This window comes from Cenococcum geophilum (genome assembly GCF_001692895.1).
Source record: "Cenococcum geophilum 1.58 unplaced genomic scaffold K441scaffold_46, whole genome shotgun sequence".
Lineage (NCBI taxonomy): Eukaryota > Fungi > Ascomycota > Dothideomycetes > Gloniales > Gloniaceae > Cenococcum > Cenococcum geophilum.
The window spans coordinates 137,459-208,036 of record NW_027137604.1 but is presented as its reverse complement, the minus strand read 5'-3'; the positions used below and the strand labels follow the sequence as shown (position 1 = coordinate 208,036).

Genomic DNA, 70,578 nt, shown 5'->3' with positions numbered 1-70,578 from the left:
TATAACTATATCCTACGGCTCCACAATTATATTGCTTTACAGCTACATTACTAGGACCTCTGCCCTACCGCGAAATTCTATAGTTCTAGGGAAAGAGTCTTCTTTCTTCCTAAGCAAATTTTGCAATATGGGGATTATTTCCCCTGTGCTGTTCTAGATTCTCCCTATCTTATAATCCGGACGTCTTAATAACCTATTAGCAGGATTTATCTTTCCTAGGCGGTACATAATCTTAAAATCGTACTATAATAGTGCCTCTGCCCACCTGGCTTGTTAACCGCTTAACACCTTTATAGTTATAAAGTATTCTAGGTTGTTATAGTCTATAAGGACTTTAATAGGATAATTGCTTCCTATATAATAATGTCGCCAGTGCTTTATTACTGCGATTATTGCGAGTAGCTCCTAGTTATGCGTTATATAACGCTGCTCTATAGGGGTTATTTTCCTTAACTAAAACGCCACAGGATGCTATTTTCCGTCTTTTAATTAAGATATAATTGCCCCTAGGGTAAAGCCGGATATATCTATTTTAAGGTATATATATAGCTCCTAGTAGAAGTATATTAAGATAGGCGCCGACGTAAATAAATCCTTTAACCGGTTTATAGCCTGCTTAGCAGCTTCCCTAAATATAAAGGGTCCTAACTTCCTACCATTCTTAGATCCTTTTAGTAGATTAGTAATTAGGAGTATTACTTATAAGTAGTAAACAATGAACGTTTAGTAGAAGTTCGCCGTGCCTAAGAAAACCTATACTTCTCTAAATGTTATAGGGTAGGGCTATTCCCTAATAGCGTCCACCCGACTTTTCTCTATTAATACTTTATTAATGCTAATAATAAAGCCTAAAAAATTAATGCTAGTAGTATAGAACGTGCACTTTTTTAGGTTTATATAGAGCTTATATTCCTATAGTCTTTCTAATACTATTTACACGTAGTGCGTATATGCTTTGTAGTCATTAAAGTAGACTATAATATTATTAAGGTAGACTATATATATTGTGTCTAACAGGCCTAATAATGCCTTATTAATATAAGCCTGAAATATCGCTAGTGCGTTAGTAAGCCTAAATAGCATCACTAGGTACTTAAAGTGGCCGTATTATATTTAGAACGCCGTTTTCTATTTATCGCCGGCTTTAATCCGGATTTAATAGTATACATCTTTTAGATCTAATTTCGTAAATATCTTTACGCCTAACAGCCTGTTAATAAGCTCCCCTATTAAGGGTAATAGGTAGCAATTCTTTATAGTAATCTTATTTAGTGCCTAATAGTTAATATAGAGGCAAAGGGTCCTGTCCTTCTTGGGTATAAATATAATCGGCGCCCCTACTAGGCTTATAAAGGGCCAAATCTATCCTCTCTAAAGATTGTCTACTATATATTAACGTAGTACTGCCAGCTTATTTTCTAATAGGTTATACAGCGGTCCAAAAGGAGGTTATTTATCCCCTATATCTATCTCGTGCTTAACCAATATAGGGTTAGGTAAGGTTTGTGCAGCCTCTTTACTAGAAATATCCTCTAAGTCTGTATATTTCTGTGGAATCTCTAGTTCCTTAACTGTGTATAGCCGGATATCCGAAAATAAATATCCCGTATCCCCGTTCTTAGTGTTAAGAGTGGCATATATGGTATATGCCCACCCTTCTTCTTACATATAGTTTAAGAAAGTCTCTTAATCTTTAACTATAATACGCGGTTAAGACTTTTAATGTTAATATAAGGCTAAAGGCCAATTAATATCCGGATTAACTTGGTAAAGCCATGGGTATCCTAAAACAAGGTTATACCCCTTAATTTCTACGGCATAGAAGCGCATCTCCTGCGTGTCCTATAGACTATCGCGGTCCTGGCTGGCCACGGAAAAAGCCTGTTCCCCGTAGTATGGAATCTAGTGGCCTCTAATGCTTTAAATGGTGTATATCTGCGAGCCGCTAAGGTCCAAATCTAATTCTTTTACTAGTAATTAAGAAATAAACCCTATACTCGCGCCGCTGTCCATAAGGCAGTCTCACGTTACCTATTCGTCATTAACTTAAATAAAGACAGGAATAACCATGCGGTAGTTTACTCCCTCCTTCTCTTGCTGGCCTAGTGTGAGGGAGTAAAGATCTACTAGGCTGTCTCTTTTCCCGATTAGGCCGACTCTTGCTTCTTCTGCCGGCAGAAGCGGCTTATGTGGCCCTTCTTGCCGCAGTTATAACAGGTGCGTGTCTCCCGGTTCCCCTCCTGCGGATTAGGTCTCTGCCTATTGTTATTTTAGGGTTGACCAGCGTTGCTCTGGGGCTGCGAGGCCTGCTCGCGTTGTTGTAAGAGTACATATATTAGATCCCGCCGCGCTTGCGAACAAGTTCGCAAGCACTTCGTGTCTTTTTGGCCGAATGGCGATGTTGGGGCGGGAAACGTTACAGTTGTCCTTCCGCAGAGCGGTTAGGTCGGAATCTGCCCCTGTTGTTGAAGCTAGGTCTAGTCCTACGCTCTTTATCGTTGGCGTCTCGTTCCTTTCGCTTGCCTAGATGGTCTCTTTTAGCACTCTCGATCCGAGTAGCTTCAGAGATAAGCTTTTCTTAAGAGGTAGGAATTTCGCCCTTCTCTTATATGGCCTGTTGAATCTCAGGTTATAGCTTAGCGAGTAGCTAGTAAAGTCGTATAGCGTCATTTCATAGATCTGAGTAGGGTATATTGTCTTCTAGTTCTTCCAAGTAGTTTACGAACTGGACCATAGTCTGACCATCCCGCTATTTGGCGTTATAATATCACTAGTTATAGTCTATCCCTTAATTAGTAGGGTCTTAGACCTAATTAACTAACTAGGTCCTAAGTTCGCTAAATTTAAGGGGTATAGTAAGTTTCTTCTCGTAGCGTGTCTATAAACTCTTAACGGTGCCATGTAGAAAGGTAGAAGCAATTAGTGTCTAATTATACTTATTAGAGTAACGTTTTGGATCTAGCTAAAACTTAGTTTTGTATTATTGGATAAAATAATTATAGTTCTAAAGACTATTATTATAGTACTTATTAGGTTCCTTTGTACGGAATTTAGGTTTTTCTAACGTTACAGTATAGTATAGCGTTACCCCTTTAAGTCTACTTCGTGTCTGGGGTGTCTATACTTCCCCTAATTGTCCTTATAATTGTTCTTAGTAGTTTTAATATGCTTATTTTAATTATATCTCTAACTCCTTTATTTTTTATAGGGTCTTATATAGCAACCGCTCTAATAACTCCCCAGCGGTAATCGTTCCTAAAAGTCTCGTAAGGTTAAACGGACTAGCCGTGGCTTCTTTATAGGAAGAGGGAATGCGCTCCTCTGGGGAGACTCTTTAAACCTCTTATAGTAAGGGCGTTGCTTCGTAGGGTACAGGAGTATAGTTTATTATTATTAATTAATAGCCGTACGTTCCTAACGGATTATAAACAATTAGAATTATAAGAGGCTAGCTTAACCGGAACGTATAATTATCTAATTAACAGTGTCACTAGTAAGTAGAAGGTAAGTTAAAGGTAAATAAAAGGTAAGTTAAAGGTAGAATAAGTTTTACGTATTAAAGAACAAATGCTTCTAACCACTTCTATTTAGAGACTAATTGCTAGTTCTTCTCTAAAGGAGAACCAGCTCCCTATATGATCTTTCTAAGACGCCAGCAAAACCCTTTGCCCCTTATCTATCTGACCGTGTCTTCTAGGACGTAGATAAAATATAGGTGAGACCTCCTTCTGGAACATAGATGAGACCTCCTTCTGGAACATAGATAAGACCTCCTTCTGTTTTATCTGATATGTACCTTCTAGGGAATTCCGTTACACTAGCTAAGCCTTCTAAATATAACGGCGCTATCGCACGTTACCTGCCAAATCCTGCCATATTCTACTAACTTGTAATTGGCCCGCCTAAAGCTAGCGCCTTAGCGGCTCACCCTATATTTTTATTTACATCGGTCCTAGCAACCCCTTTTCCTTCTCTTTAGCTTAGTATCTTTATAATATAGCATTCTATAAGCTTTAGTTTAGAGGCATTTATACGAGCTATAACATTATACTAAGCTTACCCTATACTGCCTAGAAAGGCCTTAATAATATCCTACCCTAAAAAAAACTTTATCTGCAATAACGCGTTAATATATTATACTTAGACACTAAAATAACTCTATACTACCTAAAAAGGCCTTAATAATATCCTACTTTATAAGCCAGATAGGACTAAACCTGTACCCCTAGAATTAAAACTAAAGTATATAATACTGATAAACCCTAAAAAGCTAATAATAGCACCTAAAGCTAGCTTATTTAAGAGAGCTACTTTTACCTAAGAAGAACCTAAGATCTAATTAGGATTAGAAATTAAAGATAATAATAATATTATAGACGTACGTAAGCAGATTTATACCCTTATAGCTAGCCAGAAAGCCAATTATCTTAAGGTAAGAAATATATAAGAGACCCTATAAGAGATTCTAGAAAGCCTTACGGCCCTATAAAATAGCCTAGCTTCCCCTTTTTAAAGCCTTAGCTAACCTATTTACTCTACTAAATATAATATACTAGGGAGTACGGATATAATAATAAAGTAATTAAAGTTTATTAAGCTCCCTAACCCCTAACTACTATCTAACAAAATAGACACTACTTTTAAGAATTAAAGGATTTAAGTATAAGGAAAGCTCTATATTAACTACAACTATTTCCTTTCTAAAGAAGCTAAAATACTCTACCTCTTTAGTTAAACCACTAGGGACGCCTAATGGCACCTTTAAGCTAAGTTTAAGGACAATTCCCCTGTCTAATTTATATCTATTAATAAGATAATATAGTATCTAGCAGCTATCTATATTAACCTAAATAAAGTATAGAATGCCTAGTATAATTATACTCGCCTAATAAAAAAACTAAACTAGCCCTTTACTAAATTCTAAACTTAATTCCTATACCTTATAGGAGAAGGCTAGGTTCCCCTTAAGAACTACTAATTAAACCTATATAATAAGCTAATAATCTAGCTATAAAAGAAGATCACTATAACCTTAAATAACCTTTTAATGTATAACAGACTTATAACTTATTACCTATTATTAGACTTAGAACTAAAGCAAATTAACGCCTACCCTAATCGGTAGAAGCAACCCTAGAATAATTAAAACTTATTAGTTATACCTATAGGAGCTAGAGTAGGAAGATAAGCTATAACTACTTTTATACTAAAAGCGGTTATATCTACGCATCGGCGAGCCTCGCCTAACTAGCTATATACCACACCCCTAACTAGTACTTATTGCAATACCCTAATTAACCCTACCTTAGCTACGTGCTATAACTGCGATAAGGAGGGTTATTTTATCTTATCTTACTTAGAGCTAAGGGATATAGGTAATATTAAGGAGTTAAAGGAAGGAAAAATGTCCAATAAGTTAGGAAAAGAAGAACCTTAGGAAAAGACTTCCCCCTAGGGTATCCTATTAATCTTAAAGAGATTAATCTTAGTTAGTTAATAGGTAGAAAGTATTTTACTATTTTATATATAGTATCTTAAAATGGATATAGAGTAAATATAACCGCCCTTATTAATACTGGAGCAAATAGCTTCGCCTTTATAAATACTGTCTATATAAATAATATTGCTAAATTTCTAAATGTAAAAGCCACCTAATTAAAGAAGCCTATTTAAGTAAAAGGCTATAACGGCTAAGCCGGTTAGCCAGTTACTTATATCTTAAAGTTATATATTACTCTTAACAAATAATGCTAATATAGTATCTCTTTTTATATCCTAGACCTAGGTTCCTATAATATAATTCTTAACTAAAAATAGATATCCTATTTTAATATTTGGCTAAATATATAATAAAGACAATTTATCTAGCCGGAGAATAGACTGAAACTACCCTCCTTTATTAGGGAAATCCAAACTAATTATAAAACACTAGCTGTAAAGGCTAATTTTACCTACTAGTAGGATGTCCGGGTCCGTAACCTAGCCTTTGCTTAAAAAGACGCCCGCTATAAAGCTAAAAAGAACTCCGTACTAATAAAGATACTCTCCTAAAGCGCTACGTTTAAAGAGGACTCTATATACGGAAGCGGGGTAGATAGTAATATAGACGATGTCTAAATTGCGCAGATCTAACTAGTATAGAAAAGAATATATTAATAGGATATAAGAGATAACCTCTAAAAGATGCAATAGGAGCTAAAAGGAGTAATAATAACGCTAGTACCCTAGAAGCCCCTAAGATTATATACGCCCCTATTATTATATAAACCCCATATAGTAGATATCGCCGTAATTAGCGCTATAGCGTTCTACTTTAATATATACTAGAAGGACAATAAGGTCTTTATAACGAGCCTATATAAGATTAACTAAATTATTAATAATAGGGAGGAAAAGCTAGCTAAAAAAAACCGATAAGGAACTAGTTAAACGCCTTCTTTTTACTATTTATATAGATTATAAGGATGCATTCTTAAAAGCGGCCTCTAATAAGTTACCCCCTTACCAGATGTATAATTATAAGATTTAATTAGAAGCCAATAACTTGCTAGGCCATAGTCCCCTCTACTAATAATTAATAGATAAGCTAAAAGCAATAAAGCAGTACTTAATTAATAACTTAGATAAAGGGTTTATTAAGCTAAGTTAAGCCTCTTTTACTTGCCCTATTCTATTTATAAAAAAGCCTAATAAAGGCCTTTGTTTTTATATTAACTATTAAAAGCTAAATACTATTACTTAAAAGGACTAGTATCCTATTTCTTTAATTAATAAGACCCTTATACGTCTAAGCTAGGTAAAGATCTTTACTAAACTTAATATCCGCTAAGCTTTTTACTAAATTAGGATAGACCCTATATCTAAAGATTTAANAANNTTNNNTANCNNTTATAGTTCCTATAAATATAAAGTTCTTCCTTTTAGACTAATAAACGGACTAGCTACGTACTAAAGGTATATAAATAACGTTCTTTTTAATAACCTTAATAAATTCTGCACGGTATACCTAGATAACATTTTTATATACTTAGACGATGAACTTAAGTATTAAGTTTATATTAAGAAGGTTTTAGAGAGACTATAAAACGCGGGCTTATAAGTTAATATTAAGAAATACGAGTTTAGGATAAAACGTATAAAATACCTTAGGTTTATTATAACTATAGAAGAAATTAAGGTTAACCCTAAGAAGGTAGAGGTAATCTGTAACTAAAAGCCCCCTTATATAGTAAAAGGGATCTAATTCTTCCTCAGCTTTTATAACTTCTATTACCGGTTTATTCGTAACTATAGAATTATAGTAAAACCTCTTATATAACTAACTAGGAAGGATACGCCTTTTATTTTTAATAATAACTATATAGAGGCCTTTAAAGAGATAAAGGATTAGCTTACCTCTTCCCTAATTCTTTATTACTATAGCCTAGACCTTAAATTAATGCTAGAAACGGACGCTTTTAATAGGGTTATAGCAGGAATCCTATTATAGTTATATCTAGACGGTAAATAGTACCTTATTACCTTCTTTTTAAAAATAATAGACCTAGCTAAGTATAACTATAAAGTATATAATAAAGAAATGCTAGCTATTATTTAATTACTTTCCTAATAGCGCGTAGAGCTTAAAGGTATAAACTCCCGGATTAAGATATATATAGATTATAAAGCCCTAGAGTACTTTATAACTATAAAGCAGCTTATAGGATAATAAGCCTAATAGGCTAAAATACTCTCTTAATTCTTCTTTACGATTATATTGTAGTGGCGTACGCGGTCCCTCTTAGATAGGAAGTTATAGTGCTGTTAAGTCGGTTGGATGTAATTAGTTAGTAGAAGTTAGTAAGAAAACAATTAGTAAGAAGAGAAGAAAAGAGCGTATTCTGTGTGTCCGTTATACCTATTTAAGTTATTAAAGACTTTAGGGCTATGGACTAATCTATATATTTATAGAAGGCCTATGCACTCCCTAGACTATACCTAATCTAGATATTGAATCTAGTGGGCCAATTTACCCTACTATATACCTCCTCTACCTAAGTTATTGTCCCCTAACGACTTCTAAAACTCTAAAACTCCCTACCTTTAAAATAAAGGCGTAGTAGGTGACCGTATACGTTCCTTGCCATTACTATAAACCTAAGATGGTAAATAAGGAGACTCCGTTCTGGTTAAATGAGACCGCTTATATCCGCCTGGCGGGGCAGCATAAGAGGTATTAGATTGGTGGCTTTTAGATAATATAGCTCTTTTACGTCCTTCTATTTGCTTAGTTCTGTTTTATAGTTCTTTAGGTAGCTCCATATAGCTCTGTCCTTCTATAATAACTAGGGGCACTCTACTTAGGTCTACTGCAATAATTAAAGGATTTATTTTATTGTTAATGCAGTAGAAGTATAAGCGGCTATTAAAGCGCTCTATTTCGGCTGTATATATAAGCTAAAATGCATCCTTATAGTTTTTAACAGCCCTAAGATAGTAGGAATGTATCTATTTCCTAACTTTATTCCTATTACCATTAAGAAGAAAGTTATAATCTTAAATTACTGCCGGAGAATCCCATTACTGTCTACCTAGAAGAGCGTTAGATAAGGCGCTGGCAGTTATAAGTTTAACTATAGTAGGGAAGTGGTATAGGATTGCGCTGTAAAGATTGGTATATCTGGATAGCATATAGGGCGGTGCTTTTAAGTCTTAGTGTGTATCTGCTAGCTCTGCCTAGGTTCCTCCTTCTATAACCTTAAGGTTGTTATAATCGTCCTAAATGCTAATAAACTATAGTAGTATCGTTTACTAGGTCCTAGTTAAAGGTCCTTTTGCTTTATAAGGAAGGTAAGGTATAGTTATATATATATCTCCTTTCTTATATGGCTAAGCTACCTAGTTAGTCGCATATTTCTCTACGTCCTTAGTAGTCCAGTTATAGTCTAAGATTTTATATATAAATCCGTTGCCCTTAGTTAATCCTTATGCTTTAAGATCTGCCTACTATAATTTTAAGTGATAATGCATACCAGGTAGGATAATTGTGCAGTTATCCTTAGTTTTATTATCTAGAGAAACGCTTCCTTAGATTATATTAGTATTATATTTACTTTTAAGGAGTAAGGGAATATTAATATTAATATAGCGGAACGCTATAGAGTCTTCTTTAACTGCGAATTTTATATAATAGGGGTAGGAAATGAGTTGTTACTAACTATTAGGCCTAAGAGCGTAATAGAAATAATAATACTAAGGATCTTATCTTATTAGCTGTTAGTAGAGACTATAGACTATTGTTTTTAACTAGCTATAATTTAGCTACCTATTAATTAGACGCTGATAATGGCGGTATATACGTATTTTCTTATTAATTACTATTAAGATGCTAGAATCCCACTATTATCTAAATACGTTTAAAATTACGGATCCTTCTCTCTACTATACTTCTTAGTCTTCTAGTAATATTATCTAATTAAGTAAAGTCTCTCTATTGTAGGAAAACCTTAGCGCTAAGTTATAAATGAACTTATATAGTCCTAAGGAATTGAATAGAACTAGAGGTTTATAAGCCTTTCTAAACTAAGAGTATGTGGTAGAATCGGTCTTTAGAGCGCTAAGGTGGTTATAAGCGTAATATATTAAACGGAGTCTGTAATATAGTGCGGTATAGTTTAGTCCTTTTATTGCTTAAGTATATATCTAGCAGACCTTATATATTTCTGGATTAGAACTAGCCGCTCTATACTAGCTATATAAGAGCTTTATAACCTCTATTAGTTTAATTTTAGTAGTTTAATTTAGGGATACCTTAAGATGCGCTAGTATGTTATCCTTATAGTTATATTCTTGTTTTATATAGAGTACCGCTATAGTATCTGCAGCCTCCTTAATATACTTTATATTATCTCCCGGCTTAATAATATTTTTATTAAATATTAATTTTACTTTTAGCCCTCCTACTTTTAGGTAAGCAATTATTAGCCCCCTTTTTAGATTTCTTCTTAATAAAGATACTAGTAGCTATAGGGGCGAGCTAATAGGCGTTCTAGCTATAAGAATACTTTTATTTATAGATAATAAAGGCGAGTTAACTAATATAGGCGATTCTTGTTAGGACGGACTTGGTATAATGCTAACGCCTTTTTCTTAAATAGGTGTTAATGGCTAAAAGGCTAAAGGATTTATTACGTTAGAAGTATACCGTAAATATATTTATAGTGCGAGAGCTAAGCTCTCTCCTGCTTGTTTAATTCTAATATTAGTAGCCTCTAATCTTATAGTAGTTAGTTTCCTACTTTTTAGTAGTAGGTCCTTATTTAGAATAAGGAAGCTAGTTAAGTATCTTCCTAAACTATACTTATTTACTACCTAGTTTAATATTGCCCTTCTTAATATCTTAGACGCGAGCGTAAAATTGGTTAGCTATAGCCAAGTAGTGTTCTTAATGCTACGTCCTAGATATTTGAGCCTATTAATTAGAGCTTTATTAACTCTTGCTATAACTTTAAGAAGTGGGTGGATTGCAAGTTTTTAGATGGCGGAGAGAAAGTTATAGAAGACTGCGTATTTTAGCGGTCTATTAAGAATATCTTATCCCTAGGCCTTTTAGATAGTTTCTCTAGCTTTATTATAATAGTTTCTCTAATCTTTAGCTATTTTACTAACGTTAGAGATGTCCTTAAAGATTAATATAAATGCGTCCTTTTCTAGAGATACTTATAGTCTATTATCTTAGTTAATAAAATTAACTATTATACTAGCCGTATCTGCGTAGTTTTCTTATAAGAGCAAAATCTTGTTATAGATTTGGATAAGCACTACTTAACGCTAATTAACTATAAAGCCTCTAACTTTTACTAGGACGTTACTAATCTATTATTTAGCTCCTTTATAAAGGACTAGTGGTTTACTAGATAAAGATATAATAAGTATCCTATTGTTTTTAATTCTGCTTGGTTTATACTTTAGCTAATTATAACTATTTAAGGTTTATTAAGGGTAAAAAGGTAAATTTTTAAATAGGGTTTCCTAATTTAAATAGTTTACTAAATTTAAGTAGAGGTGTAGAGTTCTGCCGGCTTTAATTGTTAAATAAACTAATTATAATTTTCTATACCCGGTATAGAAAATCGCTATTAGCTTAGTAAAAGTGGTGAGCAGAGCTAACATCTTTACAGTAAATAATACTAGATAGTTGTGTGTAAATATTCTTCTGCCCTTACCTTACTATTAATATATATTAGATTTCTAACTAAAAAGCAAATAAGAATGCGTAATAGAAAGAGCTTTAGGAAATATAGTAAATAAACGGATTGCACGGCTGTTATCTATATCCCCTTTCTTACCTTAGAACTTAACTGTTCCCTAGTTAAATATTTTGTACTTAGTTCTGTTAAATAATCTTTTAGAATACGCATTTCTTAAACTACGCGGCGTTATAATACTGGTGGATTTTATATGTCTTTCTTAGGCTTTAGTTTTACTATTATTTTTTATAGTATAGTTCTGCCTAACTGGTTAAGCCAGTCTTCCTAGTGGACTTTAGATATCTATTGTTAATAGAACTTCTTTAATTTATTTCCTAGAGTTTAATTATAGAATGGCGTGCTATTAAGATCCTTAATTAAGTACTATCCTTTAAAGAGTGACTCTTACGTATACGGAACGGGCCTAGCTATTTTAGATTTAGCTTATAACTACTAGAATAATCTTGCTTTAGCTATATGTTATAGAGTATAACTATATCTCTAGCCTTAAATCCGTCCTAGCGAATTCAATAGGTATTATTAAAGTACTTCTTATTTGCTACCCTTAGTTGTCTTATACGTATAATAGCCTCTTTTATATCTATATCTCTTTAGTTAAACTGCTTTATATAGAGTACTAGTAGCTCTATAGTGGTCCGAACTATTTGCTAAGGTAGCGTTTACTAAGTGGATATGCAAAGTTTAATGGGAAGGATATACTTATATCCACATATAACTCTTATTAGCGTTATTCCCGTGGGCTGTTTAATAGTTATTCTATCTACCTATAAAACGGTATAGAGATTATCTAGCTATAAGCTATCTATTTTTGCTAAAGCGTCTACTATAGGCTTATGCCCTCGCTCTATTAAGCCTTATCCCTATAGGTAATATATAAAAGCTATAATCCTTTTAATATTGTAGAGCTTTATAAGCGCAGCGATTATATTAGTATTTTCTCTGCCACTATTTATAGAAAGCTGTCTAAATACTCCCTATCTATAGATAATGTCTTTATAGAGGAATTTTATTATACTTTTTATATACTTTTTCTAAAGGGCTTAAGCTTCTACCTATTTAGATATGTATTCTTAAGTAGTAACCAGGTATTGGAATTTAAGATGGGTTATTAGTATAAATATAATGTCTACTATTACTTGTTACTATAAAGTAGACTCCTATATAGGGTGTATTACTTCTTCTTTCTGTTTTAACTGCCGCCCCTAGTATTATAGGTACGACTTAATATGCTATACTATTTAACCCTATAGTCCTAGCCACTAATATTAATTTAAGATTCTCTAATACGTTCCTTCTTATCTATAATATCTACTCCAATTATAAAGGCTCTTAATGATTTTTTGCTAAGCATTCTTATTATTAATTACCCTTTATATTAGCATATTTTTTAACTATTAGTAAAAGAGCTGTTAATTACGCACTAGGAACTTTAGCGTATACTATTTAAATTTTTTAAATTCCTTAGTATTTATTTCTTCTGGATGTTATAAGGTTATTAGCTATTTTATAATCTTCTGAGATTCCTCTAAATATAAATCCTCTAGTGGCAGATCTACCTCTATTTTAACTGGGCTAGCCGTATATTTTAAAGCACTTAGTTTATAGTTAATAAATTCTTTAATATCCTTAGTTGGTTTATTAGGCTGTTTGCTATCTAGTGGTTGTTATAACAGCCTATTAGCTAGGCTATTCTTCTTCCCTAGTATATATTGGATATTAAAGTCCTATAGCTAGATTTATGCTAGCTATTATATTATTAAGGCTCCTGGTAAATTAGTGGCAGTATAATTTAGTTATATAACTAAGGTATTTGTATTTATCTTAACCGTAAAGCGGGTACTGTATAGGTATACTTAATACTTTTTTAATACATATAGTAATGCCTAATATTTAAGTTTTTTTGAATTGTACTTCTGCTCTGCTTAAGACTAGATGCTGCTCTTATATTAATATAGGTAGTGATAACCTTGTATATTTAGTTGTATAAGACCATATCCCTATTTATTCTTATATCTATTAATAGCGAGAATAATTAGCCTAGCCCCTTTACTATAATTTAGTTAAACTAATACGGGTGTGGTAGTAATAGTATGCTTTAGAGTCTTTATAGCGGCTATCCGCTCTATACCCTATATAAACGGAACGTTTACTTATAGTAGTTAGAAGATTAGCTTTGCTTTTATTATAAAGTCCTTTACCTATATTTGGTAATATATAACAACTTCTAGAAATGCTTAGACAGATATAACGTCTTTATAGTTTCTCTAGTAAATAATCTTTACGACTTTTAACTCTTTTAGATATTATCCCTTTCTATTATAATGGTAACTAACTACTATAATCTTATCTTTGTAGAAATGAGACTTTACGCCTAAGATTGTATACCCGGCTTGTTCTAAATCTATAAGTATTTTATCTAGCTATATAATATATTCTAGAATATATCTATATATGCCTAGAAGGCTCTTTTATCTATTATATATTGTCTATAGTCCTTTTACTATAATATTATCTAGAAACGGTAAGGTATGGTGTGGGATGTATTGCTCTAAGATCTTAGTAATTGTCCTTATAAACTAGGCTACTAAATTTATATCTTTTATAGGTACTGTTGTTTATTATAGAAGTCCTAGAGGTGTTATAAAGGCTATTAGGTTCCTGCTTTCTATATCTAGCTCTAATTAGTTATAGCTAGAGAAGAAATCTACTAGAGATATAACCTTATACCCCGTAAACTCCTTAGAGAACTTATTAGTATATAGCGGCAAATTTGCATCCCTAATAGTTACTTAGTTGATATTTATCGCCATATTAATTAGTTAGTACTTTTTATGCTCCTTTTTGCTTATAAGAAACTATGGATTTTTATATAGGCTTTTGCAATATTCTAGAGTCCCTTAAGCTAGTTGTTTTTGTAATATATTTATTACCTTTTCTTATAGGGCCCTTAGTATAGGAAAGTTTAGTACTTACTATGCTTTATATAGCACCGTCTTAATCTTTAATGGTGGAGTTATATCCCTACTGATACGACCTATTTTAGAGAACTCCTATACTAGAGCCTTTTCTTAGTTAAATAATATAGCCTTAAAGATTTCTTGTTTTCTTGGCTGAATATCTCCTATAATTATGCGCTTTAATTATTCTAGCTTTAGTTGTGTACTATAGGCCAGCTTAGTATATCGCGGCTTAAGGAAATAATTATATAGACTAAGCGGTAATCCTTAAATAGACGCCTTTTGCCGATATAGGGCTACTTCTCGCTACTTTATTATGCCTCCTATAACTGTTCTATTTGGTGCTAATAAGTTAACTAGGTAGACTTTATCCGCTTTTTATTTATACGCAGTTACTATACTTATAGAGTTCTGTTAAGCCTTACTCCTATAACTTTTTATTTATATTATAAATGGATCTATTATCTTTAATATTTAATATATAAGGGATCTAGCCTTCGCTTTAAACACTGGCTTCTACTTTCCTCCTAAGTGCTTCTTTAGGACTTCCTTTAATATTTTACTGTTGAGCTCTCTCTATCTAGTGTTATGCTCTTCTTTCCGTTAATGGCCCTATTTAGCGGATATCTAAAATAGTAAACGTCCTTATTAAAGTCGCACCTTATTTCCCTCCTCTTTATCCTTAGCATCCTTTTTATCCTAATGCGCTAGGTTATAAGTAACCCTAGATATAATCTTAGTGGTTATACCAGTTATACATTTCCTAAACTACTACCTATACTAATTCCTTTATTTAGTTTAAGGAATATTGTATCCTTTTAGGATATTAAGAACCTTATTTTAACTCCGCTATTTTTTAATTAAATAATATAAGATACCTAGCCTATTATGGTTCGCTGCGTTACTAGTCTAGCCCTTACTAACTATAGCTTACTAAGTATTACCTTGTGTAATATTTCTCCTATAGTAATAAAAGTTGTGGATATTAAGACGTTACCTATAACTATAGGGGCTATATATACTAATCTAATAAACTTAAACTAGGTCCTATTAGTAGATATTAGATATACGCCCTATAACTATAGGGGTAGATTTAATATTAGTAAGCCGTGTTATAGAGCCACACTTTTCTTAATAAGGTTAAGCTCTGCTTTAGAGTTAATTAAGTACTTAACCCTTTTATCTCCTATCTGTGCTTCTACCTTTAAATATTATTATTAAAACTGGGTGAATTCTGCTTCCCGTTTAATCTAGTTTACCTCTATAGTTATTAGGCTAGCTTAATTAGTATAAACGTTAGGTATACTAATAATGTAAATACCTTAACGCCTTCTTGCTTTTGTTAGTAAGGCTCTATAAGAGGTAGTAGGAGAGGCTTAAAGAATAACCTTGCGACTTTAGGTATATATACTAGGCAGTTACTAATAGTAACTTTAATAGTTTTTAATAAGATCTTGTTTACTATTATAGTTAGGCTTAGGATATTCCCTTTTAGTATATCTATTATTCTAACCGGCTTTAGTTATACTTTAATAGTTATAGTTACTTTCGTTCCTTACTCTACTTCTCTTTTTAGCTATTTAGCATAGTTTATTTTATTAGTCTCCTTATTATTTACTAGTAATTAGGGAGCCTGCCGCTATAGTTATAGTGCGATTTAGATATGTCCTCCTAGTTATATATTTTAAACTATTGCTAGTTGCAAACTAGTTAGTTTTAGAGGTGGTTTTGTTACCCTTATGTCTCCTTTTAGCTTCTTAAGATTGTATAACCGTGTCGTAGGCTGCGACTAGGTTGCTGCTTTTACTAGATTAATATATACCGACTCTACTTGGTATATATCTTCCTAGGACTTACTAAGCTCTTCTTTACTTTTAGCACTATTGCTTTCTATAAGCTCTACTAAGGACGCATTTAGTTAGATGCCTGTTGCTATTATATTGGGATTAATATTCGTATTCTGCCTTAGCTAGTCTTTAAGGAACTAAATTTAATTATTACTTGGTAAATACGGGAGTGGATTTTCTAGGTGCTTACGTGTTTTAGTGTAGATTTAGTTGTTCTTGTTTATATATAAGAACCTATAGCTAACTAGTTTTTAGAGCTCCGGGCATTAATTAATAAAATAATAAGGGCCTCCACATCTATAATATATCTTAGCTTATACTTAGTATGCATTAAGGTTTTTTGGTCCTCTATACCTTCCTAGGCCTAGCTTATATTACTTTTATAGTGCCCCCTTATAAGATGGCAGTGGTTTGTTATTATTTATTACCGGTTACAGACCTGCTTATTTTTAATACACTAACGCCTTATTTAGGAGCTGTATATACTATATTAGGTCTTAGCAAATCCTATTAAGGAACAGTATTAAAGATATAACGCCTACTAATTTAACCGTCTTAAGATTAAGCTTCTGGAGTTAACTAGTAAGGTTTTTTAGCTTAGGGTCCATCTCTTAGGTTATTTAATAGGCACTTGCCGACTTATTTAGCTAAGAGACTATAGGCGGCTGAAGAGTAGCATTTCTCTGGTTTAATATGGCCGGCTACTACTTATAGAATTGTTTAACTAGCTAACGGAGACCTTACTTCTTAGAGTTTATTATTAATAAGTAGTCTGCGCCTTTATGCGAATTAAGCCTATCTTTTACAGCCCTCCTTAGTAGGTGGAAGTTAAAAGACTTTTGTTTATCCGGGTTAGCTCCTATCTTAGTTATAGTATTTTTTAATATTTAAATAGGAGTCCTTTTATAAACCAGTATCCTTATTTATAGTTTTCTAAATTGCTAGCTTTAGTAACCTTTTAGGAAATTAGTGTAAATTATCTATAGTACTCGCGTATAGTACTAGGTGGGTTGTTTTTATACTATAGTATATAAGCTTCTAAGAATTCTACTATCTTAACTTGTTAAAAGTAGTTACTTCCTTAGTAGTTTATCTAAAGCTTTCTTACGAGTTCTGTTTATCTGCTAATAATAAACTTAGGTAGACTTTAGATCTAGGTCCCTATCTAATAGTTATAATATTCTGGAAGTTCTTAATGCTTTTTATTGTCCGTAATATGGTGTTAAATATATAGTCGCTTATACTATTTAATAAATTGCGATATATTTTGTCCCGTAAAGTAAGGAGTCTCTAAAGTCCCTAGAGCTAGTATAGGCTAGGCTATAATATATACCTTATCTTGTTTTATTAGTGGTTTATTATAAGGTAATAGACTAGTAGTTTCTTTTAGGATAGGTAAGTTAACCTCTTAGTTCTTGTCCTCTCTTTACTAAAGGTTATTAGTTCTAGACGTTATAGGAGTTAGGTCTAGTACCGCATTCTTTAAGTTAGGAAAACTTTATAGATTAGTAGGCCACTTACTTTCTTCTTTGCCGTTATTATAGAATGGGCCTAGCATTTCTAGTATTCCCTTTATTGGTCCTATTGCTATTGCTCTTATAAATTTAAGAGAGGCTTATATAAATGCTAGAAGAATTATATAGACTATTATAAATATAGTAAATAAAAAATTGAAGACTTCTTTTTACTGGTCCTAATACATTATAACCCTCTCTTTTATCCTCCGTCCTGCCGTACCCTATACTTGCATTCCTACTCCTAGTTGTCTATTCCGTCTACTATAGGTCTTAAATAATAATCTCCAAAAGTGTTATTAACTTATCTTAATAATGGTAATGCCTACGCGTACGTCACTAGTAGTTTTATACTTAATTTCCGCACCTATTAGTGACTTAACGGCTTCTAGTAATAGTAACTTAATAGTTTTTAGTCCTTTCATGGCTGCAGCACATTCCTATGCATCTCCTATATATATAGCGCTAGACTCCTAATCTAAAGAGCTTACTGTCATCCTCACGTGGAATGCCATATATCGTAGTATACGCGGTCCCTCTTAGATAGGAAGTTACAGTGCTGTTAAGTTAGTCGGTTATAATTAGTTAGTGGAAGTTAGTAGGAAAATAGTTAGTAAGAAGAGAAGAAAAGAGTGTATTCTATATGTCTGTTATACCTGTCTAAGTTATTAAAGACTTTAGGGCTATAGACTAATCTATATATCCACAGAAGGCCTATGCACTCCCTAGACTATGCCTAATCTAGATATTAAATCTAGTAGGCCAATTTACCCCACCACAATATATTATTCTAGTAAGTAAAACTTTAAGGCTAATACCTTAACCTAAAGAGAATAAGATATAGGACCCTAGAATAAGCTAAAGATCTAATATTAGACGCACGCCCTCCTCTATTTAGAACAGCTTAACCTATAAATCATTAAGGAGCTAGACTCCTAGTAGAATAAGCTAGTACTAATAAAGGAGTCTTTAGACGAACTAATAGGGCTAATTAACCGCCTCCTAACTATAAACCGCACGGCTAACGCCCTAAGGGCCCTCCGCGATTAAGCCGTAAAAGGAAACCCCAATTTTAAAATAGAGGAAGGATTGCTCCTATACTAGGAGCGGCTTATAGTCTCTAATATTAATAATCTACGGATAGAACTAATCCGCGAAGCCTATTACTAAGTCTCTATAGTATACCCCGGTAAAAATAAGACCTATAAAATTATTAACTACCGCTACTATTAGCTAAAAATAGTTATAGATATTAATTAATATATATGGAACTATAAGGACTGCCGAAGAGCTATAACCCCATAAGATAAAACCCTAGAACTACTTAAGCTACTCCTAATATTAGAGCGCTCTTAGTAGTATATCTCTATAGACTTTTATAAACTACCTATAGACCGTAACGGATATAATATAGTTATAGTTATAGTTAACCGCTTTAGCAAACGCCTGTTTTTAATTCCCTATTATAAGAACATTAATACTAAAGAGGTAGCCCGGCTATATATCTACTATATCTACCAAATTTACGGACTACTAGATACTATTATGTCTAATTATAAGCTATAGTTTATATTAGCTTTTTAGAATAAGTTTACCTATATCTTAAATATTAAACTAAAGCTTTCTAAAGCTTACTACCCCTAGATAGACGGTTAGACGGAGATTATAAATTAGTACCTAGACTAGAGGCTTAGGCCCTTTATTAACTACTTCTAGGACAACTAGTTTAAACTACTACCCTTAATAGACTATACCTAAGCAACCCTACCCTATAACTCTATAGGGTTCGCCCCAATTTAGCTAGAAATAGGATACTTACCCTATATAAGCTTTAACTAAAAAAGGCTAGAGGGACCCTAAACTATATAAGAAAAGCTATTACATAGTAAGGCCTAATAGTACGCTAAACGCTTAGAGGAAGCCTAGATGGTAGCCTATAAGAACCTAGAAAAAGCCTAAAGATTAATAAAATAGTAGGCGAATAAATACCGTTAAGAGCCTAACTTTACCCCTGGTAATATAGTCTAGGTTATAATAAGGAATTAGAAAACTAAACGACCTAGCTATAAGCTAGACTGCTAGATAGCAGGGCTATATAAGGTCCTTAAGAAAATAGGCAACTTATATAAGGTAAGGCTCCCAGACTTAATTAGGGTGCATCCTATTTTCTTACTAGATAAGCTATAAAAAGCTATAAACAACCTATTACCCGGATAAAAGAATAAGCCTCCCCTACTAATTTAAGTAAACGGTAATAATAAATAGGAAGTTAATAAAATACTAGCCTATAAGATAGTATAGGGAATATTAAAATACCATATCTAATAAAAGGGCTATAACCCGGACCTAACTTAGTACCCTATATAGAACTTTATAGGCTGCCCCTAGAAGCTTAAAAAGTTTTATAACTAATACCTTAACGCACCTAAACCCCTAAAGTACCTAGACGAGTAGATAGAATGCTAGTATAATAAAGACGATAAGTTACCGGAGGAGTATAGGGATAAGAACGCCCTAAAGCCCTAAGACAGCTATCTGCTAAATTCTACCATATTCTGCCGTTTTCTACTAATACCGTAAAATTTTAGATGTCTAGGAACTTTAACTACTGGTTAAAGTTATCTAATTAGTTAGATTTATACTAAGACTTTTAGCGGCTACTCTTTCTAGCCTAGTGCTTTCACTTAACCTATAATCGCCTTTTTATACTTAGTCCGAACGCACTTATATCCCTTTTTCTTCTTATCTTACATTTTATAATCCTATGTTTTATAAGCCTAATGCTACCCTATTTCTAACTAAGCCTAAGGGTAGGCTTTCTTTTAAAGAGGGGGGTAATGTAACGGCGCTATTATATGTTACCTACTAAATCCTACTATATTCTGCTAATCTACGATTGGCCCGCTTAAAGCTAGCGCCTTAGCGGCTTACTCTATATATTTGTTTACATTGGTCCTAGTGACCCCTTTTCCTTCTCTTTAGCTTGGTATCTTTGTAATACAGCATTCTACAAGCTTTGGTTTAGAGGTATTTGTATAAGCCGTAATACTAAAGGAGGTTCCTTCTTTAATATCGCCTCTTGGTAATAGCTAAGATTAAGAAGCTAAATTGCTTAAATAGTTTCCTAGCTTATACATTTCCTAGGGCTCGCCTTTGCCTCTTAGTTATATATAACTATAAAGTTCTTCCTAAGGTTAATAGGGCTCTATAGTAGAAGTACACTAGCCGTACTTTTATAAGTAATAGGTGTAATAGTATTATAAAGGTTCCTAGGCGATTAAAAGGCTCCTCTAAAGCTACCTTTTAATTTAACCCTAGCTATATAATAGATTGGCTTAATTTTAAGAGTAAGCTTATAAGGCTAGCGAGAGCCTATTATAATTGCCCTAGTAACGTAATTAAGAAGCTTAAAGTTAAGCTCGCTTTTAAATATATTAAAACTATAGGATAGTAGGCTCCTTGCCCCTCTAGTCGCTCTTCTATAATAACGTAATTAGCTTTATAATTGTCGGTATCACCCAAGTGCACTTGATTGGCCTATTAACTGTTGAATTGATTCTTGTCTAATAGGTGTCGAAAGCAGAGGATCGTAAGGATCGCAGTGCCTAAGTAAGGGGCTGATGAGTCACCGTAAGGATGACTAATCAGAGACGTGACCACGTAACCTCTGTCCATACATTCCTGTCCATATATTCCGACAATAATTGGCCCTTAAATCCTTATAGAGCTCTTTACTAGCTATGCTATAGTATATAGCTAATAACCTTACGGCTTTCTCTATAGTCCCTATAACGAGCTTTTTAAAGATATCTTAAAGGTAGTAACGTTATAAAAACTACGGTAGTAACTAGTGCTAAGTGTATTAGTAAGTCAACTATAGGCTTATATAAGAGGACGTAAAGGAGTGGGCTTAGGCGATAGATAAGGGCCTTACTACTAAATATACTCCTCCCGTTAAGTTAATATAGAAGCTTTTTAATAGGAGGACAAGTAGTAAAAAGAAAGGAGAGCTTACTACTAAGGCCTCTATACCTAGTACTCTAGGCATAGTTAATTAATTCTATATTAACCCTAGTAGTTACAATAGGCGCCTATCTACACCTCTAGCAGTCTCTCTCTTAAGCTTAAAGTTATCGTTAATTGCTCCTTTACTACGCGCTTAAGGCCTTAATTGGCTTGCTAATTTATAGGAGTATTTTAAATAGTATAAGCAGGCAGTGTAAGACTTAGAGGACCAGCAGGAAGATATTAAAGCTGTATATTAAGTAGCATTTAAAAAGCGGTGGGATTTAATAACGATTTAAAAGCAAAAGCCAGATAAGTAAAGAAAGACGCCGATTAAGGTAATAATTAAAGTAGGTATTCTAGAGGCAATTTCTAAGAGATTATAAATAGATATTAAGTGGAGAGCTTTAAGAGGCGTAGACGGTAGTAACTTTAAGAGCCTTATATTTAATTAGTAGTATATTTTTTAACTTAAGCCTACGCCTACTTATAGGCACCTATTATAATATACACTTTACTAGTTATCCTTATATAAATCGTATATTATAAGGTAGCTATAAGGGGACTTTATAAATAGGGGGCTATAAGGACACGATTGTGGAATAGGATAGATTGGTGAGAGAGACGAATCCTTAAGGAGGTAAGGCTTTAGGGATTGTAGAGACTATATACTATGGGCACGTGCCTTTAGCATATAACCGGCGACCATCCAAGGGGCGTCTGGGGGTTGTCCTAAGGGCAACCCGTAATAATATCCCTTATAGTAGCTATACTAAGCTTTATACAGTAAAGACACCTTACTATATAATAAAATCTTACTCCTCCCTATTAATATAACCGCTATAGCGGAAATAGGCTCTTGCGCTCTTACCTTTGCCTTCTACTACCTTTATATACTAGTTTAGAAAGCTTCTAAAGCTATTACCGTATTACTTTAGCGCCTTTTTTTAAGAAACAAAGTGTCGCTAAATAAACTCCTTTAGCTTACTAAAAAAAACTCCTTAATTGGATTTAAATTGGGTAAGTATATAGGTAAGTATATAAGCTTTACCCCTACTCTCTTAAAGAGAGTAGTAATATACGGTAAGTAATAGAAGCTTATATTATCCATAATAACAACCAATCTTAGTACTAGATAAGGATTGTAGTAAGGTAAAAGAAAGCATTTAATCCAATAGTTATAGCCCTCTATATTTGTTAAGCCGCTATATACTAATAATACTAGCACACCTTTAACGGTGTAGGCAGGCAGTATATTAACTCTTTACTTACTATAGTTATACGGTATATATAAAATATATGCAACTTCTATAGGTAACTAAGACGTCTTTTATATACCAATCTTTAAATTAGCTCTAGATTTATCTGTAAACACTAGCTACTTAAGGGTAAACTATAAGATATAGGCCTAGTATAAGTTACAGTCCTTCTAGCTTTGCTTAAGAGTTACTCTACGAGCCTTATATATACTTAGTAGCTTTTTTACATATATAATAAAGGCTTTCTTACCAGCTTCCTACTCCAGCCAGCAACTCTTAGTTCTGCACTAATCGTCTACCTACTTATAGTAATCTGGAATTGATCGTAGATAAACTATATTGTTTTGTTAAGATATATATTTCGGGAATTATTTAATTGGTAGAGTAATATAACGATCGCCTTATTACTTAGCAGGCGTTTTAACTTATATTTATAATTAAGCTTCGTCTTCCCGTATAGCCTTAGATTCCTTTAAATAGACTAGATTAATTTAGTAGGGCAGTTAGCTTAACGGGCGCATTAACGTTTAGTTATACTAGCTGTAAAAAAGATCTTAATAAAGGCATACTGCTAACTGCCTATATTTAGAGCCATATTAATAAGAGGAAGAAGCTTTAGACCACTATAATCTGGTATAAATATCACAACTTTAATAGGTAAGGGGCAATAAGATTAGCTTTAAATTTGAGGTAGCTAGTGGCCCAAGCCAGGGCTATATACTACATCTCTTCCTATTAGCTCTATATACTAATTTAGCTGTAGGTTTAGCAAAATTAGGTATATACTGCTGCGCGCATTAAAAAGTCGCCAGATTGACCAAACACCTACCTCTAGATTAGATTAAGGCTTTAGATTAACTTAATTCTAAAACCTCTAGATTTAATCTAGAGCTATAACTAAATACTCCCTAAGCCAAGTATAAGTTATAGAAGAGTTAGTAGAAGAGAGGACGATATAGTAAATAGTATAGCAATAGCCTTATATAGAGATGAACCGATAAGGAAAGTAGGAGGGCTGTAAGCCTAAGGTGCTTATAAGGAGGTGCTAAGCCTAGCCTTAGGCTATATACTAAAGTAATGGATAAAATGGGTACCCCTTACAATAAATAAATATATAAAATTATTAAATAACTTTAAATTAAGCTTAATAAGGTATTTAATACGTTTAAAAGGCTTTACTATAACGTGTCCTACCTTTACGTCACTAAATAGGCTAAAAAGACAGAAGCACTCGCAAATATATTACGACTATAGCGGGACCCAATATATATACTCTTAAATTTATCTTTATAAGGAATACTAAAAATATTATAATAGAGCTATAATTATAACTTTATAGGCATAGATATATAATATTATTACTTACTTTTAATTTTAAATATATTTTATATACAAATATAGAATATAATAGTACCCTTAGTGTTACGATATGGTCGGCTAAATAAGTCGTACCGTTATTAGGAGGTTTTGACTGTATTTGCAATGCCAAGAGGTTATAAAGAGGTTATAAGAGGTAATTAAACAAATCCAAATCATTTAGTTAACCTAGAAAGTACGCGAATCCTAATCAGGAATTGGTATAATAAGGCATGATTAAAACAGTACTTGAATAGTTGGGTTGTAATGCTATCTAAACGAAAACGGTGTATACAAGAACCTTCGTGTGGACTTTTCCCAGTGATAACAAACTGCTCTAACTTTTCTTCTTCCAGCTCGTTCAAGGGTGCATTGAAATTTCCAGGAAAATTACAGTGGAATTACCAAAGACTTCTTTCAGCCATCATACGCAATTTCGGAATCTCCTGCAGATAGCGGCCTTGGCCGATAGTCGAGTACGTTCCTTCTCACTTCCTCTGCCAATTTTCTGTGATCATTAACATCCCACGTGTGCGGTAGGGTGAGCCCTATCGTAGTAGCATTATAGCCACCCATGATCAAGCAAGTTGTACGCTGGGATTGCAGCTTATGTTGCCGGAAAAATGATATAAGAGAGCGTAATACTCCAGTCGGGTCAGGCCACATTTCAGGAAATTTGCTGTAATTGAGATATTCGTGCGCTCTCATGTACAGATACTGTTCTTGATTGGAACAATGATCTGGGAGAACGAGAGTGAGGTGGAGTTCTTGAAGGCCAGTAAACAATGACACATATTTCGGAGTAAGAACGTCTATCCATCGGGAGCAGCCGTTAAATTGGGTGATGTGCAAGTCTAGATGCATTTTGCGGATAAATTGACGATGTAGCTTCATGGATAGCGCAAATTTCTCGAAAGTGAGTACTGGGTCGTGGCTCCTTGCATGGCCTTCTGAAATCGAGAAGATATTGCTACTGTAAAGAATAGGTAGCGACTCATGGTATGTTTGCTTGCTAACGTGAAGTAGATCTAGACACAGATGGCGTACGTGATGCATGCAATAGTCATGTCGGGAGATCTGACCATACAATTCAACTTCTACGAATTCGAACCGGTTGGTCAAAGATGCACCTCCCTTGCTAAGGCAGTACGCGTCTTCTAATGACATTTTGACCCAACAAACAAAGTGTGTGAGGCTCGGCTGATCACTATAGGGGTCAATGACTCTAATATGTATGGTATGCCCACCAAGTACAAGCTCCCAAATCTGGTCTCTGAGCTCGCGTGGGAGGGTAATTCCGAATTGCGCAGTGTGCTTGGTAGATCAGCTGATTTGAAAGGTTTAGTTTAATGACTTGCTCACATGTCATTTAATCTATTCGTATCTACATCGCTTACTGACTCGCCATACTCGAGTTGAGCCGTCTGCAGTTTCTTCTGGGGATGTTCCGTATCCTGCACGGGATTGGGGCGTTTCATTGGCGGCATCTCTGGGGACCACTTTTGAAGCTTTAAGATACGTGTAGAAGACTTCACGTGGCCAGATTCTAGGTAGCTAATGAATTTAGAAGGATGCGGACAATTCACCGAGGTCAGAGCGAGGTACTTTGAAGCCGCTAATGTAAAGATGTTGGTCCGTAGGCTATCAGGGGGCTAACAAAAGCCTACACCTAGTAAATATTATGGGCTTTCGAAGCTAAATAGAGCAGTTGTCGTTTTTTATGCGACCTTTGAGATTAGATGTGAAGAGCCGCTCAGCCCTACTAAGGCCAACCGCGCCAAGCTGAGGCGCTAGCGAGTCAGGCTTCAAGTTGCATCCAGTTCACGGCTCTCATCACTAAGACCCCTATCATCACGAATACAGCTCTAAATATAAATATCTCCTTCCTGCTGTAAATCCTCAAAATGCCTCCAAAACGCATGACCGCAAATCCTCTCAAACCCGCGCGCCATCGTCCCGGAAAACCACTTGCAGAAGAAGCCCCCGAATCTTCAGAAGACTCTTCAGAAGAAGAAGAGGAGGCGCCTTCGAAACCTGCCCCCCCGAAAGCATCTTCCTTCCCTAAAGCTGCACATCAAGCCATCGACCTAGCCTCCCGCCGCCGCGATGTCGCTGCGCAGCAAGCAGCTGAAGCCCTCGCAAGGCAGAAACTAGAAGCAGAATTTGAGACAGAGAGCGAGGAAAGTTCTTCAGAAGAGGGCAGCGAAAGTGGCAACGGAGAGAAATCTTCGGAAGAGGAAGAGGAAAGCAGCTCTGAAGAAGAGGCCCCGCGCCGGAAACTTCTGCGCCCTGTTTTCTTGAAAAAGAACCAACGGCCCAGCGCCGCCTCCGCGGACCAGAAGTCTCAAGAGGATGTACAAGCGGAAGAAGAAGCACGCCGGCGCGCTGCGGCCGATGCACTAGTCCAAGAACAACTGGAGCTTGCAGCAGCAGCTAAAGCAGCAGGTAAGAAAAACTGGGACGATGAAGACAACATCGGCGATGCAGATGCAATTGACGATACCGACGACATCGATCCCGAAGCCGAGCATGCTGCTTGGAAACTCCGCGAACTGATGCGCATAAGGCGAGAGCGCGCCGCCATCGAAGCCACTGAAGCCGAGCGCGCAGAAATTGAACGCCGGCGTAATCTCACCGCTGCAGAAATGGAGGCAGAGGACCGCGAATTCCTCGAAAAGCAAAAGGAAGAGCGTGGCGATAAGGGTAATATGGCTTATATGCAGAAATACTTTCATAAAGGTGCATTTTTCCAAGAAGATTTGAAGGAGCAAGGACTTGATCGGAGAGACATCATGGGATCACGCTTCGCAGACGACGTCACAAATAGGGAACTACTACCGGAGTATATGCAAATTAGGGATATGTCGCGGCTAGGAAAGAAGGGGCGCACAAAGTATAAAGACCTAAAGAGTGAGGACACAGGGCGCTGGGGTGATTTTGGAGATAGGAGAGGTCCAAGGGGCGATGGTTACCCGAGAGATGTAGATGAAAGGTTTAGGCCAGATAGGCCAGGAGGAATAGAGGGAGCGACAGGTGCGAATGCTGGACCTTTAGGGGAAAGGAAGAGGGCTGGGGATGAGGGGGGAAGAGAAGGGAAAAGGGCTAGAGTTGATGAACATTAATGAGCCTGAGGCACGAACACACATATTGAACATTTAGCATGGCGTATCGGGATATTTATGGAGCATTACAAGGCGTTAAGGGATGAAAAGCGCTTCGAGTGCTTGCCTGAGGTCAACCCCGCACATAATAGGTTGGAATGTATATTTATTGTAAGCGGGCCATCACTTAGTGAGAATCTTGGGCTCGAATTTGTTAAGTCTTTGGATGTTAATTGGAGATATTGGTTGAAATGTAGGAAACCTAAGCGGAATTTCGTTGCAAGATGACGCCCCGTCTCTAGTAGTCTCAAAGATGAAATAACGACTTGCCATGCATGATTATTGCACTCTAAGGCCTTTAAATTTTGCACTGATAAGACCAGAGGTTATCCCTTAGCACGGTAACTCGCGTCCTACTGGTATCGATAAGAACTGGCCAATCAGAGGAGCTGAATTTAGTACCTGTACTCAGAAATTCGAAGCTTTTAATATTGGCTAAGTGCTATAGTATTTTGATATATACGCTTATTCTTTGGAGTCAAGTCGCTTAATATGAGATAGCTAGCATTCGTCCTTCTTGCAGAACGGTATCTTACAAATACTACAGCCAAATAGAGTCCTTGGAGCACGCTCCGGTCTCTTCCATTGTTCACTATCGCGAGGCTTCCTTGTCGTATTTGGTGATAGCTCTCCTAAGGATTTCCTAGCTCCTATATGCTCCACCTGAGTCTTCTTGCCAGCCTCAATACAAGCTGAGCAGTATTGCTGCTTTGTAGAAACCTTCTCCAGCTTATGCAGCGCCGAAGGCACCCATATAATTTGACTTGTAGAACGTCGAGGAGGCTGCTCTAGTGTAGGTGCCTTTTGTTTACGAACTGACCGTTCAAATAAGGCGTTACGGAGGTCCTTTCGAAATTGCTTGTGACCATCGTGACGGCTTGCTCGACGGTCAGTAGGAGTGTAGGAGGACAGTAGAAAGTAGTTGCCAAGCACTATATCAAGTAGGAAGTAGAGAAGAGGCTTCTAGGTACGCATATGCGTCCTCTACGTATTAAAGTACGAGCGCAATTAATCAGCAATATCCACACCGCCCATGTAGTAATTGTAGTAAAAAATGAAGGTAGGAATAGGCAATTCCTTCTCAGCTTCATCGCCAAAGGCCTTCCGAGTCTATCTGGCACCGCTAGCAGTAAGGGGAGGACGTTTCCGCTTTGTTTTAATTGTGTGGCGACCTAGCAATGTATAACATTATTAGCTTTTAAGCCTCAAGTTAGGATAAGAAAACTCACTATCGTTAACAGTACTCATAAAAAGCACAATATTGGCATCCTTCCACGCAAATTCCATCACCTGCCCGTCCTTAGAAACCTCTCCATACAATTTACCCTATGGAATTTAAGCTGCGTGGGTTAATTTAAGCTCTGCAAGCCTCTGGTTAATCTACTTAGTAGGTACCTTTTTCTTTTTCTTTCCTGCTATAGTAAAAGCCTCCTTAATATCGCCTTCAAGGTTCCCCTATTCCTCACGCTTTGTTTTAGTTATTTAAACGGTTCCTACGCCTCCAATACTAAGGCCTCATAGTCGTGTAAGAAGCTTAACACTTATAAATAGATTATCAAGCCAAACAACGTGTTTATGTGGTGGATAGAGGCGCTGCCCGTTATCGTCTTCCTAAGTGAGTAAATTAAGCACTACTGCCTATGTCTTTGAAAAGCCTTTATCTTCGGTAAAGCTTATATTTAGATCAACCGGGCCTTTCTTCTCGCCTTTAGCATGCCATAGCCAGTCCAATATATAGCCCTCATTCGCCAGCACCCATATTTTGAAGCCTTGTGGTGTCGGTTTAGATAGAATATTAATAACTTCAGGAGCACGGCCCATAAAGCGTTGAATTGTCTTATTAACAGCAAGGTGAGTTCCAGGTATATAGAGCATCCTACAAGTAAGCCGGATATGCTCAGCAAGCTTATTAACTCTATCAAATGTAGTTCTAGGCGTTTTATCAGATTTTAGCCAGGGTGGTGAGGCTCAAAAGTGTTAATCAAGTTACTAAAATCTAACAATTCCCATGTACTATTTAACAATATACTCAGTTCCATATGCTTTTAAATTACTCCAGTAATCCTTAATGCTTAATTCTATGGTAATGCCCATATGAATTAGTATAGCAAAGTACGCGTAAAGTTCCTGCTTGTATATAGGCTGCTAAGCACGCGGGTGCTCCTTCTCCTGATCTGGTGGATAGAGCTCTGCGTGCTCGTTCGTCTAAGCTACAAGCTCATCCATGATCTCATCTGTAAAGAAGAGACTAAATATCTTAAAAGGATCGTGAGTATCGACGCTAGGGGGGAGGTTTGGTGAGCCATGGTTGTCCCAATCGTCGATGCGGAGAGGTTCAAATTCGGGCAATGGCCAAGGCTTAGGGCATGGTTTTTTAGCCTCCCTATAGGGCGGAACATGATACTAAGTAGGCTGAACAATATCTGCGTCAATTCTGGCGCGATTAGAAGGCATTGTGGTAGGTAATTAATTGCTTGAATCTATATAACTATACGCGTTGTTTTAATACTGGTGTTCGCGCACGGGCCACTTGCTCGTAGGACGCTACCGTGCTAAGGGATAGTGAACCCAAGATAATATTCTAGACCAATAAATAGAGTATTGTCTTCGGTAGTGTACATATGTATTCCTATATAACGCACTGATCCTGACACGCTGCATCATATTCCCGTAATCCACTCTGTCCCTAAGGCCCTTCAACATTCCTCTTGCCATCTGCAATCTCTTTCTGCCATTCCGGGTTAAGAGGGTGCTTTGGGTCATAACCAACGCTCTTTACGATCCCCAACCCTTTCGTCCTACCCTCACGGAATAGTATTCGATCTCCAACTGTCAGATACTCTGGCCTCTGCATGAATCTGAACGCCACTAATGCTCTATCTCCTGTCCGGATATACGAGCGGTCGATGTCAATGATGGCACACGTTTGAGAAACGGGCCCCACGTGAAGCATAGCCTGGTATTTTGTTTTGATGGTGGTTGCGTGAGAAAGGATGAGGACTTCAGCGATGAATTCACGGTACACTTTTGGTTGCGTATTGTTATCAGGTTTGTGGAGGACTACCATACCTTTCCTCACATCTTTCCGTCGCACATTGCGCAATGCAAGAGAAGCAGACTGACCAGCGGAGCAACCAGGAGCTTGAATTCGTTTGCGTTCAATAGAGCGAACCTTCGTCGTTGTAAATTGGCCAATAGAGTCAGGTCCGATCAAAATGGTGTCTCCCGTATGGACAACTCCACTTTTAACGACACCGGAAACCACCGTCCCCACGAAGGGAACAGAGAATGTGTCGTTTACGTGGAATTCGAACGCTGCATCCGCATTGTAATTCCCGTGGTGCGGAAGGATGTTAAGGAACGTGCGGACAAGATCAAGATTGTCACCTGTCACATTAGAAACTTGGAATATAGGGCATATTCGACGAGAGATAAATTGGGTCTGCGTGCCATAATGTTAGTGTAATCCGCTAAGAAATGGTATCGTAAATAAGGACTTACTGCCGTGTTAATGCACTCTTCGCGATTCTTGATGAATATCGGGATTTTCCTGGCCCCTGGAGATTTCAGGATTTTGGTCAACTGAGTGATGGTCTGCTCGAGAATTTGAGGCGGGCAGATGTCAATTTTAGTGATGACTACCATGACTGGAACATTGAGCGCTAGCGCAATTCCAAGATGTTCTCTAGACCTAGGTTAGCTGCTATTCCTCTATGGTCGGGTGATGAAAACAAACTTGCTCATGCCAATTAGGCCATTATTAGCAGCCACCATAAGCAAGCAGTAATTTGGCTCACTGCTTAGCAAGCCAAATACGGTGGTTCGTAGATACCTCTCGTGACCTGCCAGATCAGTGAAGCTAATTACTTTAGCCTTATCATGATTAGCTGAAGCATTCCTGAGTTGACGATGACATTTCAGCTCACAGATCGTCTTCCGATTTCCTCCCAAGTCAATTTCCTCCCGGCTACGTTTGAAGAAACGACTTCCCCCCTGCTGTCAAATCCCATAATCTCCATGCCAACAGAGCTAGTCCGTCCGCTCTCAATCTCGTGCTTGTGACGGAAGAGATTTACACGAGCTTTACCTCGTCCATCATCAAGTCCTCCTTTCACAAGAACACCTAACATTGTACTTTTCCCGGCGTCAACTGCGATAAGTTAGCGTACGTCTTTGCCCGACAGTCTCAAATTGATTTTACCATTTCCGACTACCGCTATTCGAGTCTCAATGACGTCGTCAACCGTCTCCGGTTTCCGTCTAATAATGAGCTTCCCACATGCGCCTTTATCTTTTGGATTAGCCGGTCCCACCTCTACCTCCCCACCAACATTTCGTGTCATAAGGACTCTGCAATCAGCATTAACTCCACAGGCAGCCTGCTCAAGCCGGGAAAGAGCATTGTCCCATTCTTCTTTCGAGAAATTCATAGAGTCTCCACTCTCCTCAAGGCCTAAATCGAAGAGAACCTCCCCATACCCCTCAGCCAGGCGTCCTTGCAGGTATTCCGTCAGAGTCTTTACGTTCTCTTCGGCGGGATTGAGGAGGAGGGCTTTTAAAGGGACATGGCTCGATTCGTCAGCAAGACCAAGCTTGTCAATGATGTCGAGCTCATCGTGGTCCTCGAGGGCAGCCTGAGCTTGTCCTGGAGGACGTCTGAGTGCCTGTTGCTTCTGGACATAATCGGCGAAGTCGCTGAGGGCCTGAAGCGATGATACTAATCAGCACATATTATATTATATCGAGAATTGCTTATTACAGATTCACCCTTCCGCCGCTCCATTTGTGTTTGTTTTATAGGTCTCGAAGTCATGATGTCGTCCTGTGTGCAGTTAGGTTGCTAGTGTTTTCCGTAACGCTGTTCGGCAACAGTTTCGTATTGTGTTGAAGTTGAATATTCGTGCGGAGTAAATGCCGTCCATGAGATTATTCTGAGCTTTCATTGAGGCTTGAGATGTTAGGGATGGTTGTGGAGAGCTCTATGAAAAAGTAGCTGGAGGTGATGCTGGCCTTTTATCGATAGCGGACGAGTCAGTCATGCCAGACTCTCGCATGACGCATTGACCGGAACACCAAATATGTAGTCTGATTGCTTGACTCACAGCTCTAAGCCACAAAGCATCGTGAGTCTTTATCAGAGATGGAATCACTTGCTTATCGATAATATTGAGTTTCCTTCTTAGCGGAATCGCCTGGTTTTGTTCCTATTCGTCTCCTAGGACCTTTCCGCTGGCCACCGAAAATATTATCCCTTCCGCTGGTAGGGCTCCACGAAAGTTGGACCGTGCGCGGACACCAGAATCAAAAGTACGCGTATGGTCACGGAGCCTTGATCCTATTGATTCTATTGGCTGACTCTTATCGATAACCGTAGGACCCATTTTACCAGCGGAAGGGATAAGGGCTGAAATTTAGTAAAGGGCGGAGGCTCTAGCAGGCGTATCGCGATATGATCGTAGCGGATATTCGTACAGACTATAGAATTTATGATCAATGAAAGCAGTACCAACTTCAGTCAACTAAGGTGTTAAGCGACGTAACGGGTGCATGCTGGCCTTCCTAGGTATACTGTAGTAAGAAAAACTAATGTCTGAGCAGAGTAGAGCAAGCCCAATACTTCAGTTTGGCCAAGGAAAACCCAGCCAATTCCGAATATCGACGCCAAGACCGGAACCCTGCTTCAAACAGTAACTATTAAATGAAGTTATCATGTTCAGAGCCTCTCGCTATATTTAAGTCCCACCCTAATAACACATGTAGCTCATTCTCAAATTTGATGTAGCTAGGCTCTAGCACCGACTAAAATTCAAAGGCGGTCACACTCGCATTTGTGGAAAGAATTGAAAGTGAGAATATCAGGACTGCTAAGTCTATTATCTAAATTATTCTCGAATCTAGTTTATATTAATGTCAACGGCCTAATATCCAATGGCGAACCTTGTCTTGTATGCCGGCCTAGCATATTTTGCTGCATCATGAAGATCCTATCAAGCCTAGTAATCCTTTCCAATGCTCTGAGACTGGGGACTTCACCGCCCTTAGATGCAACCATCGGCACAACGCCAGAACATTCCAGGCTGCCTTCGATGTCGAGAGTTGGAGAGTGTCCTTGAATTTCGTTGTTGCAAACGAAGAGATATTAGATTAGAAAAGCAGACAGGCATCAATGATTGGTCCTTTTGTGGCGGAATACACAACGCAACAATCTCATTGTTTCATGCTTCACGGCGCAAATAGAGGAAAAGGGAGTCCAAAGGAATCCCATGATCCTCCGACAGAGAATAGGACCTTATGATGAGCTTGGCGAGGGGCCACCGCAGACGAAATCCTGCAAGAAGAGGCAATCCTAGGTTGCCAAGTTTTTGGTATACTTAAGGACAATCAGTGTAAGACGACACCCAACCTTCTATGCTCATTCATATCTTCCAGGTCGTAGTAATACCTGGAAAGCCGGATGTTGCGCAGATTTTCAATCTTGTCGGAGCTGTCTTCCCCAAGCCCATCGCTCTTGGAATCGTCCCTGTCAGAATTGCCGCTATCGGAAATATTGTTAGAAATGTCGTTACGGCAAGGCTGTTCAAAAGAGTCCTGATCAACACACAGTTCGGTAGCATGGAACCCTTTTTCATGAAATTCTGCAAGTTTGACAAAGAAAATGATGTGGGAGGCTGGCTTCAAGCCGCTCAAGAAATTTCATTTTCTGATATTTCGGTTGCCCGGAGATCATACTAAGATTGGGTGCTAAGAGTATGTGCCATGAACTTGCAAGAGAGTGCGGGAGAAGCCGCGTCTGTTAGAGCGAGGAACGAACCAATAAGCTGCCATACCTCAGGAGGCAGTTTACAGAGAAAAGGTAGCTCTAAAGAGGATGGGGGTTTAACGGTGGTGCGGTTGGCATCCAGCGGCTGAGATATAGGCGATTGAGTTGCGTGGTTGAGAATGGGGTGCGTTGCGTGCTATCTTAGTCAATGATATACTGGCAAAGCGAACCTCTGATTGGGATGAATGCAGCCCTTCCAACTCCTGTCTGGTGATTGTATTATCCATAAATACTGCTCGTTCTTAGCACGGCATTTAACGTCTTCCAAGCAAACAGAAAAAATCTGTTCTATAAAAAATTCTGCACACACGACAGAGCCTCGTGATGTTCCCAACCCGTTCAGATCTCTCCTCCCTCCTCTGCAAAGCCGTCCCTCGCTCTCTCAACTAGCAACGGCATGTCTCGGGTACATCTTCTCCTTAAGCCCCAACGACAGCTGCGTGATCAACCTTCTAAGATAACGGCGGAACCATCTGTCCTTCCCAAATCGTCTATGCAGGGCAGAATGCGGATTGCTGCAATTTCAATTGCGTATCCGGATCCACATTGCAATTAGCAGAACAAGCTTTGGGAACAGCCAGTTTGAGTTTGACTACACCACATCGGGTGGTGTCTATAGCTGGTCCGGACTCTCAGAGGTTGGAGGGCCGCTATATGCGGAATATGGGCTGGTGGCTCGGAGGAGTTGAGGGAGTTAGTATATCACTGAGCGGAGCGCGCAGATTGCAAAGCAGAGCTATAAATTGATAGTCTACTTTGTTAGACTTATTTGTGTACTATGTATGCGTGAGCCTGGATGAGAAATCGGCTGCGTATTGGATTCACATTACACAGCAACACCTCTCTCGCCGCAGTACTTTGCAACCTCCTTCCTCAAAGATTCCTGCTGAGAACGCACAGTCTCCATGATATCATTTGTGCCAGATATTGAGATGCAATGCGAAGACACATCAGTCATTTGGGAGAGCACGGCTTGAATCTGGTTTGGCAGCCACTGTAGAAGCATGATCAACGTGAAGTTCAGCCGAGGCAGTTTAAAAAATGGGCGTTTGCTCACTGTAACGATGGGGCTTCCTCCCGTAGCAGTTGGATATGAAGTACGTTTTAAAATGTATTCCCTTGTGAAGCACCAATGACGCCAGCGAAAATCACGGACTTGATCCAAAGCACGGAGATACAGCGCTGCTGAAAATCTATCCTCCAGTGCATACTGCTTCAGTCCTGTTTTTCGTGCACAATCACGCACCTCCTCAAGAAACTCGCGATGATTGCCAGGCCGGTAGGAACGGAAGTCATTAAGAATTTCTGTCAGTGGCGTCTTGGGCATCTCAATCTGAAGTAGATTGTCGCACAGCGGAATCTTTAATAACTTAGTTAATATAAAGCCTAGAATATTGCTAAGAGAAATACGCCAGCAAAAGGTAAAGGGCAATCTCATACCATGCTGTCATTTGCGCCGGACTCGCCTCGGAAGGACATGGGTTGGTCGCTTACACCTTCGTAAATCACACCATTAGGGAACATCGTCTGACTTGTGATGCCAAAGATGAAAGTCCTAAAGTTAGTGTAGCTTGCAGGCTTACTCCTTGACCACATGCCTGTGATAAAATGTCAGTCCTATGCGTAAAGGGATTAATGCAATGATGGAGTTCGTACTGTTCATGACGGTATTGACATTTTCAAGAGCTTCAACCACATCCTTCAAACCAGTATCGAAGGCGTCGCGATCGCAGGAAGCGCAGCCGTTAAGCATATCTACTGCGCCTTTGACCAGCGCCGCAGAATGTCGGACCATGGCAATATGCACAAGCACAAAGCCAGCCTCAGAGGATTCAGGATCTAATCCATGTTCAAAGGCGCGAATGAGGCGTAGGTTTGAGTACTCAAGTCCAAGGGCTGGATCGGATAGGCGATAGTTGAAAAGTGCATAAGACCCAGCGTATTCCATGAAGGGTTTGAAGCCAGCACTAATAAAGATCTCATGGTCAGTACGATGCACAGTAAGTCTTGGAAACAAAAGGTTGGAAGTGTTGAGATGTCCTCTCCTTGGTAAACATGGCTTACATTTCTGCTACCCTTACAATAGGCAAGGCGATAGTGCTTGGTAAACTCTGCCTGCCAAGGCCATAGCTTTCCCCTTTCATAAAACGTTCATGGCATGGTTCAAGGAGATATGCTGAGGCGAGAAAGGAGTAGTCCCTATATAGAGCGTTCATTAAAGGAAGGTCATGGTGATATTTGTCAATGGCTGGAGTTAAGTCTGGAAACTCTTTGAGGACAGTCTCTCCAAGAGAACAGGTAGCGAGTAATCCGGGGGTCCCTGCAGCAGTCTTGATGGGCATGCGAGAGAGGATTGACTCTAGACGATTGAATTCGGTAGGGAGACTGACGACGGGATCTTGCCGAGGAAGAAACCCCCTCGTAGTAGACACCATAAAAGCAGGAAGTGCATGGTCATTAGGATTAGTGTCCGCAAGGATGTTGAACTTGAGAGGAGCTGATGGAGACATAGCTGTGATGGAAAAGCTGTAGGATGTTGGACTGACAAAAGTTATCCAAATTAACCGCGTGATTTCTTGAGTTAGTGTTATGTTGAGAATAGTAGGTAGATGAAATCTGCTTATATCGTGAGGCCGGATTCGTTCCGGCCTCAAGATAGCAACAATTCCGGCCTCACCCTCCACGAGGGATACAATGTCCAGATCCAGTACGTAATAGCGAGACCATCCTTAAGCTCATGACCAACGTTACCCATCGCCAGAGGAGACTTGTAGTAACAGTTACCCACAATGAACCTCTCCTGAAGCTGGTACTGGTTGTTTTATCCTCTTTGGACCTCTCGTAATGGGAACGACTTGGTCACACTCCCACCATTCTCATCCCTTCAGCCTTTGGTAGCATAGATGCGGAGTAGAGGATTTGGATCTGGCGATACCGCACTTCGAAATACCTTGGGGTTGATGCCCTGTTGGCATTGTCGAAGCTATCTCTTTTGAAGCCGTCGTTATCGCAGGACCCACAAAAATGCCAAGGATGCCACCCCGACATTCTGGTCTGTTAGGGCTCGATTCATCGCCGGCATAAGTACGTGTAACAACGCGGGAGAGTCGGTAGTATTGTGCCGATCTACTGCCCCAGGGACACTGTCAATTGTAGTGAAGGGTGAGAACTGGAAGGAGAGTTCATGCATCATGTCGGTTCTCCTTGCACTAGTCCTAATCCGGAATACATATATCTCCGAGGCCTGTCCAAATTCGATAGATATAATCCGATAGCTAATACATTCATTGCTAAATGTTACGTGGGTTGGCCATGATAATGAATATGTGGGGAGGGTGAGAATATGATCATCATCCTGTCATCTCCCAACTTGGTCATATGTTTTGACCTTTAGATTGCCCAATACGACTGGCATCTTCTATTTATCGCTCAAAATCTGTCATGAAACTAGGCCGGACTTCTATGTTTATTTCTTGAAAAGGTAACTTTTTGCCCTTGGAGGAAATAGACCGCTGCGCCTCAATGCCTCAGCCCCGCGGTGGCCGGATATGATGGGATCCTTACCCTCGTTTGAGGGCTTGTTTGGTAACTTTTTTTGGCAAGTGGGTGGTCTTGGCAGCCAAAAGTCGAGCCCCTATCTGGAATATGCTCAATCTCACCAGTACCTCTACTTCTGCGAGAGGGGGGTTACTGTTCAACTGCCTGTCCGGCCAGGTCGATCGACTTGACGTATCAATAATTTTCAACCAAGTATCGCCATCACGTGGCCTCTGAATATAAAGCCCTAAATATCAATAGTACACCACCCTGGCGCATCCGGTTGAAAGCGCGTGTTAATTTTGGTAATCAAACGGCAGAGTTTATACCTTTTTGAAGTAATACGCACGGCCGTTTTACCGTTTTTTTACCTTTTTTTAGGTATAAATATACGCATTTTGATTAGCGTGATCAACACGCGCTTTCAACCGGATGCGCCAAGGTGTAGTATCCATAAGCCTTCTAGCGTTCCTAGCGTTAATCCAGATGCTTATCCCTGAACCCGCGGGCGTCCATCTAGTAGATGGTCCGTGCGGAACACCAGAATCAAAAGTACGCGTGTGGTCACGGAGCCTTGATCCTATTGATCTGATTGGCTAAATCCTTATCGATAACAGATGGACGCAACTCGGCGGGTTAAGGGATAGATTATGCGAAAAGCTTTCCTACGCCCAGTCGTAGACGCTAACAAATTATTAGCCCTCTACGCGGCGAGGTAAGGACGGTAGAATTACTATTTAGGCCTCCGTAGGCGAACAAAGACGTTAACCCGGCTCATTAATTAAGAGTTGTTCGTTTTACTCCTTATTAATAGGCTCGACCTGGCGACGATCCTACCAAACGGAAGCCCTTCACCAGATGGATATACACCCCTGCTTTGGCGCCTACTATTATCGCATAATATCGGGCGCACAGATGTCAAAAAGCTGACCTGGCAGGCATCCATCTGGCCGATCTGACCTGGTCAAAAAAAGTTACCAAACAAGCCCTGATGAGTCACGATGTTGCCTGCTATTTATTTTCATTCGAAATCTCCCTTTCATCTTCCTCAGTGTTATTTTTGCTACATCTAGAGGGTCTCTAATCAAAGCCTGAATGAAACTATTACGAAGCCTTCGCATAGCAAACTACTAGTTACGCGTTCTCGTTATTCAATCCCTAGAGATATCGTTTAAGCCATCAGACTCTTTTAGACCCATACGCATTCTCTTCTGTCTGTCACAATAGAGTTTCACTCTCAAGATGGACACAACTCTCTACCCAAAAATTACCAACAGGATAAAAGAGGTTCTCTACACTCTAAGTCACGACACAAACCCCTCATCCCTATCCGAAGCTGTCCAAAAGCTCTCCCTATCTGAAGAGACCGAACAACTTCCTCTAGTAGGCACAGTGAAGCTGCATGGCACGCACGCCGACATACTCATCTACCCAAATGACGATGCAATAGTTCTGCAGTCACGAAATTGCCTTAATATAAGCACGCAAGCGGATAACCACGGGTTTGCAGCAGCCATGCAGCATAGGTCGAAGAATGTGGTACGGCTCCGCGACCGATACTATGCGCGTTACAGGGAGTTGAATCATGACACCCAAATCGACCCGAATCGCGCCCTCATCATTGCCGGGGAATGGATAGGTGAAAAAATTCAAAAGGGAGTGGCGCTTGTCCATCTCTCAAGGCGTTTCGTGATCATTTCCGCCAACATCAACGGCCAGTGGCTGCCAGATGAGGATTACGCGGACATCCACGACGAGGAAGCGGAGATCTACAACATCTCGCGAGCAGGCTTCTACCATGCCATTCTTGACAAATCAGATGTAGAAAAGACCGAGCAGGAGTTAGAGAAGTTAGCAGAAGATGTGGCAGTTAGCTGCCCGTTCGCTGCCACTTTCGGTGTTGCCGGAAAAGGAGAAGGGATTGTTTGGAAGATAAAATCGTACTGCGGTGATCCAAGGACATGGTTTAAAACTAAAGGTGGGAAGTTCAAGCCAACATATACGCCGACGCCTCGAGAGGGACCTCCAGCGGATGATAAACTGGCCGAGAAGGAGACCATGGCGGTGAAATTTGCGGAAGCGTGGTGCTCAGAGCAGAGGTTAGAGCAAGGTTGGGATTATCTGAGGGAGAAAGGGCTCTCGCAAGACATGAAGAGTATAGGAATCTTCTTGACATGGGTCACCGAAGATATTCTCGTAGAGGAGAAATGGGACATTGATAAACACGAGATGGATACTAAGCTGCTAAAGGCAGACATAATTCGTATTGCGAAACCATGGTATTTGAAACAGTAAGCAACCTAGGGTTTTCTAGGGTCAGTCACGCTGCGGCGGCTACTTGACGGATGTTGTTCGTAGTGAATTCCACTTTCCGGCTAGTAAATGAAGGATGATTTTCGGCTTGCTTGAAGGTTCAAAAAATGAAAACGTACCTCAGAAAGTTCACACAAGTTGGTCGATCTACACCAACATCATTTATCAACGCCAGAGGATGCTATTGTCAAACCGTGCGAAATCTTCACTTAAACAGAAATCTTGCGCTCTGGGCACTACTCCCAACACTGCCGTGGACATTCAACAAGGAGATAAGTGTTTCCGTGCATATTCCTCGAGCTCTTCTGCAGCTACGTCTATGCGACGGTTCGCATCCCAGCTGAGCAAATCTTTTATGATATCATTTGCCCAACCCTCCTTCTCCCCATGAGGAAGGAGCTTATCCCATAAAATTGGGCAGTCAGGCCAGTCCGCGATGGTAACAGTGGCATTTTGAAGTCTTGGGCCGCCGAGCGCTAATAGGCCCAGAATCCAAAATTGTCGTTTCCAGTCCGAAGATACTACATCTCTATACAGTGAAAGAGGCTTAAAGCGAGCATCGATTGTTAGATGCAACTTTCGGAGACCGCTTATTCCATTACTCAATTGACTGCCACTTTCCCAAATAGTGGGATTGATCTCAGCATTCCCGATGACGGAGTTTACATGCAAATTCCTAATAGCGGCTGCTTGGCCTTGCCTTCGCTGCTGAAGAATATCAATGAATGCATGTAAATATTCCAAGCTCTCGAAAGAAAACGCATTTGAGGAGTACGGTATAAGGTGAGCTTCGTGATACATCTGTTTACAGACTCTCAAGCAGCGCAGGTCTAGCTGGAGAAAAGGCCTCTCGATCCGGAAGAAGCAGTCAGAATGGTGCTCCCAAAAAGTTTTGCGGGATCGTCGGCCCTCTCTTTTCCACTTTTCATAAGTGTGATATTCAGACGCATCGGGCTCGATTTTGCATACTCTGGCTGTCCACATCTCGTCCTTTATGGTATCCGAAGCTCCTCCAAAGTCCATGTGCACCCACTGGCCACCCAGTACCATTTCATAGATTATGTTGCGCACCTCCGCGGGGAGTTTTGAGAAGAATGGTGACTTTGCGTTATTCTGTGTCCGCTGATGCCTTTCAACCTCATCACAGGAGTATTCAGCATGTACTCGTACAGTCCCGCTTTCTGAGTGTATAGCCGTGTTCGGATGCAAGACTGATGATTCATTGTGCACATCTGCTCTTGTATGTAGCATGCCGGTAGTTGCACGGATATTGAAGGAACGACTCTTTACTCGTATGACTCAAACTGCAATGTGGAACATCTAGTTAGAATCCGTATGAATCGATGCAGCCGAGACGAGTATCTCATTAATGACCTTCAAGGGCAGTGCTGATGGTAAGGCAAGTACGACCCTTCGCGAGGAGATGTGCGAAATTCTTGGGTCAATTCTGCGGAAGTCGGTCTGTTCATTTCCGGGCGATCTCCCGAAAGTGAACATCATCTCCTGCGGCATGACCTAATGACCTTACCAAGCCAATAACAGCTGAATTAATCAAGGAAAAAGCGACAGATAGTTGATGTCTTGCTGGTCCCCACTGTATTTCTCTCAAGCTGCAAGCTCATCACTGAAACCATGTTGCGCTCGAATCCGCCCTCTGTCGACTTCCTAATACTTGGCGCAGGCTGGACTTCAATTTTCTTGATCCCACAACTAAAGTCTGCCGCAGTAACACACGCGGCGACAACAACTACAGGCCGAAACGGTACTATTCCGTTCAAATTTGAGCCTGATTCCACAGACACCACTCCCTTCAAGAGACTACCTTCCGCTAAAACCATTCTCATAACGTTTCCCCTCACAGGTACCGGGCAATCTAAACGTATCACCGATCTCTATAGAATCGTTCACGGAGATGAGAACCGCTGGATTCAGCTTGGCTCAACCGAAATTTTTAATCAACGTGATAACTGGAACGATGACAGCTCTCCATACGACGCCTCCAATTCTAGGGCAATTGCAGAGGACGAACTACGGAATTGCGTAAATGGCTGCGTCCTCAATCTCGCGGGGCTGTATGGTGGTAATCGCGTACCAAGGAAATGGTTGTCAAGGATTGCGAAGACGAAAGAGGATGTCAAGGCGAAGAAAGCTGTTCATTTCGTTCACGGTGAAGATGTTGCCAGGGCAATTATTGCCGTACATAAGAAGTATACACCGGGTAAGAGATGGATCATAGCGGACTTGAGAGTGTATGATTGGTGGGATTTGATTCAGACTTGGGGTGGCGAAGCTGGCAATGGAGAAGAGCGAGAGACCATGGAAAATACGGATTACGTGAAATGGGTTGGGGAGCTGATGGTTGAGGAAGAGTTGAAGGCTTTGCCGAGACCTCCGGAGATACTTGGGCGGAAGTTGGATTCGAGGTGGTTCTGGACGCATATGGAGGTTTGGCCGCATCAAGGACGACTGGTTTAAAAGATATAGTCAAAATATTTCCCCGGGTGATAGCAGCACGGCACTTGCTAGTTAGAAATACGGCGTTAAGTAGGCTCTAAGGGCCTAGGACCAGCCTTGGAAACAGCGGCATAATCTTAGGAAAGGTCTACAAACATTTTCCAAGTTTAGACCCTAAATTTACTGCCCGATACAAGTGGAGACGAACAGGCTAGTGATTGTAGAAGTGCTGTTTGGTTGTCGGAGAACGACGATGATACAAATTAATGCATCGCATGGACTTCTGGAGCATCTTAAATGTAGCGGGAATGCTATCCGAACAAAGAGTAATGATATGCCAGCGGAAATGTTTAAAAACCCGGCATTTACATTTGCTCCGAATTTTTAGTACCTATCCCATGTCCAACTGCAGGTGGTCCGTGCGGAACACTAGGGGCTTCGTAGATAATATAATTAATTTAATCATCCACCATGCCTTCTAATCGTGTCTTTTTGGAACGCCCGTCTCAAATGAATCTCCACCAAGGATTGAGTATAAATATTAATATATAGTAATTCTTGATTAACGTCTGATACGGATCCTATCTAGGCCCACGCAGACTACTCCGTCATAGGGGGAAAACTTGTAATTTACAGGAAGAAAACCCTGCAGTTTGGGGGAGGAAAAACCCTATGAGCCACCTTAGTAGGATGAAAAACCCCGGTTTGCTATGTCCGTCCGTAGCGGCGGCCCTGCGGGCCTACGGCTACGTCCTGTCCTCCTTAGATGTTTGAACTCCTTGGGAACTACTGCTTCCTTCTCTAGCTTATCCCAGCTAGGGTTTACTACGTCCTAGCTAGGCCTTGCCGTTCAATTGCTGTATACTTGTGGTTGTGTTCCGTATTTTGACCACCCCCTGTATGCTATCTCTTGTTGACTATTGCCATATACGCCATGCCTTCCCCCCCCTAAGGCCTATTGAAGGCGTAAGGGGGATTCATCTATAAACTACCACTATACCAAAAGGCGAGCGGGACGTGTATGCCTGAGTATCTTTTGTGCCTAGGCCCCAGTTACTAGGCCCTCGCCAAGGGTTACTACTCCTTGAGAGGAGACAGGAAAACCGTACGGTATTGTCCAGGCTGCCGGGTATTTGATAGTTGATGGCGAGTGACCGCATGCTCCGCGGGCGATCGCCCTGGGGGTTAGGAGGGGCCGTATATTTGCTCGTTGCTCGTTCGTTCGCAATCGCTCGTTCGTCGACGTGAGAGGTCGTCGATGCTCTCTACTGGGGGTCGGGGGATGTTATCGAATGCCGCGCATCCATGTTGGATCGTATAGGTGCCTTGATAGGAGAATAGTGTTGCTGTTGTTCGTAAGGGGCACTNAGTGGTGGTTTTCGAGATCTCACNATCCNATGTNAAAACTTTTNACNACCGCCTANAATACCCACCACCACCACTAGGTCGTATCGCACGCTGTGCGACGTCTCTGCGTTGGCTCTGAGTCTGAACTTCGAAGACTTAGGTTCGTAGCCGTCACCACGTACAGGTGCAGAGTCCGTTTTCGACGGCCAAATATTAATATATATATATATATATATTTGTTGAGCTTTATATCCCCCGTCACGGCCCTAAGACCCTAACGATCTCAGCTTCCCTCGTGTAAAGAAAAATTAAACGCATTAATAGTACTTTCTACAACTTACACACTTATAGACTAAAAACAAAATGCTATTTTAATTCTGTAATACATTATTTACTCCCACTTCCGAGCATACTAACGTTGTTATGGCAAACCATCCAGTGCGGATCACCTGACACCGCGTTCGCGTTTTTCTTTCATGCAATCTCCACTTCCACCACAACTCTGCTCATCAACAACCCCTCCCCCTACCGTTAGCAGCAGCCGCCAAATATGTCCGATGCAACCCCCCGTATTCTTGCGACTCACCTTGAGAACTTCAAGCATCAGAATGTCCGCATTCTAGGCAAAGTTACGCAGCTCCGCGGCGAGAATGCGCAGATTGACGCGGGTGGGCTAATCACGATTCTGCTGGGCAGGGTGAGTATTGTTCTCTTTCAGCGCTTAGTACTCCTGTATTCTCCGTTTTGCAAGTCTATGAGTATAAACAAGCGTGACGGAAACGATGTTTAGATTTAGCTGAGTAACTGTTCGCAGGACTCTCATCTCACGCTCAATCATGCCGTCGAGATTATCGGAAAAGTGCAGCAAGATCTGACAATCAGGGTCCTTGCGAGCACGGATTTTGGTACAGGGGTTGGTAAGTTTATTCTTGTTTTCGTCTTTGCCACTCTCATCCACGTTCGTTTTTCTCGGCTCCTTGCTGGAAGAATTTCTGTTTTACAGTTTGGCTGCACTGAGAAATTTGCTTGCGACATTACCTCATCCTTCGCTTCTCCACCCTCATTTCAATCGAAGCCATCATGCTACCGAAATCTCAAAATACCCGATCTCTAACTCCTTATAGATTTCGACGCCGCGGCTGCAGTGGTGGATGCGACACACCGATATAAGGAAATATTTTACGGAGACGAATAAGCAACTATTCCCAATTATGCACGTGTGTCAGCACGAAGGGAAACGGAGGGGTGGGAGGGGTAAAGGCGTTTTGGAGTTGGTCTTGCGCATACTAGAGATGAAGTTTGGGGATAAGTCCGGGTTGATGAACTATGATGTTCTACTTTATCATCATGCTTTCTATCTAGGTATCGTGATGCAGCGCAAAATAACGCTCAGCTAGAATATCCTAGATATGGACCAACCAAACGTCCATGTATCAATTGTGTATATTTCGCCACCGCTCCTAAAGTCTTGCTCGAACCCAAACTCCTGATCAATTATGCCCAAGTAACTCACTGCGTCTATCCAAATTACCTCAGAGTTTACTCCTCACAGCCTCGAGCCTGAACCTCACATCCCTCAGCCCCTTTCCCACAGGCCTCCACGTCTCAAATAAGGCCAAGAGCTCCTCAACTTCCCACCCTAATTCGCGCTTCACAAACTCCTCTTCTAGTAGCCCACGCATAGCCCATGGCAGGAAATATGGGTTTTGGTTCCCGCTGCCTATGCTCTCATAATCTTTCACTTTCAAGGCATATGTATCTGCTGCTTTATCTACGCTCTTGCCCAGTGCTGGTCCACCATCCCCACTCATGCCAATACCAGTTGAGGTCACGGGCCGATTACTGGTTGGTGGTATCGGTAACGAGGTGGTTTCGAGCGCATGCGAGACAGCCAGGTTGTACACCTTCGGGTCTTCGTAAATCCTAGAATGGCCTTCTCCGGAATAAAGGGAGCCGGCGAGCGCAGGTGAGAGCTCGCGAATGAGGCCATGGTCTGGGAGGCCTAGGTTGCGTAGTTTGAGCGCGAAGCCGACCAGGTGAGTGATGAAATCTGGTGCATGGATGCGGCCGTCGACAAAGACGGCGCGATATATGTAAGGATGTGTGATGTTTGAGAAGGTGGATGACTGCGAAGAAACACGAGTTAGCAGATTCATTTGACGACAGCTGACCGAGTGAACGGCAAGACGCAAATGTGGTGCAAAATAACTCACTTCTAGGGAGACCAGTTGGTCATCGATGCTCCCAATATAGACGATGCGTACACCATATTGGAGGACTTCTTCTAGTGCGCCAAGATACATTTGGCTCACTATACTCGTTGGTCTAGAGAATTCAAACAACTCTGTCGCGGTTCCTCCAAGATATCGCGTCCTATACTCTGGAAACGGTCCGAGGTTTACGCCGGCCATGGCACAAACTCCAATTCTAGCCGCGTTTACGCAACCAAACTGGATCAGCTTCGCCACAAGCATGATAGCAACAGGAACGCCTTGCGAATGGCATGCTACCAGAATAAAATCTGCAGACTTGATATGCTCGATCCAGTTCAGTAGCAACTTCCAGAGAGTACTGACCCGGTCAGCAATGAATCCCTCGCCCTCAAGTGCCACTTTTTCGATTTTAGCTGAGTAGCCACGAGCTTCAGTCCATTCTTGAATTGCAGCTGCGGCAGCGTTGGCAAAACGAATGGATGTGCCTGTGGGCTGGCCAAGGACCTTTTGTAGGAGAGGCGTGGGGAAATATCCATGAACGCCTATTGCAATAGCCCTTTTGATCTGTGGAGGGGAGGGTGCGATGTATAGATGCGGCGCCTCAGGCTCACCACCGAGGAAATACTGCCGTATCTGCTGCCAGTAGGAAGGCTTTTGAGCGGGGTGATATGTACTACGGAATTCAGGAAGTATAAGATTAGGGGGTTCTTGTTTGGATGTTGACGCTTGTTTCGGCGCAGGCTGGGGTGCTGCGGCTGCGGCTGCGGCTGCGGCTGCTGGTGCGGGACTGCGTGCAGGGCTGATTTTAGATGGTGCTGAGGGTTTACTAGATCTGTCTTTAGGCCGTGGAGAGCTGCGAATGGACTTGGCTGGTCCCTTCTGAGGTGGCAATTCTTGCTCGTTGAACTGGGCTGCTTCAGGGGCGGACTGAGATGGTGTATCCGCTACGGCAAGTTCGCCGACTTGCTTGTGTGCAGCACTTAGATCTGCCGTTTCGTTTGATTGTGGCTTGTCACGAGACCAGAAGGCCCACCCGGATGGCTTAGGTGGTTCTAGTTTTGTAGACGTCTTCGTAGAATCATCCACAGGCAAAGCGGCCTCCGGTGTGGTCACAATCACGGCGGGATTTGGTGTTGATGCGTCAACTGTCTCGCTAGATTTTTGCGTGCCTTGAGAAGGAGGTTGTGTTGTCGATTGTGTCGGAGCAGGACTAGCTTGGGCATCTTGCGTATTGCTCCATAGCCAAAACCATGATCTGCTCGGTGTGCCCTTATCATACGCATTTGTGCTACTTTCACCATTGGTTTGAGTAATATCTTTTGAATCTTCGGTCTGTTTCATGGGTTTATCCACTCCAGTCTCTGCGGCTACCGCTTGGCCACCGGCGTTATCGCCCAATGTCTTCGCTTTATCAGCAGAATCTTCAAGTGGGGTTGATCCAGGAAGTGGTATTCTCTGAGCGTCTGCTGTATCTACATCTTTTGTAGTGCCCTTCTTATTTGTTTCAGCTCCATAGCCATCTGGTCTTGACCACCAACTCCGCCACCCTAACGTGTTTGCAGATTGCCCTTGCGCTTCGGTTTTGTCTTTCTTTTCTATAATACCCGCCTTCGGAGGATCTGGAGGTAGTGGAGGATCTGGTCCAGTTTCTTTAAGAGCTTCGACTGTGGGTTCCTTTGGTGCTTCAGTCGGAGCCTGCAATGATGTCTCTGCCGGAGTATCTCCTAGAACGTCAACTATAGCTTGCGACTCCTCCGGCCTGTCTACCAAGCTACCTGACGTAACGTTGAGTTTGGTCATGGAGGCAGCGATCGGGTCCCCCTTGCTGGATCGTCTCGACAAAAGCTTCGATGGCGAGTTTACTACAGCTTTTGCACCTTCTATGACCAGCTCAGAGGTTGCACCTCCAGCGACTCCTATGCTCTCTTTTGCAACCTGAGCTACAGGGGGTGCTTTTGACCTCCAACTGCCACCGCTTCCATACCACTTTTGCCCCGACTTATTATTCTGGTCCTTCCTACCCAGCGTGCTATTGCCAGTAGCTGCGCTGTTGGTGGTGGCTAAAGTATCTGTTGTCGGTGCTCTCGGGGGCGGTTTTGGTGCAGCTTCGTTGACTTCAGGAACAGCCGGCTCATTCAACGGTGGTAGCTCATCGGCGGTGCCAGAGGCTGGCGCCTTGGGGTTCGACTTGGACTTCTTGCGTGGGCTCATAGGGAAATGGAGGCTCGATCGATCGATGAGACCGAACCTGCGCTGGTATTATGTTTAGTGCAAAAGTCGTACGAAGGATGTCCTGGGGGTTGTCACCTTGATCCCTAGGGAGTTCTGCTGGGCGTGGTTGTCTATCGTCATTGCTGAACGCCGCCGAGTGCTCGGGTTGGCTTGTGCTCCTTTGACTGGAGCTCTGCCGACCTTCACCGCCTACTGCTGGATTTTGAAATTTTATAAAATGTCAGCATTGACACTCCGCGCGCACAATCAACCTCCGCAAGCGCTTCAACTATGGCGATCCAGAAAAAGGTAGGTATAATGTTCTTGTAGAAATTCTTTTGCTAACAGCAACTGCAGCACGGCAAAGGTCGTCTAGACAAATGGTACAAGCTCGCAAAAGAGAAGGGCTACCGTGCCCGTGCCGCCTTCAAGCTTATTCAACTCAACAAGAAATACAATTTTCTTGAGAAGAGCAAAGTGCTGATCGATCTGTGTGCCGCACCAGGAGTAAGTACTCTCAGGCCTCTGACGAACAAGCGCTGACAGCAGTAGTCATGGTGTCAAGTCGCCGCGGAGGTTATGCCAGTGAACAGCCTTATTGTCGGAGTAGATTTAGCACCCATCAAGCCAATCCCGCGATGCATAACATTTCAGAGCGATATTACGACAGACAAGTGTCGCGCAACTCTTCGGCAACATCTGAAGACGTGGAAGGCAGATACGGTTCTACATGATGGTGCGCCAAATGTTGGTACAGCATGGGTTCAGGATGCGTTCACGCAGGCAGAGTTGGTCCTGCAATCTCTACGGTTGGCCACAGACTTTTTGGCGCAAGGTGGGACATTTGTTACAAAAATTTTCAGATCGAAGGATTATAATTCACTTCTCTGGGTGTTCAACCAAGTTTTTACAAAGGTCGAAGCAACGAAGCCTCCATCATCCAGAAACGTTTCCGCAGAAATTTTCGTGGTATGTCGCGGATACAAGGCACCCAAGCACCTCGACCCCAAATTTCTGGATCCACGATCGGTCTTCGCTGAACTTGCCGACCCCACGCCCAATAATGAAGCTAAGGTTTTCAAGCCCGAAGTGAAAAAACGTAAACGAGAGGGTTACGAGGAAGGAGATTATACGCAGTTTAAGGAGGCTCCCGTGAGCGAGTTTATTCAGACAGTGGACCCAATCGCCATGCTGGGCAGTCTGAACAAGCTTAGTTTTGATCAAAAACCAAATGGAGATATCGCGCTAGCTACTATCGATAAACTACCAGAAACCACTCAAGAAATCCGGGAGTGTTGTGCTGATTTGAAGGTGCTAGGCAGGGCAGATTTTAAGCGGCTACTAAAGTGGAGATTGACAGTTAGGGAGATATTAGGATTTCCGTCTAAAAAGGCCACTAAAGAAGAAGCAGCTGAAGAGGAGGAAGTTGCAGAGGTGGAGCCCATGGACGAAGAGTTGAAAATACAGGAGGAGCTCCAAAAACTCAAGGACCAGGACTCCAAGCAAAGGAAAAAGGAAAGGCGACGGGAGAACGAGAGGAAGCAGAAGGAGATTGTGCGTATGCAAATGCACATGACCACGCCAATGGAGATAGGCATGGAACAAGCCGGACCTAATGGTGAAGATGTAATGTTCACTCTGAAGACTGTAGACAAAGCCGGAGGCGTCGGGAAGATTGCTAAAGGCAGGATGGCCATGATAGTGCAGGAAGAAAAACCTCAAGAACCAAACGAAGAGGAGATAGACACTGACGACGAAGAAGACCTGTTGGAAAGAGAACTGGACTCAATGTATGACCAGTATCAAGAGCGGAAATTTGCCAACGACGCAAAGTATCGGGCCAAAAAGGCAAGGAAGGAGCACGAAGATGGCGAATGGCACGGCTTTTCGGATAAGGAGGAGAGTAGCGATGATGTTGAAGATGACGCTAGCGAGCCCAGTGATGAGGAAGATGGTCCGAAGTCCCTAGTTACAGATCTGGATCTAGGTAATAGGGGACAGGGCGGTCTCACAAAACGAGCAGCAAGGTTCTTCGATCAGGATACATTCAGGGGTATCGACGGCCTTGATGGCCTGGAAGAAGATGAGGACAGCGGCATTGATGTTGATGAAACAGAAACTGCTGTTGAGAAACCATCTAAGGTAGCATTGGAGAGACTAACAAAATCCAAAAAGTCCGAAGCCCCCGGAAAAGGCTTGCGAACGACGGATGAATCAACGGAAAGCAAATCTATCGCGCAGAAATCAAAGAAAGCTCCAACAATACCCCAAGGCGATACCGATTCAGAAGCAGAATGGTCTGAAGAAAACGAAGACGACTTCGAAGCCGTAAAGCGGAACAAAACCTCATGGGGAGAGGACGAAATACCGATGAAAAATGGTCGCCCAGATATTGACATCATTACTGCCGAAGCGATGACGCTTGCCCAACAACTAGCCTCTGGCCAGAAGACAAAACATGACCTTCTAGACGATGGATTCAATAAATACTCCCTGCGCGACGTCGACGGCCTACCAGACTGGTTCCTCGATGACGAAAACCGCCACTCAAAACCGCACCGCCCGATTACTGCCGCGGCTGCTGCTGCTATTAAAGAGAAACTTCGTGCGCTCAATGCTCGGCCAATCAAGAAAGTCCGAGAAGCGAAAGACAGGAAGAAATTCAAAGCAGCACAGCGCCTTGAGAAAATAAAAAAGAAGAGCGCACTACTTGCAGACGAGGAGGGTATGACAGAGAAGGAGAAGGCTCAAAGTATTGCGCGGTTGATGAGCAGGGCGGCAAAGAAGAAACCCAAGCAAAAGGTTACGGTTGTGGTAGCCAGGGGTGGAAACGCAGGACTGAAGGGAAGACCGAGAGGAACAAAGGGAAAATATAAGATGGTAGATTCGAGGATGAAGAAGGACGTAAGGGCTGAGAAGAGACTGGCCAAAGAGAGGAAGTGAGAGTATGATCCCGAAACGGATGTAAAATATGAGACTCGTCAGTGTGATATGAGATGCTTGTTTGATCTAGCCGAACAGCTATGCCGCTAATCATGATTTTTCCAGATTCCTAGAACGGGATATAGCCGTCGATAAGAATTGATTTGCATATGGAGCAACTTCATCAATAAGGAAATTTTCTTAGGTAAAGAGCAGCATTAAAAGTGCCCGAGGTGCTAATGTTGGAATTAAGAGTAATTTTATTGTCCAGTTGCTGAAGTTTCTCTATCTAGGTGCTGCGCCTGATTTTCGTCTAACCGTCCTATGAATTCAGTCATCCATGGCATTCGAATCCCCCCTGCCACTTTACGCCAGAGACGCCTTCGCGAAAGTTTTAGGAACGCCATTCGGCGATTCTCCCGTCACTTCACGGTCAATCACGTCAAAATCTCCCTATTACTCACTCATTCTCCACCGCATTCTCACTAGCAACTCTACTCTCTCCATTAATCGCACCATTGCCTCGGTCCGATCTTCGCCTGGTGTTCCATGCAGCAGCACTGTGTACTGCGAAATGTCCTCATCCAGCAGCCTATCGTCGTAGAAATGATCCTGCAAATTGATCACAGGATTCGTAGGCGAGAGACGAGTAGTCGTGGTTCTTGTTGGCGAAAGGATGACGGCGATGTAGTAGATGTGCTCGTTGGCGCCGGGGGAGCACTGAGTGCGGATGGAAAGAGAGGGGTGCGTGGGAAATAGAGTGGGGAGATGCTCTGTGCGATGTGTCAGCGCACGGCCCGGAAAACAAGAGCACTGCTCCTATGCTTCAAATATCACACGAGCCATGAATCGAATTCTCTCTCGCTAACCAACCACCTTGCGCTAAAATAAAGAAGTCTATGCTACGGATACTTGGAAACATCTTTGCATTTTTACCTAAAACAATACAGTTCTGAAGAGAGAAAAAAGAGAGGAAAGAGAGTTATAGCATTACCCCGGATCCCAAGATATATGTCTCTTCGTTGGCGCGCCGCGCGCCGCGCTTCTTCCTGGGCCTCCGCTACAGAAGAATCCGAGCCAATTTCAAACGACGAGCGCTTCCACCACGGCATAGAGAGTGTGGGGAAAATGTGGGGAGACGGGGGAGCGGTTTGAGGGTACGATGTGGCTTAAAATGATACCGGAATTTATATGTCTTGCATGAGCAAATGTTAAGATGAAGGGAACTACCTTGCAGGAACCCCAGGATAAGAGTTAAAGTCATGTGATTTAATTCACGCAGTGTGTTGGCAAGTTGTTGTGAGGTGGCCTACATGGGCTATCATGCTTGGGAAGTGAATTCGCTGACGTTGTGCGACAGTGTAGATCTGGAGTCAAAGTTCTGACACGAAGCCCAACTCCTCTTGCCACCCAATCGCTCTCTGGAGCCATCCCTGTCACTAAAACTTATGGTGGACTAGTGCCATCTCCCTCTTTCTTTCACCTTCACACTTCTCCCTCCTAGTTTTAACCAACGGTGCATCTTCTCGAGGGGTCATACGCCGTAGTTTCGTTGCCCTATCCAACAGTGCCAACAATGCGTCCTAGCTTGGCCTTAAGGCTACCAGCGGAATATCAACTCAAAACTCTAACCATTTATGCTTGTGTCATTATAATCCATCAACAGTAGTAAGGCACGCGACTCAAGTTTTAAGCACATCTAGACCTTGTAAGCGCATCACGCAATCACTACGAGAAGCTGGGGTTCGTCAGCGCTAAGAACAAGCTGCGGTGAAGGCGGGATGTTTCTTCGATCTGTTGCCGAATATCTTCTACCGAATCTTTATTGGGATACGTAAAAACTTCACGACATTGGTCACCACGTTGATGGCCACCATGGGTGAACGACTTCCTCAAATTACTGCTAACCTTCAGGCCGCATTCTATACCATTCCATATTTTATTCTTCACGTTATATATGCGTAGACTTTTATGTTAGTCACATACTTGTCTTGATTGACGGGTCCAAATATAGAATAGGCTGCTCGGACCTGGCAGAGCAATGTGGCCACCTAAGAATATTTCTTTTTCACTTCTCAGCTAGAGCGGACTCTATGATAATACATGGTTGAGTGAACCAAGAACGAAAGTAAGTGAGCACCAGACGCGTGCATCAAGCACGAGTTTCCAGACTGGCCACTATTTCTCTAGTCCCATCATTAAGCTAAATGAAAGAAAAAATAGAAAAAAATAGCCTTACAATCAATTGCTAAATGATAGAATAATGGAATTCTAGACTCTTATCACATGTCGCCCTTTATAACCATATCTCCCTTTGAACATTTAGGCATCGTCAAAGCTTACCCCGTCAACTTAGTTCTATGAGTCTGATATCCGCCGTTGCTTCTATCCTATACAATGAAGATAATCTACCTAGCATAAAATAATAGCCTCCTTTTGGGACGGGCTATTTTTTTTAAACAAAATAAATGAAAACCCCCCATATTTACCTACTAATAGATTCAGTTTGTCCCAGTATTACAGTATTATATAAAAAATCATCTTTCCCGATATTTTAGGACTAAGTAAAACAATTTCCAACAATTGCTGTTAGTTAAAAACTTCGTCCGCATACGACTTTGTTTATCTGGTAAAATACGGGACTTAGTCGGGCTATGTAATATTTTTCTGACAAGATCTTTAATCTCTACCGTGCCGACTTAAGGACATCTATATTTGTCTGTGCTTCTTGAGTATTAACTACTAGACTGCCAATAGAAGAGCGCCGTGGCGGAAGAATTCGTAAGGGGTTGGGCCCTCTTTCTGTTTTTCTCGTTCTTTATATTATAATCTCTATAAATACACGCCAACACTTAGAGTTAACTTTCTAGTAGATTATTTACGGGACCTTTTAATAGAATGTTAGGCAGAATGGTAGATACTATTAAATTAATAGTCTCTTTTCACCAATAAATCTTGCTCTATTTGGTTTTAACATTCGCAAATAATCTAGAAAAATTTAAACCTAAAGCGATATCTTACTAGCCGTACCCCTATTAAACCTATATAGAACATTAAATGGGCCTATTACTTTTAGGTTTTACTCTAATTTCTCGATATACCATCGAATAGAGACTATCGCCGTACTAAGATCGTTATATTAACTTTCTTAGCATAAACTATTTCCAAGATTGCCATATACACTAAAAACTAGTTAGTATACTACGGGCACGTGCCTCCGGCACGTGACCGGCGATCATCCGAGGGGCATCCGGGGGTTGTCCTGAGGGCAAGGTGACCGCAATAATATCCCTTACATTTACTGTCTCGTTTGCCGTCTGAGCCACTTACTGAGATAACTAAGAACCAAAGAATTGCCGATTAGTCCAACCCCGGTCTGCATTTCATCCAGATCGCTCAACTTTGTACCTATCTTGATCGATCCTGAATCAAACACCTCAGAAACTTGAGGCTCAGACCTCAGTTTTCTGAGGTGTTTGATTCGGCATATTTAGTATGCCAGATCAAGAAGCTTGCTCTCCATGGTACTAAACTGGAAATATATTAATACACAGCTTTCCAACTCATCCAACACAGCCGCATTCGCGTCGCTTTGCCTGTTCTTCGTCTCAACATAACCACCTGTCCTTGTTTTGAAACTACGCCGATTTCGCTTCCACCGGTGTCACCGATAAAAGACGGCAAAGCGTAGAAAAGTAATATGATGTGCTAGCGATTTGCTTTGCTTGGGAGGAATCTTAGCGGAGAGCACCTGAGTTGAGCAGAGTGGTGGGTAAGAGAAGGCATATCGAACGTTATATGAGTGAGTGCATACGGAGTGGGCAGCGGGGTGAGTAGCGGGTGAGCACCGGGTGAGCACTGGGTAAGCAACCGTGTGAGTGACTGCCGGGAGCAGGGGATGAGCTGGCTGATCACTGGACATGGAGAGGGTACTATCATGCAGTGAGAACCTACTGCTGTGACCAGGATATCGAGATCAACGATCAAACATGCAGTGAGAACCTACTTCTGTGTCCAGGATATGGAGATCTACGATCAAAAGCTGGTTTGCTGGGGAGAATAGTCGGAAGGAGATGCTTGAAGCAGATAAGACTGGGAGATGCAGGTCAATTCATTCAACCAATTGGTTGCCTTTTCAACGTCACTCTTCTCTCTTTTGCTCCTCAATGATATCCTCTACCGTCTTCGCACTGATTCTACCTTCAAATCGTTGTTCGGCTAACTCGATACAGCGAAGATTAGCGCCTAGCTTGTTCATTGTTTCCATCCACTCTTCAAACTCATCGCTGTCGTACACACAACCTCCACCGGCCTGCAGATGTGCAACTCCGTCTTTAATGAGCATGGTGCGAATAGCAATGCACGTGTCGACCGGCCCCTCAGCCACCTCCCCATTCCGAACCGAGTCGTACCCAAACCACCCCACGGCGCCGGCGTACACTCCCCGCTTCTCCTGTTCCAACTCCGATATCAGTTGAGCGGCGCGAATCTTCGGCGCTCCGGAGACTGTGCCCGCAGGGAAAATCGACCGGAATGCGTCCCAGCGTGTTGATTCGGCACGAAGCATTCCAGACACCTCCGATGTCAAGTGCTGGACGTGGGAGAACTTGTCGACTCGCATGAGATGATCGACGCGCACTGTTTGCGGATCGCATACGCGGTTGACATCGTTACGGGCAAGATCAACGAGCATAACGTGTTCGGCGCGGTCTTTGACGGAATTTTGGAGTCGTCGTGCCAGTTCGTCGTCTTCTACAGAATTGTTCCCTCGGGCGATCGTGCCGGCGATAGCATGATTCACGATGCGGAGCCGCGGGGTATTAAAGCCCCCTGCGGTAGATGCACTCATTAAACATTCAGGGGAAGCGCCGACTAGCGAGAAGTTAGAGCATGAGAGGTAAAACATGTAGGGCGATGGGTTCAATGATCGAAGAGTGCGGTATATATTAAAGGGGTGGACGGTAGTGTTGCGGGAGAGGCGTTGGGACGGAACGGCTTGAACAATATCCCCTTTGATAATATATCTCTTAAGCTTAGTAATGAAAGCCTCGTATCCACTTCGTCCAACATTTGATGAATATTGGTTTCCGGAAGATGATGTTGAGTCTTCGCTAGCGAGTGCTTGAGGGGGGAGTGCAGTCTCTGCTTGATGGATTGTCGCCAAAACTGATCGAAGCAATGCGCATGCTTCTTCGTACGCCGATCGGATATCGGTTGAGGTTGAATCAGGGAGCCTTATGTGTGTGACGACTGTGATTGTAGACTGGAAGTGGTCGAACGCTACTACTGTGTCGTAGATCATGAACATGGCGTCGGGTATTTGAACATTGTCTTTCAGCCATGGTGCAGCGGTCGTAGGTTCAAACTGTTGGATACAATCGTATGAAAGATATCCGACTGCCCCGCCGGCAAGATTTGGCAGCTTGATTCCTGGAATGTCGACTATCCGGTCCTGGAGCTCACTTTGGAGCGCTCGCAACGGATCGCCAACATGGTCGTATCCAGGGCCACAGCGGACGACCTTTCTAGGATCTGAGAGCAGTCAATGAGAGAGTTTGAACGAGACGGTTGAATGCATTATAGGCTTACTGGCTCCAATGTAGCTGTACCGACCTATTGTTTCGGAAGAGCCAGTGGCACTCTCAAGAAGAAACGAGTATTCAGCGGTAGCTCTATCAGAATCAGCACTCGTCTTGTGGTTGCTTTGCACGGTTTACTCCATACCCGGACGACAGCTTGAGAAAGATGGCGGTTGGTGATATCAGATCAGAAGGTGTTGAGATACATAGAGGAAGAAGAGTGCCCTTTAATGCTTTGTGTTTGTGTAGCTCCCTTGCGCTGGCGAGGCTTGGGTAGAAGTCGTTGGTATTCATCTATTTTACGTGTTTAGAAACAGACAAGTTGAACTGTTGCAATTTGGTAATTGTGCCTGCTCTGTAACGCCGGTGGCTACTACCTCCCAGGCAAATGTGTAGTAGAATGAAGAAAATTGAACAACGCGGAGATCCTGAGTGATCACAGCTTGATGAAAGGCATGTGTCAATGTATAGGAAGGTGCATGGATTTCATGGAGAGGAGCCCAAGGTCCTCTATCTACCAAGGTCTGTGCTTCTGTCACGTGATGCCAAGAGGCAACCCTAAGCGGAGCATACAGCCCGGCTAGTGTTGGCGAAAGCTCCGTTGGTGCCCGCCAAGGTGCTAAGCCCTATTTATTACGATTTTAATAGACGAGGTAGGTTTTAGGAGGTTATATTAAGGATATATTAAGCGGGCAGTCTCGGGGCAGGCTCATCCCACAGACCCATCATGACTCAGCTTTTAGTAAGACGCGCACGGGCCACTATCGTCAGCGTGTAAACAACTTTTGAATAACAAAGCACTATCTACAGGTGTAATACTCCAATATTTGACCGTCTATTTCAATAGGGTCCTTTCCCTTTTTATCACTATGCCTTAGGGGACCTGATAGTAAGTGCGCTAGCTTTATGAGCCTCATGCGCGTCTTTAGAAGCCCCCTGTCGTAATCGCTTTAATTTTAATAGAATGACAACCTCTTTTAGCTTAGGATTACTAGGACCCTCGTTAGTATTACTTAAGATTAATGTAAAATTACTACGAGCTAATTAAGTATAGGTCCTTCGAGCTCTAGTACGCGCCGCTCTGCCGGATTAATAGAGTGGGAGAGGTAACGGCTTTTAAGGTAGTGGCTCTTAAGGTACCGAATAGGTTATAATAGGCTCCTTCTTACCAATATTTTAGTATTGATCGTCTAATATAGTACCTTGGAGTACCTCCGCGTTATTAAGCCACGAGTTATTATCCTCCCCCGCTTTTAAAATAACTACTTTATCCTCTAACCCCCCTAAAACTTCGTTATATAGCACCGACGGCTTATTAAATGGTTGCTGCTTATCCTCCTTATCCTCCTTAATACCCTTATCTACTTTGTCGGCCGGTTCTTTATTTTGGATTAGAAAGTGGCTAAGCTTTATATTACTACTTAGTTGAGTAGGTATATGCTTCTAGGCCTCCTCCTACCTTTCCTTTTAGAGCTCTTATACAGCGACGTTGGTAGCGCGTTTAGTAATCTTAGCGCTTATTTTGCCCCACTGGTTGACCTTACTATACTTCTTTTTAGGTAGTGGCTGCTAGTAAGCCTTTAGAGGAACCTTAAATAGAGCGCCCTTAGGTAGCGATTAAAGCTCTACCTATCTACTTAAAATAGCTATTTAAGCTACCTTAAAGTCTTTAAATTTCTTAGTAAGCTTGCTTATTTCTTTAGCAGGAAGGTCCTTAATAATATTAAGGAGGCGGAGAACTAATAGCTAGATCCTAGTAAGAGCTTCTAGGTGCTCTAGCAGAGGGTTGCCTTAGAACGCTATATTCTTAATATATCGCGGTTGCCAATCTAGAGTAGTAATTAGCTTTATTGCGATATACTAGCGAGGATGGATTAAAGCCGGCGATATAGGAAGCCTCTATATTAAGCACTAAATAAGTATATAGCGGTAGGGGAGGCCATATCGGTAAGGGTCTTTGTAGTTATAGTTATCCTACTTCTACTTCTAATTGGCCTACTCCTGCTTTTCCTTATCTGTTAAAGCTCTCGCGCTATATATAGAGTTAAAGATTCGCTAAAGCGCGTAGTATGTTACTATACCGTTAATCTACGCGAAGTGGTGCTAAAAGAGATCTAGGGTGATAATTTAGGGGAGGGACGTTTTAGATATATATTTGGATTTAATTAATTCCTTATATAATATTGAAATCCACCTCTTTAGCTTAATTATAGTATCCTTAAGGCTAAATTGATAATTAGTAAAGCATTTTAATCCTCCGTTAATACCCTTACCTTATTAGCTTGCTATTGCACCTAAATTTAGAAGGTATCTGGTAAGGGAGTAAGCGGTTAAGGAAAAGTTGACGTTAAAATAAGGTTTTTAAGCTAGAGAGTAGGATACTTAAAGGCATCTTAGAAATAATTTTTACTATAAGCCGGCCTATAGTAAAGCTTGTTTCTAGGATACTTTTAAGCATCCTGCTCCCTAGCTTAAAATAAAACTTACCTAATATAGTAGGTAATTATCTGGCTCTCCTTTTTAACGTATATAGTCTAAAACCATACCTTATTATACGGGTGTAGCTTATTTAGGACTACCTTTTGATTAGCTTTAAGCTCTGCTACCGTTTTGGATTTTAAATAGGGCTAAAATAGTTCCTTTACTACCTTTCTTTCTTCTACTAAGTAGCTATATGGCCTCTTAGCCTTTATCTAGATCCCCTTATTAATCCGCTTCTTTATTGCCTTTATAGCGTGCCACTAGCAATACTAGAGAACGACTGTAATTAACTACCCTACTAATAAGGCGGCTGTAAGGCCCTTACTAAAATTAGTAATAATAACTTTAGGTAGCCGTTTCCAAAGCTTCTGCTAAGTAGACTTTAGTAAAAAGGTCTAATCTAGCTAAGACTCGCTCTTAATAAATGACTATATTGCTGGAAAAGAGGACCTTGTATTAGTAACGCTAGTAATAATAGCTAATAAGAGCTTAGATCGATTGGTATTAAATATAGCGTCTATTTAGTAGCTAAAGTTAGTAATAAACCTTTGCGCTAAATCTACCTGGATAGGAAGTTAGAATATAAGCTACTAGAGACTCTGGGTAATTAGACGACCTAATTCTAGATTAATTGTGTAGGTATATTAAAACTAGTACTTAAATCTATGCTGGTAAAGAAGCAGCTTAAGTGCGCCGAGCGCTTGCGGCTGGCCCTTATTACTAGAAGGAAGGTCGCTTAATAATCTAGCTAAATTGTAATATTTCTTCCTACTTATGTACAACTCCCGGATAGAAAGTTAACGCTGTGTAGTCTTATATGTCTCTCTTATTGCCCTAAGGCCGTAGGCTACGGCGGCTACTTCTCTAGCTTTAGGTAAATGATCCTGGTAGGCAGTATAGGCAAGAGAATTTGTGGCGAATTTGTGTTTAGGCGCGTCCTTATCTAAAGGATTACTATGCTTGGCGTAGGTAAATATTGCCACCCATCCTTTTATGCCACTATTAGATAAAGGCAGCTTCTTTTAGGCTATACGTATACTCTAGCTGCAACTCTTTTGGTGCACCTTAGTGGCCTCTCGCTGCCGGTTGCTGTTCTTACCGCAAAAGTCGTCCAATTTGCGCCAGTTTTAAGAGTTATCGCTATGGTGTTTATAGACGAATATTGCTACTAGTCTTTTAGCTAATAGATTGTTTAAGCTAGTTGCTTTAATAACTAGAAAGCCTTTATAAAAAGAGTAGTTTTAATATTATTCTTCTGCGGCGTCTAGATCCTTAAAGATCTTACCAGTATATGGCTTCTTAAGGTGGTGGGTGGGCATGGCGTTAATAACTTATTTTACTATTAAAACTAAACTTATATCTAACCGGGGGCTCGGCTTCTACTTAGGACGTGGAATTTAGACTTCTGGTATTGGCGATCGCAGCTATAGTTTATCCGTATACTCTATTTATTGTTCCAAAGCACTAAAAGCAGTATAGCGTTAATAATGGATAGGGGAAGAGGTTCTAGGTGGTGGTAGAGGAGGAAAAGTATCGCGTAAATGAAGGTGTACTGCTTTGCAATAGACTACCTAACGCCTTTATACTGTAATCTAAGACTTGCAGAGCCCTAATAGACCTTATATAATCTTATCTGATTAATAAGGAATAGATTGGCCAGCTAGGGGGGTATTAGGAAGGAGGATTGGGTTACTCTGGCGATTACTAGGTGTTTAAGGTATATAAAAACTAGTTAAACTAGGTGGGGTAGAGGCAGTAGGAATGACGTGCGGACGGCTTAACAGTACCCTAATATTAGGAAGATTAGAAAGAGAGTAATTAAGATTATTATCGGCCATATTAAATAGCAGAAAGTTAATATAAAGAAGAAGCGTTATGATTTTGAAGCAAATATATAGTATATATACCCGCCCGACTTCGGACCTTATCTTTTAGCCCCGCACTTATATATACTTTATAAGCTATTTAGCGCAGGTTCTTTATATAATAGACTATTTAATTATAGCTTTAGATAAGAATTTAGACTACGTGGTTGTTATTCTATTATATTATTTTAGAAGCGGTGTACATATGCTTTTTTAAAGTTTTTTTAATTTTGACGATAGTGGCCCGTGCGCATCTTACTAAAAGCTGAGTCATGATGGGTCTGTGGGATAAGCCTGCCCTAAGACTGCCCGTATATTAAGGATCTAAGGCTACAAATCTTAGAGAACCAGCAATTTAGAGTAGAAAAGATATCTATTAATATTTTATCTATACCATTATCTCAATCTAACTAAACTATATTAGTTGCTGCTAAATTCTAACTAGCCTTTAAAAGATAACCGCGATAACTCTTATATAAGTAGCGTAAGTATATATTTAGGTTATATTTATAATCTAATATAGAATAGATACTATTTGTTTTATAAAAAGTATTTTTAAGGCCTAGGGCTAGATTTCCGCCATATTAGCTAAACCCTTAAGCTCTACGCTAGCTCTCCGCTATGTTAGCTAAACTCTATAGCTATACGCTAGCATTATACTAGCTAAAAGAGTATAATACTATATATATTATAGCAATAAGTTAGCTTTTAATAGGCTCTTAGTAGGCTTCCTAGTAGGCTCCTAGTAGGACTTTAATTTTCCTAGGTATTAAAGGTCTAGGTTAGGCTTAGTATAACTTAGGTTATATATAACCCCCTAAGGTCCGCAATATATTATCTAAATATTATCCCCCTCCCTAAGGGGGTGGCCCCTACTTTTTAAACGTATTTTTAAGGCCTAGGTTAGTACTAGGTTAGTATAAAGGGCCTTAACGCGCCTTTAACCTTATTATTACCTCAATAATCTATTTTCTAACCCTCTTATTCTTATACTCGCGCTAGCTTTACGTAGGGCTTCTAATTTTATATAGAAAGGCCTACTATAATTCTAATTATATAATATAGAGCCTTCTTCTTCTCCTTCTCTTTTAATCTTTACGTATTTAGTGGCTTTATTTACCTATACCACGCTTATACGTCTTCCCCCTTACCTTTTATAGATATAGAGTCTTTTAAGAATCTTCTTACCCTATAGTCCACTTTATAGTCAATAAAAGCCCCCCTAGCCTCCTCCCCTATAGCCTTTAGAGCAAATTTAAGGCCTAGTGCTTAAAGAATATTATAAGGGCGTATAAGCTAAAGTAAAAAGAGTAGGAAGACTAGTATATAAGACTAAAAGGTAATATAGACGGCGCCTAGGTAATAAAAGATAAGCTTTACTTATTTTTAGAGTACTATATAAGTAAACTATTGTTAAAAACTGTACTAAATTCTTATCCTGCTATATAATTAAAAGCACTAAATTAACTACGCTAATAACTACTCCTGTTATAAAGTTAAACGGTAGCCTTTTCTTCTTTTTATTAGCCCTTTTATATACCTCCGGATAGTCCTTTAAGTTTAATTAAGCTATACTAGCTATAGCAATTCCGAGTTGTTAAAGCACCTAGAGTAATAGAATATTTATAAAGTAGTTATCTAAAAATAGGCAAAATTAATAAGCCTAAAGAGGAAGCTGTTAGGTAAGGTAGAGGACACACTTAGAGGTATTTAAGAGAACAATATCTTAATAATTTGTTTAAGAAGGAAGTATAAAAAAGCAGCTAAGTAAGGTAAATATAAAGCTATAATAATATCCATATTAACAAAGGCTTATTATCTTAAAGCCCTCTAGTATTAGCTTACTAGGCAATTTAATTATAGTTATAGATTATTTAGTAAACCTTACTATTATCTTATTAAAGCTAACTATAGATCTAGGTATAATATACTTTCTAAATGCCTCGCCTAAAGGAGTTGTTAACGGCTTAATTTTCTTAAAGACTTAACGTTTAACGCCCTCTGGTGGAGGTAGTAAGACATAGAAGAAGCGCTTAAGTTACTCCTATTTTTTTAGGCTTATAAATAAGCTAATTAAGTGTCTAGGATATTTAAGATCTACAGCCCAAAGATCTAGTACCTAAGTGCCTTTAAAGACGCCTATATAGATAATAAGCCCTACCTAAATTATTAATTCGCTAGTAGAGGTCTCCTTCTATACCTGTAATTATTTACCCATATATTATCCTAATTAGTAATATCCACTAGTATTTTAGGAGGCTGCATATAGGTTTATATTAATCGCGAGCTTCTTAAATATGCTAACACTAAAGAATAGTAGAAATACTTAAATTGGTAGGTCTTATCTAAATCTATATCTACCAGACGCTATACTAATCTAATCTGCCAGCGTATAATAAGTATAGCGCTTACTATCCTCATTTTAATTAGGAAGGTTATTAGATTTAATATCCGCGTTAATGCTACTAATAGGCTTATTAGTACGCCGAGTGGCGAATATAAACTTATTTAAAAGGTTAATAACTTTAAGATCTAGTTTAGGAATAGTGGCCATAGGCTCCTATAAAGTAGGAATAGTAGAAAGGCTTATTCTTATAACTTCTTCAGCTAATAGCTCTAGTAGTTTAGTTTTATCTACCTTATCTACCTTATCCTTAGTAGTCTTGCCGCGGGCCTTAAAAGAGGCTTCTAATTTGTCCTTAATATCCTCTATCTAGCTGCTTAGCTAAGCCTCTACCGCCTACTATGTAGCTACTACTGACACGCTATCGTGTGTATACTGCATCACTTAAAGGGATTATAAATAGGACTCCTAGGCTTAAGGTACTTTTGGAGGCTTTAGAGGCTTTAGAGCCGAAGGAGTATGACTTTTTTAGGCGGTATAAGGACGATATTTTACTAATAATTTAATGATTAAATAGACGGCGACAATATTAAAGCTTTTAGATTAACTATACTAAATATTATAGGCTTCCTGGCCATGTCGCTACTGTTTACCACAATATTTAAGCGTTAATAAGGCATTAGTATCTTTACTACCGCACTAACTAAAGGCTTTAACACTAAGCTATATATAGTATAAAGCCTCTAGATTGGCTTATAAGGCGTGTATATACGAAAAGTCCATAAAAACTTGCCAGATAAAGGGATAACTAAACTTACAGATCTCTTTTTTAATAAAGTAGTACGTTGTTTTAGAATATCTAAAGGGATTATATTTAATTATAGTAGTATTTTTACTAGTAAGTATTAGTTAGAGCTATACTTTACTATAAAGATAAAATATAGGCTAAGTATAGCCTTTTACCCATAAATAGATGGGTAAATAAAACGCTAGAACTAAACGCCAGAGTATTACCTTTTTATATTCTATAATAAAAAGCAGAGTAATTAGGTAGGTGTATAATTACAGCACCTGTTGTACCAACCGCGTGCGTGTTTACGCGTTCGGTGCACCAACCACCCGCTTACGCGTCTACTGACTAATTAGGGGGGGGGGTCGCATCAGTATATAGACCACGTAGTCTACCTCAATAGAATCAACAGTCACCACCATCCTAAAGAGCATACGATACTATACGTATTTCGTGCCCCGGGATATGACTCATTTGCACCATTAAGTTGGTATAAACACTAATCAGTGAGCGCGCACAGATCAGCAATCACTTGATACCTCCCCCAAGCGATACATGACAGTGACCACCCGTTCAATCCCAGTACAACCTACTAGAAGGTCGGAAGGTGAAGGATTACGGACTATCACCAACTCTGTATACTTATTTAAGTCTTAGTACGGTTTACCGGAAGTTTATAGACGCGAATACAGACCTTTACGGAACCCTTTACCCTTCTATAAACCATTACAGACCTGCTAATTGCCTTTACGGACCGTTATAAAACCTTACGGAAACCTCTACCCCTCCGCGAACTATTATGGACCTATTAATTGCCTTTACGGACCACTACAAGACCTCTTCCACCTGCTACGCACTACACTACACTATACAATATAGCAGACATTAGTAAGCAAATTGACGAAGGTTAAGAGAAGTGGAGTTAGGGAGTTAACCTTATATCTATAACTAACGTTAACAACTATATTAAATTTAAAATCCTTAAATACGGATACTATAAGCTTTTAAATAACGATATATAGGAGTAATATAAAGAAGACTTTGCAGACTTTACGGAAGATACCTTTAAGGCTTATAGTATTATACCTATTCGCAACCTACGAACCCTTTTATATCACTAAGGTATATGGGTTAAAAAGGACAGGCGAGTCACTATTATACGGTCTCTGTACGATATACTACATAAGGAGGACCAAACGGAATGGACTAAGGAGCAGATCCTAAATCACATTAAAACCAATAGACTCTTTACCTCTTTTAAACTTAATAGGATCTCCGGTCTTATTAACGACCTATTTAACCACATTTGTCCTATAGACTAAAGAAGTCTTAGAATTAATCTAACGGGCTAAAGCACACCTAGTACTTAAGTTACGGACCGCAATACCCCCGTAAACCAAAATAAGACCGTAAATACGAAGGACTAATACGCTGCATAGCGTGTAAGAGGCGCCTATATTGCTATAGTCTGCTAACCCAAATCTGCCTACGACTTGTCCTTTGCGGCCTAGGCAGTAGATCCGTAAGAAGAAAATGTTAAGCAGCTTAATAAGCGCATTCAATGGCAGATTAATAATGCGATAAGAGGACTTACTTTTGTACCGCTAGACCTAAATTCTATTAGCGTAATAGTATTTATAGACGCCTCCTTTGCCAATAATAGGGACCTATTATCACAAATCGGCTTTGTGATTGTACTTACAGACCGTAATTAAGACGTAAATATACTGCACTGGTCTTTAATAAAGTGCAAATAAGTAACCCGCAGTGTACTAGCTTCTAAACTATATGCACTAGCTTATGGATTTAATATAGCAGCCGCAATTAAATTAACGGTTTAGAATATTCTATAACTGGAGCAGTTACCCCTAGTTTTATGCACCGATTTAAAGTCCCTCTACAACTGCCTAGTTAAACTAGGTACGATATAAGAGAAGAGGCTCATGGTCGACCTAATGTGCTTATATTAGGCCTATAAATGACGTAAGATTACGGAGGTTAAATAGATTAGCAGCGGAGATAACCTAGCGGACGCTATAACTAAGGCAAAGCCGTGCCAAGCTCTTAAAACCCTAATTAACATAAATAAGCTTAACCTAAGGGTTATAGAATGGGTGGAACGAGACTAACGGAGCACTTACGGTTTATTTACGCCCGTTAGAAGGCCGTACGGTTTATTTTACGGACCGTAAGCAGGACTTATGGCCAGCTTGAAGCACCGTTTGGAAGGCAGCCTAGACGGCACCTCGGGGGAGATTTCCTATATATTTTCCTTTATGTTTTACGGTTCTATTAAAGCAATTACGGAGGCTATATATAGGTGGTTTCATTTTTCAAGTACCGCTAGTGTATAATTACAGCACCTGTTGTACCAACCGCGTGCGTGTTTACGCGTTCGGTGCACTAACCACCCACTTACGCGTCTAGTGCACTCCTAAAGCACTGACTAATTAGGGGGGGGGTCGCATTAGTATATAGACCACGTAGTCTACCTTAATAGAATCGACAGTTACCACCATCCCAAAGAGCATACGATACTATACGTATTTCGTGCCCTGGGATATGACTCATTTGCACCATTAAGTTGGTACAAATAGTAGGCCTTTTATTACTAGCCGAATTCGCCTATAATAATATTAAATATAGCACGATAAGTATAAGCCTGTTTTATACATACTATAAATTTTACCTACATCTAGAATATAAGGTTAAAGTAAATAATAGTAGTTCTATTCTAGCCGCCTTAAAGAGAATTAAAAGAATATCCCTTAAACATAAAGTATTGATAAAACACTAAGAATATGCTACTAAGGCATAGGCAAAATACTATAATTGTTATTATTAACTATAGGCATATAAAGTAGAGGATTTAGTTCTGTTATTAACTAAAAACCTTAAACTAAAAAGGCTAAGTAAGAAGCTTATAGCTTATTTTATTGGATCTTTTAGTATAGCTAAGCCTATTAGAAAGTAAGTATACTAGCTATATCTACCTACGTCTTACTATATCTACCTAGTATTCTATATTAGCTTACTAGAGCTATATAAATAATATAAAGGCACTACTAAAGACCCTTTACTAGGGCCTATTAAGCTAGATAATTAAAAGGACTAAGAGGACTAGTATAAGGTAAAAGAAATATATAGAAGAAAGGGATATAACTAGACCCTATAGTACCTAATTAAGTAAAAAGGCTAGCTAGAAAAATATAACTAATACGTCCTAGTAGAGGATATTAATAAGGATATAAAGGAGACGTATAATAGTTACTTTACCCTAAAGGGTAAATAGAAGAGAAAGAAGGTAGGAGAACTAGAATAATTAAATTATAATAAGAATTACGCCTTACTAGCGGGACGACGGCGGAGTAATGGTAGAGCGATAGTAGAACGCTAATAGAAATATAAATATTCTACAGCTCTACCAAATCCTCCCTCTCCTCCTTTTTCTCTTCCTCCTCTTTACCCTTTTTATCCTTATCCTTCTTACCTTACCCTCCTTTTTATCTCTTATAATAGGAGGTATATTAGCCTATAAGTACTATTAGTATACACTATACTAGCGAAACCTCTGCGCTATAACATATACTAAAGCGCGCATTATATTAAGAATCCCTTTAAGGGTTTAATAGATAGCCTATAATTCCTACACTTAAAGTAAGGGGAAGTCTTTGCCCTTTAGGCGCTAGCAAAGATAATACTTAGCGCTAGTACGTACTAAGGCCTTAATATCCTTTATAAAGGATTTCTAGGTAGTAGCAATATAAGCGTTTTAGTTAGCCGTATCTCTACTAGTAATATAACGGCGCTTATCCCGGTTAATAAGGGCGAGTAACTTATTTAGGCGGCTATAAAAGGCCTTAAGAACCTAGCCCTATTAGCTACTAAAGCCTAAACTAATAGATATAGGCTTACTGCTTAATATAACTTATTTAATCGTTAGCAGTAACCGTAATTGCGGTTAGCCTACTTACTATAAATAGCCACCTAGTAGTGGCTACGCGCTTAGCGTAGTGAAGGCAAATTAGTTTAAGTAAGGCTGGGGAAGTACCTTATAAATAGTAAGGGAGCTTAGACGACGTCTAGTAAGATTAGCGACCGCTATAAGCTAGTATAGAGAATACTTACGGAATGTCCGCTAGTAGGCAAACCGGCAGCTTAATACTTGCAATCTATAGTTAGTTAGAAGTCGTAAAGACGGCAAGACGCAGGCTAAAGGAATGGAAAAGGTACGGTAAGGGAAATCTAGTACTCTACTTAGGGAAACTTCTACCTTTATAGATCTCTATAGGGCCCTAGCGTTCTATTATCCTATTGTCCTATTATCCTACTATTTTATTATCTTATTATCCTATTACCTAATTATCTAATTATGTTATATTATACTACACATTTCTTATTTAGTAAAGGATAATAACAACACTCCTATTGTATAATAGCGCTAGTTAAGGACAGCTGCTTAAAAAAAGGGGGGTAATTATTAGGCTATAGAGACGTATTTACTGTAACTAGCTTAGCGCAGGCAAGGTAAAGGCAAGGCGCCTATAAAACGTAGTCGTCCCATACTAGAGAATAGCAGAATTTAGTTCTATAGTTCTACTTTATTAAGAACTAGATACCTATTATATCCCACTACTATTATTATATTGATAAACCTTAAGGGCCTTAACGATCTAATAAGCCTACTATATAAATATAGTAAGGTTTAGGTACTATAAGAAGTAAATTTATAATAGAAGATTCTTATAAAGAATTATAATAATCCTCTAGGTAGCTGTTATAGTTAAGTTAAAATAGTGGAATTACTTTAATATAAATATTATTAGCTAAAGCTTAATTAGGAAGTATAGGAGTATATTAGGTATATAAAATCTAAAGGTATAAGCTATAGGGTTTACTTAAATCGGTTCCTTCTACTAGCAAACTATAGTAATATTACACTATAGATTTAATTACGGATCTTCTACTATTTAAGAATAAGGAAGGATAAATATACGATTTAGTTTTTATATTTATTAATAGGGTTTAAAGTATGTCTATCTAATACTTTCCTATTAGTAAGATAATTAATATATAAGTGCTTATAAACTTAATTAAGGAGAAATGCTTTTCTAAAGTAGATTAACTATACTTTATTATTACTAATAGAGGCAGCGCCTTTATAAGCTAACACTAACTAGACCTATACTTCCATTTAAAGATAAACTATAGTTATAGTATAGCTTTCTATTTATAGTTGGATAGGTAAATATAAATATATTTAAACTATTAGTAAGATAATTAGTATTAGCTACTTCTATACACGGAATATAATTATAACTTAAAGCAATATTATTATATTAGTATACACTAATTTAGATTACGTATAGTATTTAATTATTTAGGTTTAATAGTGTACTTAATAATTACTAGTTAAGGCTATATAATTAATTATAGAATTCTACTAAGAAGTTTAAAGATATTTACTAAAAAGTTTAAAGGTACCTTAAGGAATAGAAGTATATAAAGTAGAGTCTATAAGATGCCTAAGAGCAGTAAAGACTTTAATATAACTATAAATACTAGGATAAGTATTTTGGAGTAAGTAATAAAGTTCTATTACGTTTAATAAATATTAAGACTTATTAATAATTAAAGAAGCTTAATATAAGATACCTAGGTCCCTTTTAAATTAAGGAATAAATTAGTAAGCTAGCTTATTATCTCTAACTACCCCTATCTATAGCCTATATATATTTAGTATTTTATATAAACTATTACGGCACTAGTAGAACTTGGTAGAACTTGGCAGAACTTCGCACCGGTAAGTTGCCACAGATTGCCACATATTGCGATTACGTGACGCGAAGATCTTATAAAATACTAAACGGCAATGCTCTTCTTCTCCTTTCCTTTCCCTAGCTTTAGATTCTCGTTTATAGACAATTTAATCGTATAGGCTTGCGCGTCCCCTTTGCCATGCCCATGCCTCGATTAACTAAGTCGCTAATATTATCTAAAGCTTACTCTACTCTTTCTTTGTTACGGACGCTTTAAGTATAATATTACAACTACTTAGAGAGGAGTTGGAAGAAGCTAGTTAGTTAATTTAGGCACGGTCTAGGATAGAGCCGATAGAGCTATATAATAAGGAATAGTAACTAAGGTCATATAACGTTATACGCAGTATACGCAGTATATAAAGGGAATGTATATATAATACGTATAATACATATTTTATATATAAAGGGGATTTCTTAAAAGTACGGTTGTGTATTTAAAGGACCATAGTCCCTACCCAAATAGTTCTCTCCTTTGTAATGAATCTCAGAATATAATTAGAGTTAATCTATTAGGCAACCACTCCACTAGTTA

The 70,578-nt window shown here is 40.1% G+C and overlaps 10 protein-coding genes across 10 annotated transcripts; 5 read left to right on the top strand and 5 right to left on the bottom strand.

Annotated features, from left to right (window-relative positions):
* Positions 1-24,397: 24,397 nt before the first annotated feature.
* K441DRAFT_235982 (uncharacterized protein) lies at positions 24,398-25,642 on the bottom strand. The gene is made up of 2 exons (XM_067640675.1): positions 25,550-25,642; positions 24,398-25,501 (listed from the first exon to the last, which is right to left on the bottom strand). Exon 2 carries the CDS (start codon positions 25,352-25,354, stop codon positions 24,605-24,607), a length of 750 nt encoding a protein of 249 aa, XP_067500047.1. The 5' UTR covers positions 25,355-25,501; positions 25,550-25,642; the 3' UTR covers positions 24,398-24,604.
* Positions 25,643-26,025: 383 nt separating this feature from the next.
* Positions 26,026-27,583, top strand: K441DRAFT_665824 (uncharacterized protein). The gene has a single exon (XM_067649553.1). It carries the CDS (start codon positions 26,092-26,094, stop codon positions 27,307-27,309), a length of 1,218 nt encoding a protein of 405 aa, XP_067500046.1. The 5' UTR covers positions 26,026-26,091; the 3' UTR covers positions 27,310-27,583.
* A 2,227-nt stretch (positions 27,584-29,810) lies between these two features.
* Positions 29,811-37,166, bottom strand: K441DRAFT_617466 (uncharacterized protein). Its single transcript, XM_067645796.1, has 11 exons — positions 36,233-37,166; positions 35,825-36,135; positions 35,609-35,766; positions 35,226-35,528; positions 35,034-35,162; positions 32,108-32,170; positions 31,550-32,051; positions 31,275-31,498; positions 31,085-31,221; positions 30,850-31,033; positions 29,811-30,790 (listed from the first exon to the last, which is right to left on the bottom strand). Exons 1-11 carry the CDS (start codon positions 36,676-36,678, stop codon positions 30,035-30,037), a joined length of 3,213 nt encoding a protein of 1,070 aa, XP_067500045.1. The 5' UTR covers positions 36,679-37,166; the 3' UTR covers positions 29,811-30,034.
* A 1,547-nt stretch (positions 37,167-38,713) lies between these two features.
* K441DRAFT_617464 (uncharacterized protein) lies at positions 38,714-40,181 on the top strand. The gene has a single exon (XM_067645795.1). The coding sequence runs from the start codon at positions 38,948-38,950 to the stop codon at positions 39,998-40,000; it is 1,053 nt and encodes a 350-aa protein (XP_067500044.1). The 5' UTR covers positions 38,714-38,947; the 3' UTR covers positions 40,001-40,181.
* Positions 40,182-40,279: 98 nt separating this feature from the next.
* On the bottom strand, positions 40,280-41,269 carry K441DRAFT_680176 (uncharacterized protein; the record flags this gene model as incomplete). The annotated part of the gene is made up of 1 exon (XM_067651348.1): positions 40,280-41,269. One exon carries the CDS (start codon positions 41,267-41,269, stop codon positions 40,280-40,282), a length of 990 nt encoding a protein of 329 aa, XP_067500043.1.
* A 257-nt stretch (positions 41,270-41,526) lies between these two features.
* K441DRAFT_665819 (uncharacterized protein) lies at positions 41,527-42,929 on the top strand. The gene has a single exon (XM_067649552.1). It carries the CDS (start codon positions 41,651-41,653, stop codon positions 42,491-42,493), a length of 843 nt encoding a protein of 280 aa, XP_067500042.1. The 5' UTR covers positions 41,527-41,650; the 3' UTR covers positions 42,494-42,929.
* A 1,440-nt stretch (positions 42,930-44,369) lies between these two features.
* K441DRAFT_578988 (replication factor A protein 3) lies at positions 44,370-45,014 on the top strand (the record flags this gene model as incomplete). Its single annotated transcript, XM_067644316.1, has 3 exons — positions 44,370-44,516; positions 44,634-44,736; positions 44,944-45,014. The coding sequence occupies 3 exons, from the start codon at positions 44,370-44,372 to the stop codon at positions 45,012-45,014; spliced, it is 321 nt and encodes a 106-aa protein (XP_067500041.1).
* Positions 45,015-45,283: 269 nt separating this feature from the next.
* K441DRAFT_235786 (uncharacterized protein) lies at positions 45,284-48,391 on the bottom strand. The gene is made up of 3 exons (XM_067640674.1): positions 48,340-48,391; positions 46,033-48,280; positions 45,284-45,945 (listed from the first exon to the last, which is right to left on the bottom strand). The coding sequence occupies exons 2-3, from the start codon at positions 48,241-48,243 to the stop codon at positions 45,352-45,354; spliced, it is 2,805 nt and encodes a 934-aa protein (XP_067500040.1). The 5' UTR covers positions 48,244-48,280; positions 48,340-48,391; the 3' UTR covers positions 45,284-45,351.
* A 143-nt stretch (positions 48,392-48,534) lies between these two features.
* K441DRAFT_680172 (AdoMet-dependent rRNA methyltransferase spb-1) lies at positions 48,535-51,186 on the top strand (the record flags this gene model as incomplete). Its single annotated transcript, XM_067651347.1, has 3 exons — positions 48,535-48,552; positions 48,601-48,750; positions 48,796-51,186. 3 exons carry the CDS (start codon positions 48,535-48,537, stop codon positions 51,184-51,186), a joined length of 2,559 nt encoding a protein of 852 aa, XP_067500039.1.
* Positions 51,187-55,306: 4,120 nt separating this feature from the next.
* On the bottom strand, positions 55,307-57,038 carry K441DRAFT_680171 (uncharacterized protein; the record flags this gene model as incomplete). Its single annotated transcript, XM_067651346.1, has 3 exons — positions 55,307-56,697; positions 56,755-56,837; positions 56,890-57,038. 3 exons carry the CDS (start codon positions 57,036-57,038, stop codon positions 55,307-55,309), a joined length of 1,623 nt encoding a protein of 540 aa, XP_067500038.1.
* Between the last annotated feature and the right edge of the window lie 13,540 nt (positions 57,039-70,578).

Coding starts and splice junctions, on each gene's coding strand:
- K441DRAFT_235982 (XM_067640675.1), bottom strand. CDS start 25,354: ATGTCATTAGAAGACGCGTACTGCCTTAGCAAGGGAGGTGCATCTTTG.
- K441DRAFT_665824 (XM_067649553.1), top strand. CDS start 26,092: ATGCCTCCAAAACGCATGACCGCAAATCCTCTCAAACCCGCGCGCCAT.
- K441DRAFT_617466 (XM_067645796.1), bottom strand. CDS start 36,678: ATGTCTCCATCAGCTCCTCTCAAGTTCAACATCCTTGCGGACACTAAT. Junction 35,529..35,608: donor CCGGCGCAAATGACAGCATG/GTATGAGATTGC, acceptor AAGTTATTAAAG/ATTCCGCTGTGCGACAATCT. Junction 30,791..30,849: donor AAGAGTGCATTAACACGGCA/GTAAGTCCTTAT, acceptor TATGGCACGCAG/ACCCAATTTATCTCTCGTCG.
- K441DRAFT_617464 (XM_067645795.1), top strand. CDS start 38,948: ATGGACACAACTCTCTACCCAAAAATTACCAACAGGATAAAAGAGGTT.
- K441DRAFT_665819 (XM_067649552.1), top strand. CDS start 41,651: ATGTTGCGCTCGAATCCGCCCTCTGTCGACTTCCTAATACTTGGCGCA.
- K441DRAFT_235786 (XM_067640674.1), bottom strand. CDS start 48,243: ATGAGCCCACGCAAGAAGTCCAAGTCGAACCCCAAGGCGCCAGCCTCT. Junction 45,946..46,032: donor ACCAACTGGTCTCCCTAGAA/GTGAGTTATTTT, acceptor GTTTCTTCGCAG/TCATCCACCTTCTCAAACAT.